Here is a 62,966-nt window from a genome sequence, read left to right as displayed (position 1 = left end):
CTTGCGGACATGTCGAGTTTCCTGGGGATGGAAAAAATTAAGTTCGCCTTGAGGGGATCTGTGCAGGGGTTCACCAGGAGGTGGCAACCATTTATTGACTTCTTTGTGGGAGAGTGAGCGTCAGCAGGGGGGTGGGGGGAGGGGTGGGGTAGAGTAGAGTAGGAGGGAAAATCTGGCGGGTAGTACCGGTGGGAGGGGAGCGGGCTTGTGCAATATTATGGAAGTATTGGAAGTATGTGGATGTTTGCACATTTTTGCCTTTTTTGCTTTCTTTCTGATGATGTCTGTAACTGTTTATAAAGCCAAAAACTACCTCAATAAAATTGTTTATTAAAAGAAAATGGACCTGCACAATCATCTCCCACGCCACAGATGCAGGACAGAATGTCTGCAGCAATTATGACCCCTCTGAAGAGGCCCATAATGAAAAATGGGTATTGTCCCGCGCAATCTGTCCAAGGCAAGATAAAAGTACAGAACCCTAAAGAGGCTCATGCTGCAGAAGATATTCAGGCAGTGAGAGCACATCAAAACCCTGCATGGGTAAATGAAGGAAAGAACAGCCCCCCACAGAAGTCACAAGAATGTTATAACTGCGGACAGTTAGGGCATTTTGCTAGGGAATGCAACGGCCCGCAGAAATCACAGAGAGGCCAGCAGACAGGCACTCTGACCAGGAACAAAGCAAAGCCAATCCATAATATAGAGATGCAGTCAGGACAGACCAATGTGGACGGAACGGACTGACGGTGTTCGGGCTCCCCCACTTGGGTCTGTGACACCCTCTGGGACCAATCCGGAAGACCGGTGGTCACAGCGAAAATTAGAGGGAAGCCCATAGAATTACTTTGGGACACAGGCGGGTCCTGCACGACCATTAATTCCTCCACTACACCACAGGCAGACACATGGCCCAGTACAGCTTCAATAACACTCAGCGGATTTACAGGTCACTCACAGCAGGGACACATTACAGCCATTGTATCAGTCCAACTAGGGAACATCTCCACCAGCCACCCTGTTGTTTTAGTTAATCTGCCCCGCACAGCAGAACACATACTGGGCATTGACTTCATGAATGCCCACAGCCTGTCGTTCAACCCAGTAAATCAGTGTGTCTGGCGAATGGCGAAATCTGACATGGCACCCGCAAAGCTCACAGTAGGAGAGTATGCGAACAGGATTAGCGCAGTAGGCGACTATTGTTTTGACCCGACCATGCTTAGCACGGACAAACAGGTTAGGACAGTTTTGAACAAGCACAGGACAGCATTTGTCAGTCACCGGCACGACTGCGGCAGAATAACTGGACAAGTTCAAGTTACAGGACCTGACCCGAGACCACAGAGACAGTACGGATTTCCCCTAGAAGCAGAGGGAGAAATTGGAAAAGTTATAGAGAGCTTATTAGAGCAGGGTGTACTTAGGACAGTAGCCTCGACTAATAATGCCCCTATTTGGCCAGTGAGGAAGCCCGACGGATCATGGCGTCTGACCATTGATTATCGGGAACTCAACAAAGTTACCCCAGCAGTAGCCCCCACGGTAGCAACAAGTCCCAAGACCATGCTCAAACAGGGACGCCACTCCAAATATTTCACGGTATTGGACATTAGCAACGGCTTTTGGTCAATCCCATTGGCAAAGGCGTACCAGTACAAATTTGCCTTCACATTTAAAGGACAGCAGAACACGTGGACATGCCTCCTACAAGGATTCCACAATTCCCCCTCCATTTTCCACCGACAGCTGGCAAATGGACTAGCAAAATTTTCCCGACCCGAATGTCTGGTACAGTATGTGGACGACCTATTACTACAGACAGACACCAAGGCAGAGCACATCACACTTCTGTCCGAACTCCTGGAACTACTGCAAGACATTGGATGTAAGGTTAACCCCAGAAAGGCCCAAATATTGGAGAATCAAGTGATGTATTTGGGTACAGTCATCACGCACGGCAAACGCGAGATCGAGTTCAAAAGAATTGACTCGATCGTCAAATTGCCCCTTCCCCAAAATGTTTCAGCCCTCCGGTCGTTTTTAGGACTGGTTGGGTATTGTCGGAACCATATCGATTGTTTTGCGACCAAGGCAGCCCCACTATCAGACCTTAAGAAAGGAGCCCCTTGGGAATGGCTTCCGCAGCATACAGAGGCTGTGGAAGAGTTAAAGAAAGCCCTTAGCGCAGCACCCGCGCGACAAGTTCCAGACCAACTCTCCCCCTATGCAATAGAGGTAACGAGCACAGATCTGACCCTCTCGGCCGTGCTCCTTCAGGAACGGCACAAGCAGCTACGACCAGTGGCTTATGCCTCCAGACTGTTAGACCCCGTGGAGCAAGGTTTCTCAACGTGCGAAAGGCACCTGCTCGCGGTATTCTGGGCAGTACAATATTGTTCCTACATTACCGGACTCAACCCCATCACCATTTTGACCGACGACACCCCCACACAGTTACTTTTAGACGGTCGACTGAAGGATGGTTCAGTGAGCCAGATAAGAGCAGCTAGGTGGACACTTCTGTTACAAGGACGGGACATAACAGTTAAACGAACCAAGACACGCACATTTTTAGCGGACAACCTACAGTATCCAGGACAACCCCACGAATGCGAAATAGTAGCACCCCTACACAACACAGGACCCTCATTGCTAAGACGCCCCCCAGGAAGATAGGGAATTCAAGCCAGAGCCCCCAGCCCACAGACACGTGTACCCCCTTGAAGATATATGTGGACGGTTCATCCACAGTTTTAGATGGCGAACGCATTACAGGATGCGGTATTTATGTAGAAGATGCGCAGGGAAGTGCACTAGAGGAGATAGCACTAAAGTTACCCGGTCACTTAGGCGCGCAGGCAGCAGAGCTCGCGGCCATTGCATACATAGTGGACCACCCTGATTCGTTCCCCAGCCCAGCAGACATATATTCGGACAGTTTATATGTCTGCAACAGCCTCACAGATTTTCTACCCCTGTGGAGGACAAGAGGTTTTGTCTCCGCGGACGGGAAGCCCCTTCCATCAGCCCCATTACTCCGCCATATCCTAGAACAGGCAAAGGATAGGACGTATGGCATTATCAAAGTTAGAAGCCACCATCGACCATTCCCCCCTGGTAATGTGAAAGCTGACGCACTGGCTAAAGCAGGTTCCAGGCGAGGTCATTTTTGGACGCCCCCAGCTAGCGCACCAGCTAGCGCCCCTGTGAGTTCAGTTCAGGTCTCACAGATAGACATCGAGGATTTAGTACAGGCACAGAAGCAGGACGCAAATCTCCGGGAGATTTTAAAAGGAAACTTTGTGGCCCAGTACGACAAATTCAAACACGTTTGACCACACATGAGGGTGTGATTATCAAAGACAAATTGTATGTGGTTCCTGAGAAGGACAGGAATCAAATGATTGCCTTATTCCATGATGGTCATGGACACCAAGGGATCGACCCTACCACAGCCCACCTTAGACAACTCTGTTGGTTGCTCAATTTAAGAGAAGATGTTACAATAATAGAAAACTGTTTAATTTGTGCGCAGAATAACCCGGAGAGGTATTCCAAGAAGGCACAACTCAGCCACACTCGCCCCGTTAATGGCCCCTGGACTAACCTCCAGATCAATTTTATAGGTCCATTGCCCCCTTGCAGGAATGGCTATAAATATGTTCTGGTGGTCATAGACACGTTTACGAAATGGGTAGAAGCATTCCCATCTCGTACGAACACAGCAAAGACAGCCGCAAAGATCCTGACCCACCATATCTTTACTAGATGGGGACTCCCCAGAAGTATAGAATCAGATCAGGGATCTCATTTTACAGGACGGGTCATGAAGAACGTCCTGACCATATTCGGCATCAAACAAAATTTTCACATTGCGTATCACCCCCAGTCAAGCGGGATAGTGGAACGCATGAATCGGACTCGAAAATCGACCCTTAGAAAGATGGTACAAGAGAACAATTCAACTTGGGATTCATTGCTCCCATTCGCTCTAATGTTCATAAGAAATACTGTTTCAGCATCAACAGGTTTCACCCCACACACACTCATGACCGGACGCCCTATGAAAGGTTCAGAATTCCTTTTAGGACTCGACATGACCAGCCCAGAAGTGACGGCCCTCACACATGAGAAAGCAGTGAAACAATTAGTTGAGACTGTAAGGTCTGCTCAGCTAGCAGCCGCAGTAAAATTGGGTAAAAGGCGGAAACAGAGCAAGACCTGATTCAACAAAAATGTCCATACCACAGAATTTCAGGTTGGGCAACAAGTAATTTTATCTGCGTATAACCCCAGCACGTTTTTGGCCCCAAAAATTTCCGGCCCTTACTCAATTTTGGACAAAATCAGCCCGTCAGTATATCGGATAAAGTACCCCAACGGTAAGACTGCGTGGTTCCATATTAACCAATTAAAGGCTTATGGAACACAGTCAAACCACTCGCACCATGTCCTGCTCGATGCAGCAGAACACCTCGCCCCGCCCACAAGAGACACATTTCCACCCTCCCCCTCACAGACCAGTTCATCATCGGACTCGACCTCGACTCCGCCCACTGACTCCAGACCATGCCCCGAAACGCCCACAAGCTGCCACAGCAGTGACAGTGACTGTGAGACTGAGGGCAGCCACAGCACTCCACCCTACAGCCCCTACTTCAGCAACTTCGACCCCGACTCCACTGACCCCATGGATATCACTTACCTAAAAACTCCAGACCCACACCCAAACCCACCACCCAACACTGACATCCCCGACAATGCTCCTTCAAAGTTAGACCCCACAATTTGGCACAGGGACAATTCATGGAGACTTGTCCGCAATGGTGAGTGACCCCCGGTCACACAATGCTAAAATTGCATGCCTGATCCATACAAGAGTATGGGATCCGGGAGAAGAGGATGACTTTGAGTCTGACTCCCGACACGGCAACCCCTTTGCGACCCTGTTCGCAGAGGATAATGAATGAGGTGTCCAGATGATGAAGCAAAAGGAACCGCTTGAGAGAAGCGCTGTCCTTTCTGATGGAACCTGCAGTATGTTTGTTTCATGTTTGTTTGTTTTCTGTTTGTTTTGGTTCAGTTCAGACTAGGAGGATTGGCCACAAGACTTTCAGCTGAAAAGTTTGTGACCATCTCACATTTTGTCATTGTTCTTCTGTAGTGAAGATGTTTTGTTCCCGAGAACATACCAGTTGAAATGTCTTCTGATGAATCGATCAATGTTCACGACTTGTCTTCTGTTTACAGATGTTTGTTTTCACATGCCCACTAAGAGCCCATAACTGCTCTTTTGTATGGAGGACAGAAGATGCAACCCCACAATGAATACATTCTTGCCCGTTTGAATCTGGTCGCTCAGGCAGTGGAGAAACGGCACTGAACTGAAGCAACAGCACAGCAAGATCCCAGGAAGGGAGAGAAGAGAAGAGAGAGAGACGATGAAGAGCACTCCAATTGCTATGTTTTTAGCTTTTGTGGCATCTGCGTGGTTGCGCGTGGACGCGAACCCCCTTTCCCGCAGTACAACGTTTGCTAACCTCTCCCAAACCCAGACCACCCCCAGCCCAGTCAATGGTAACAGTACCCCGACCTGGTGTACCAAATTTCTGACATGGTACTCCTTGACGTACGTTATAGAATCACTTTTAGCAATAGCGATCATCTGTATTATAGTCCAAACCCTCAGGATGAGGAAATGGAGAAGGAGAGCCTACCGCTCTCGTGCCTCAACAGTGTATAGAGTGAGATCCCCTATTTTTGGATTCCACCAGTCCCCCGAACGCCTGGAAATGTAATCAAGTATTTATTTTTACACTCGATGCCTTTATAAAATAAAGAGATTCTTTCTATTAATGATGTACCTCTGAGTTCGACTGCCGAGTCAGAGAGAATGAAATGTAATGATGCTGCTGTGTGAATGATTAAGGGTTTAGAATGTTGTAGAATGTTTAAATCTGAGATGAGAGTAGTTTATTGAGGATAGTTAGAGGTTCCCGATTTCAATTGATAATGCATGTCCCCTTTGACATAGCGCCAGAAATTGTTAGTTAACATTTTTTTGCCATAATTGAGGAAAGTATAGAAGTCATGGAACTCACTGAGGTCAGGGGACCCAAAGACACCGTACTTGGGTGATCCTTCATGATTTCTCATGAGGATCACAAGGAGGGAGTGTAGCCACTGGAGTTGGCCATTCCCTCAATACAAAATGGAGGAACGCAAAGCTTGCAGGGTAAAATGGACAAAGTTTGCAGCACAAGCAGGCTGCAACAAGCCACTGTGTATTCTGTCTGCTAAGAGAGCAGACAGCACCGAAACGAACATTCCGCATACTAATGAAGCAATCTCCGGGACAGTTAGCGTAGTAATGGAACAATCCAAGGGACAAAGGACACAAATAGGGAAGTGATTGCAACATTGTATGGGAAGCCAGACACCCCGGCACCAGCGGGGTTCAAAGACAAAGCATCTGATGGCCCGCCCAGTAGCCGAGGGACAGCCTCAGTATTGGGGGGATTCAAATAAAATCGATTGGGAAGAGACCCAATCGATCCCCAGCAGATAGAGGGTCTGCCCAAAAGGGCGCAAAGCCCTGGGACCTATAAAAGACAGGTCCCAAACTCAGTTTGTTCTTCTTGACCAGCCCTCCTCTCTTGACCAGCCCTCTCGACCAGCCTTTACCGAAGAAGACCTTGACCGAGAGAGAGGAGAGGTTCGGATAGCAGCCGCCAGCAAGTAAGTGTCTCACAACGATCGCTACCAGAGATAGACACGCCTGACCCCTTTTAACCCGTACTAACCTGAAGTCTGCGGACCCAGTGCAGAGCAAGAGGCTATTGTCCCCTGATTCGGCAGTTCCTTATTCAGATAAGTATTGGTCTATCTAGTGGTAGGAATAGTTTAGTCATCTTAGCGTGTGCATGAGTAGTTTATAATTGTATTATAATAAACTCATTTGTTTGAACTTACTAATTGGTGTATGGTTTTATTGCTTTGAACTTGACCTTGAAACTTGTGCCGGTATCTTAACGATACCTGGCGACTCCACAGCTAAGTAACGAAATAGAGCCAAATCGAGTGTTAAGCACACTCACCCAGAACGAGCAGCAATAGTTTAATGCTTTATTTACATCCCCAGTTTTACAATTCTCGAGGACACCGATACCATTTCAGTTCACATGAGGTGTGAGCTCCCTTTTTTTTCCACAGTATTGAAGCCAGTGCCCCACAAATTGGGCTTATTCCAGTTCCTCTCGAGGAGTTAGCCAGGGACCCTTGGCACCCACAGGGAGGAGAATCAGCAGGTGCACAGTCCAGAGCCATCCACTCGGGTGACTTTGGGGTCATCCTGTCTATCTAAAACCACTCCCATGATCCCAGCATCTCCAGCTCGACAGACCAAAGGTGGCACTGCCACATAGGACCCTGAAAGCAAACCTCCAGGTGTTGGCCCTACAGAGCATGCCTGCCAAGGTCATCACAGGCAACACATTTAGCAGTTAGCATCCACCTCCACTGTGAATGTCAGATATGCACCAAGTGGTGGGGTTAGAAAGATAAAAAAGGTATAGTTGCACAGTGTCTGCATGGGTGCTAACCACTTATATGTAATGTTGACCATTGTGAATACAGTCCCAAGAATATCTCCTTGTCTATGGCTTCTTGTTATGATGAGAAGTGTTTGTGTCATGTATAAATGAAACCTTGGTTCCTGCACAAAATTAAGACAAGTATTGCAGTTGAGGGCCTCTCATCTGTGCAGTGTATGAACACAGTGATGCTTGCACCTCCATGTTGCTTGTATTTGCTGGAAGAATTTCATACCCAAGCATCATGGCTTTCCATGATATTCTTTGTTCTCGCAGCACCTTTTGAGGTGGGGATTACCCTCTTCCCCCAACCATCTTGTCAGCATTCCTGAAAGGTCAAGGGAACAGGTGATGAAGCCTGGCAAAAGATCAAGTGGGGCTGGTTTAGCTCAGTGGGCTAGGCAGCTGGTTTATGATGCAGAACAAGGCCAGCAGCGCAGGTTCGATCCCCATACCAGCTGAGAATTCTGAATTCGTCCTCCGTGTGCCCGAACAGGCACTAGAATGTAGTGACACGGGGATTTTCACAGTAACTTCATTTCAGTGTTAATGTGAGCCTATGTGTGACAATGAAGATTATTTCATAGACCATTTCAGAGAATTTACAGTGCAGAAGGAGGCCATTTGGTTCATTGGGTCTGCACCCTACCCGAGCACAGACCACCACCCTATTCCCACATTATTATAACTGCTCCAACATCCTCGCTACATACTTAGCGGCATCTGCTCCCTCGATACTCTCGGAAATCCCGACTATCCTCTTGCTCCCGCAGCGCCGCCTCCTTCTGTATTGCCAGGCCCTAAGCCTCTAGCCTCTGCCCCACTTTCTCAATCGCCACCCTGAGTGGCTCCACCACCTTAGCCAGGTCCTCCAAGGCCTCCTTCCTCTGCTGCTGGAACTTACTATTTAAAAACTCCACCCATTGCTCCGTCAATCGCTGGGTGGGCAATGCTGCCCCCTGGCCGTCCACTATCTTGATCTGTGGCACACGAGAGCACACGAGAAAAACTGCCCTGCTCTCTTTCTCATAGCACTTCTTGTCCGCTGATCCAAGCACCAGCCTCACTAGAGTATTGCCTTCCCTGGACCCTCACATACCTTTTGCCCTCAAAAAGACCCCATACAGGAAGATCCAACAAAATTCGCCTTGAGTGGGAGCGATCGTGGTCTCTGAATTTGATAGATTATTATTTTATTTGGCCGCAAACATAGTGATGTTGAGGAAATGGGCCATGGAGGAGAGGTCGATTTGGGGATGGGTGGAGGCAGTGGCGTGTGGAGGAACGACCTTGAGGGCTTTGTTGCTTGTGCCTCTGTCATTCTCCGTGGCCAGATATTCCACAAGTCCAGTGGTGGTGTTGGCTTTGAGGGTGTGGGGGCAGCGTGAGCAGCACTTGGGGTTAGAGGATATGTAGTTGTGGGCATCTATTTGTAATAACCAAAGATTTGTCCCGATGAGATTAGATGCAAGATTCCAGGGTGACGGCAGGTGGGGATTGAGTATTTCAGGGACTTGTTTATGAACAAAATGGCAAATTTGCAGGGCTCGAGGAGTTAGAGGAATTGTTTGAGTTGCCTAAGGAGGTTTAGGTACCTGCAGGTTCGGGATTCTGTGAGGGGAGAGGTGGTGTCTTTCCCGGGGTTGCTGCCTCCAGTGCTGCAAGATAATCTGTCGGAGGACGTAATAGGGGAGGGGAAAATTTTGGATATTTACAAGGAACTGATGGGGTGGGAGGGTGCCCTGCTGGAGGATGTTAAACGCAAATGGGAGGAGGAGGTGGGCACTGGGACATGGGCTGAGGCTTTGTGACGGGTGAATGCATCCTCATCATGTACAAGGTTAAGCCTAATCCAGTTTAAAGTGGTGCATTGGGCCCACTTGAAAGTGGCGAAGAGCAGGTTTTCTGAAGGGGTGGAGAATAGGTGCAGGTGGTGCGTGGTTGGGGGGATTGTGAATCACATCCACCTGTGGGGGTTCTCGGATATTATGCCCAAGGTTCTGGGGGTGAGGGTGGCTCCGGGTCCGGAGGTGGCGATATTTGGTGTGTCGAAAGGCCTGAAGTGTCGGGGGGAGAGAGGCCTATGTATAGCCTTTGCCTCCCCGATAGTAAAATCCGTCTCCGGAGGCTATGTTGGAGGGGCTCGGAGCTGCCGATGGCAGGGGTGTGGGTCAGCAACCTGGCAGAATTCCTGTGGTTGGAGAAGATCAAGTTCGCTCTGAGCGGGTCGGTAGAAGGGTTCACTCGGAGGTGGAAACCATTCATCGATTCCTTCAAGGAGGATTGAGGGGTCAGTGCGGGGGGGGGGAGGTGTTCAAACGGGGAAGGAGGGATACAGTTGCGGGTTCGGTGTCAGGGGGGCTGGAGGTTTGTGGGTGTTTTTTGGGTTGATGTGATGTTCTTCTGATTCTTTTGATATTTTGTACATTTGTATTTTTTGTTGAAAAGCCTTGAATAAAATATATTTTTTTTAAACTTATCTCGTCATCATCCTCATGGAAACTTATGGCAATGGCTAGTGTTTTGGCATAATCACCTGTGTCCTTGCCTTGCCGAACCTCATCACCTTCATTCCCTTCGACATCCTCATTGTTCCAAATCCATCACCAGGCCGTGTAGTGCACAGCCACCCATGATGATGCACAACACAATGTAGAGAACTAACTGGAATGTTCCACCAGATCTGTTGTGGCACACATACCTCATTTTCAAGATCCCTATGGTGTGCTCCACCAACTCCCGGGTTGTTGGACAAGATTTGTTGAACCTTCTCTCAGCAGGAGTTGAAGTTACCGCATGAGAATCACCATCCATGTACTTTGTGGGTAGCTATTGTCACTGAGAAGCCAATCCTACAGCCTGTGTTGACTTTGGAAGATGTCAGGGCCCTAAGGATGTGAAAATTGTGGACACTTCTAGAGTACCTTGCACAAATCTTCATGACCCATTTGTCATGGTTACAGACCAGATGAACATTGAGAGAGTCTGTGCAGAGTCTACACGTTCTCCCCGTGTCTGCGTGGGTTTCCTCTGGGTGCTCCAGTTTCCTCTCTCAAGTCCAGAAAGAGGTGCTGTTGGGTAAATTGGACATTCTGAATTTGCCCTCAGTATACCTGAAGAGGCGCCGGAGTGTGGTCACCCTGAGCAGATCATGCAGTATTGTCCAGCGCCCCAGGCTGGTCTGGATGGTGTTGCTTGTGGCACTGGCAGCTTCTGTCACCTGCACGCAGGCACGGCGAACGGCAGCAACTGGCAGCTCCTTCCCAGGTGGGGTACAAGGTGGCCTGCCTCTCCTCCACCGCTTCCAGGAAGATCTCCAGCTCGGAGCCCGTGAAACAGAGTGCCATCCTCCTCGCTGCCATATTGTTGGCTGGGATGGTGTGTGAGGAGTGCAATGTGTATATGCAGCTGCAGCTTGTCAGCCTCCTGAGTGTCAATCGCGAACGCAGCGAATCCCGCACCGTTTCTCATTGGAATCGATTGTGTTCCATTTGGTGCCTGTGCTAGCCCCTTAACAGTCCAGAGGCAGAGTCAGTTTTGCTGTCGTGGCATGCTGCTCCGGAATCAACACTTAGGGCTGGATTCTCCGGTTTTGCAGATAAGTGCCGACTCCAGTGTGGAAACAGTGGCGTTTTACGATGCCAAAATTGGCACGGAACCCTCAACGATTCCGGAACCAGGGAGGGCTGAATAGCGGCGCTAGGTAAAAGACCCGATTCCCGTGCCGAAGAATGGCTGGGTCCATGGCGCACGGCGATGACCTGCAGCGGTCGCGCCATACAACATGGCACCGGCTGTGCGCGGACCCAACCTACCAGATAGTGCCCTCCTGAACTCCCTCTCGGCTCTCCCGGACCCCCCACCCCCGACTAGCCCCCAGCCCCTGCCAAAGCCCCCCGACTAGCGGAACGGCTTCCCCCCCCCCCCCCCCACCCCGACTGTGGCGGCGCTGAACACAGTCCGCATCCACTACGCAAGGTTGATGTAAACGCAGAGCACACGTATCCCGTGCCATCGGGAAGTCAGCCCACCGTGGGGCGAAGTATTGGGGGAAGGCCTTCACATCCTGAGGTGGTCCCAATGGCGCGCGGCTTAAGCCTCGATGATGCTGTTTTGGGCTAAGCCAGCACTGGAGGGGTTGGCGCCGAAGGGCCTCCGACAGCCGGTGCAAGTTGGCACATATGCAGGACACCAGCGTGTTCTGGCGCACGCGCAGAACCGCTGGCATGTTTCCCGCGCATACGCAGGGGTTTCTTTGCCGGGGGGGGGGCGCTTCCAATGGCCCCCGACTGCCGCGGTGCGATCCCCGCTCGAAAACCGGTGCCGGAGAACTCAGCAGCCGGCGTCGGAGCGGCAGGGCGGGATTCATGCCCCCTGCCGATTTTCCCACCCGGTGGCGGGGGGTGGGGGGGCGGGGGGCGGAGACTCCCTCCCCTGGTTTCTGATAATGGTACTGATTTTACCAGTACGGAGTTTCAACAGTTGATGACTTTCAATGGGATCAACCATGTAAAATTAGCACCATACTGTCATGTTCTGTGGACTGACCAAAGTGAATGATGAATTACAGATTATGGAGTTTACAATAATTTATTGTAGAACATCTGCATGGTAAGATAACTAGGATAAATAAAATGATAAACAACTAACACTAAACAATTATTGTAGAACTACTGCAAATAGTAGGGCAGCAGAGCAGAGCTACTGATCAGCTGTTCTGGGGAAATTTGCATACGTGCAGTACGGTCAGCCTAAGTTGAAGGTGAATCTGCGAAGGAGACCCGAGGAGTTTGAGTGAAGGCAATCATCCAGCAGAGGGCAGCAGAGCAGAGCTACTGATCAGCTGTTCTGGGGAAATTTGCATCCGTGCAGTGCGGTCAGCCTAAGTTGAAGGTGGTTTGTGGAGAGGCTGTTGGCAAGTGACAGTTAAACCCGAAACACTTCGTGAGTGTTTCCCACTCTACCTCCTCCTCTAACCAACCCCCCCACCCCACGGTGGTTGGGAAGCGGGAGCAGGGGCCTGTCGTGAAGGTGAGTGAGTGCCTTTAAATTTGCTTACCTTTCAGCGGGAGCAGGGTTTGAGGTAATATCAGGTAAGCTCTTCCTTTCTTTTTCTTTTTCTTGTTTTTTTTTAAATCTAGAGGTGATGTCAGGGAAGGCAGTACAATGCTCCTCCTGCAGAATGTTTGAGGTGAGGGACGCCGTCAGTGTCCCTGCTGATTTCATCTGTGGGAAGTGCACCCAACTCCAGCTCCTCAAAAACCGTGTTAGGGACCTGGAGATTGAGCTGGATGAACTTCGGATCATTCGGGAGGCAGAGGGGGTCATAGATAGGAGCTTCAGGGAAGTAGTTACACCAAAGACTGGAGATAGATGGGTAACTGTAAGAGGGACTGGGAAGAAGCAGTCAGTGCAGGGACCCCCTGCGGTCGTTCCCCTGAATAACAAGTATACCGTTTTGGATACTTGTGGGGGGGGACGACTTACCAGGGGTAAGCCATGGGGTACGGGCCTCTGGCACGGAGTCTGTCCCTGTTGCTCAGAAGGGAAGGGGGGAAAGGAGTAGAACATTAGTAATTGAGGACTCAATAGTCAGGGGCACAGATAGGAGATTTTGTGGGAGCGAGAGAGACTCACGTTTGGTATGTTGCCTCCCAGGTGCAAGGGTACGTGATGTCTCGGATCGTGTTTTCCGGGTCCTTAAGGGGGAGGGGGAGCAGCCCCAAGTCGTAGTCCACATTGGCACTAACGACATAGGTAGGAAAGGGGACAAGGATGTCAGGCAGGCCTTTAGGGAGCTAGGATGGAAGCTCAGAGCGAGAACAAACAGAGTTGTTATCTCTGGGTTGTTGCCCGTGCCACGTGATAGTGAGATGAGGAATAGGGAGAGAGAGCAATTAAACACGTGGCTACAGGGATGGTGCAGGCGGGAGGGATTCAGATTTCTGGATAACTGGGGCTCTTTCTGGGGAAGGTGGGACCTCTATAGACAGGATGGTCTACATCTGAACCTGAGGGGCACCAATATCCTGGGGGGGAGATTTGTTAGTGCTCTTTGGGGGGGTTTAAACTAATTCAGCAGGGGCATGGGAACCTGGATTGTAGTTTTGGGGTACGGGAGATTGAGAGTATAGAGGTCAGGAGCACAGATTTGACTTCGCAGGAGGGTGCCAGTGTTCAGGTAGGTGGTTTGAAGTGTGTCTACTTCAATGCCAGGAGTATACGAAATAAGGTAGGGGAACTGGCAGCATGGGTTGGTACCTGGGACTTCGATGTTGTGGCCATTTCAGAGACATGGATAGAGCAGGGACAGGAATGGTTGTTGCAGGTTCCGGGGTTTAGGTGTTTTAGTAAGCTCAGAGAAGGGGGCAAAAGAGGGGGAGGTGTGGCGCTGCTAGTCAAGGACAGTATTACGGTGGCGGAAAGGATGCTAGATGGGGACTCTTCTTCTGAGGTAGTATGGGCTGAGGTTAGAAACAGGAAAGGAGAGGTCACCCTGTTGGGAGTTTTCTATAGGCCACCTAATAGTTCTAGGGATGTAGAGGAAAGGATGGCGAAGATGATTCTGGAAAAGAGCGAAAGTAACAGGGTAGTTGTTATGGGAGACTTTAACTTTCCAAATATTGACTGGAAAAGATATAGTTCGAGTACATTAGATGGGTCATTCTTTGTACAATGTGTGCAGGAGGGTTTCCCGACACAATATGTTGACAGGCCAACAAGAGGCGAGGCCACATTGGATTTGGTTTTGGGTAATGAACCAGGCCAGGTGTTAGATCTGGAGGTAGGTGAGCACTTTGGAAACAGTGACCACAATTCGGTGACCTTTACGTTAGTGATGGAAAGGGATAAGTATACCCCGCAGGGCAAGAGTTATAGCTGGGGAAAGGGCAATTATGATGCCATTAGACATGACTTAGGATGTGTTGGTTGGAGAAGTAGGCTGCAAGGGTTGGGCACACTGGATATGTGGAGCTTGTTCAAGGAACAGCTATTGCATGTTCTTGATAAGTACGTACCAGTCAGGCAGGGAGGAAGGGGTCAAGCGAGGGAACCGTGGTTTACCAAAGAAGTGGAATCTCTTGTTAAGAGGAAGAAGGAGGCCTATGTGAAGATGAGGCGTGAAGTTTCAGTTGGGGCGCTTGATAGTTACAAGGAAGCGAGGAAGGATCTAAAGAGAGAGCTGAGACGAGCAAGGAGGGGACATGAGAAGTCTTTGGCAGGTAGGATCAAGGAAAACCCAAAAGCTTTCTATAGGTATGTCAGGAATAAAAGAATGACTAGGGTAAGAGTAGGGCCAGTCAAGGACAGTGGTGGGAAGTTGTGTGTGGAGGCTGAGGAGATAAGCGAGATACTAAATGAATACTTTTCGTCAGTATTCACTCAAGAAAAAGATAATATTGTGGAGGAGAATGCTGAGACCCAGGCTATTAAAATAGATGGCATTGAGGTGCGTAGGGAAGAAGTGTTGGCAATTCTGGACAAGGTGAAAATAGATAAGTCCCCGGGGCCGGATGGGATTTATCCTAGGATTCTCTGGGAAGCCAGGGAAGAGATTGCTGAGCCTTTGGCTTTGATTTTTAGGTCATCATTGGCTACAGGAATAGTGCCAGAGGACTGGAGGATAGCAAATGTGGTCCCTTTGTTCAAGAAGGGGAGTAGAGATAACCCCGGTAACTATAGGCCGGTGAGCCTAACGTCTGTGGTGGGTAAAGTCTTGGAGAGGATTATAAAAGATACGATTTATAATCATCTAGATAGGAATAATATGATTAGGGACAGTCAGCATGGTTTTGTGAAGGGTAGGTCATGCCTCACAAACCTTATCCAGTTCTTTGAGACGGTGACTGAACAGGTAGACAAGGGTAGAGCAGTTGATGTGGTGTATATGGATTTCAGTAAAGCGTTTGATAAGGTTCCCCACGGTCGGCTATTGCAGAAAATACGGAGGCTGGGGATTGAGGGTGATTTAGAGATGTGGATCAGAAATTGGCTAGTTGAAAGAAGACAGAGAGTGGTAGTTGATGGGAAATGTTCAGAATGGAGTTCAGTTACGAGTGGCGTACCACAAGGATCTGTTCTGGGGCCGTTGCTGTTTGTCATTTTTATAAATGACCTAGAGGATGGCGCAGAAGGATGGGTGAGTAAATTTGCAGACGACACTAAAGTCGGTGGAGTTGTAGACAGTGCGGAAGGATGTTGCAGGTTACAGAGGGACATAGATAAGCTGCAGAGCTGGGCTGAGAGGTGGCAAATGGAGTTTAATGTGGAGAAGTGTGAGGTGATTCACTTTGGAAAGAATAACAGAAATGCGGAATATTTGGCTAATGGTAAAATTCTTGGTAGTGTGGATGAGCAGAGGGATCTCGGTGTCCATGTACATAGATCCCTGAAAGTTGCCACCCAGGTTGATAGGGTTGTGAAGAAGGCCTATGGTGTGTTGGCCTTTATTGGTAGAGGGATTGAGTTCCGGAGCCATGAGGTCATGTTGCAGTTGTACAAAACTCTAGTACGGCCGCATTTGGAGTATTGCGTACAGTTCTGGTCGCCTCATTATAGGAAGGACGTGGAAGCTTTGGAACGGGTGCAGAGGAGATTTACCAGGATGTTGCCTGATATGGAGGGAAAATCTTATGAGGAAAGGCTGATGGACTTGAGGTTGTTTTCGTTAGAGAGAAGGTTAAGAGGTGACTTAATAGAGGCATACAAAATGATCAGAGGGTTAGATAGGGTGGACAGCGAGAGCCTTCTCCCGCGGATGGAGGTGGCTAGCACGAGGGGACATAGCCTTAAATTGAGGGGTAATAGATATAGGACAGAGGTCAGAGGTGGGTTTTTTACGCAAAGAGTGGTGAGGCCGTGGAATGCCCTACCTGCAACAGTAGTGAACACGCCAACATTGAGGGCATTTAAAAATTTATTGGATAAGCATATGGATGATAAGGGCATAGTGTAGGTTAGATGGCCTTTAGATTTTTTCCATGTCGGTGCAACATCGAGGGCCGAAGGGCCTGTACTGCGCTGTATCGTTCTATGTTCTATGTACGTCTATCTCCCAAAATAACCAACTCCCAGATCACAGAGTCACGTGGTGGATTTACAATGCCACCTCGGGGTCGGAGATCATGCATAATATTATGTACAAACTTCCCTTATGCATATCATTACACATATCACCCATCATAAAACGGGTTGGTGGAACATGCTGTGCAGACTTTAAAATCCGGGATGAGAAAACAGTCGCCGGCCTCTTTAGATACCAAGATTTCACAATTTTTGCTATCATATAAGACCAGCCCCAACTCGACAATATGCATTGCTCTGGTAGAACTGCTAACACAATTGTTGGGCGTCGTTTGTGAAATAGACTGAATCTCGTATTCCCAAATTTGGTGGCAAGAGTGGAGTCTCGGCAGGATATTCGTCAAAGGCAGAGAAGTGAATGATCCAGTGACCCAGTTTTCATTTGAAAAGGTGGAAATGGATCTGGCTGGGTATCAGGGATGGTTGCAGTGAAGTTGGGGCCAGTAGCATACGAGGTGAAAACCGAGGATTAGATCCTGAAAAAACATTTAGATCACTTAACAAAAGAGCCTCCACTAGAGCCAGAAGCATCACAAACACCTAATGTGCCCATTGCTAGTACCGATCAATGTATTGAAGGGGTCGAGCAGGCTGTGGTAAGCCTAGAAGCTGTGGCCACTGGGCAACAATGGGTGATGGCCAAGGCGCTACCTGTACCTGAGGAAGTGACTGGAGAGATTTGATTTAGATTCATTGTCACATGTACTGAAGTATTGTTCTGCATACAGTCCAAGCAGATTGTTCCATCCGTGATAAAATATAAGACATACATAAATACACAATGGAAATATGCAGACATAGACATCGAGTGAAGCATACGGCCGAGGCCGGCCCAAGAAAGACAACTACTGAGGAAAAACCCAAACCAATGGTACTTTGTCACTCTCAACGTAAACAGAGATCCCCTGACAGACTGGGTTATTGAGATTGAGATCCTCAGTAGCTAAGGAGGTACTACTATAGGTCCTGAAGAGGGAAGGATGTCACGGCAAACATCGGAGACCACTTGACCTCTTCGACCCGGGTCTTGGCAAATCACAGAAGCCACGTGACTCCCAGACCAATGAGATCAAAGCGAGTACAAGTTCAGCTGTTGAGTGACCTTTAAAATCAACAGACTAGGTCTGGAACGGTAGAGGAATTGGAGCTGTTGTAACGTTTGTAAAATAGTTTGTAAACAGTTTCTGCCTGCAAATTACCAATCATTGCTGCTCATCCACTAGTGGTCGTTTAGAGTTCCTGTTACTACAAAACACAAGAATGAGAATTGTAAACTTAAGGCTTATGGAAATTGGGAGTCAACGCATTGTAATGAAAAGTAATAACAGGGCTTTAAAAGGAAAGCATGAATTACTGTTAGAGGCATCATTACGGAATATCAGAAGGGAAAATGGGTGGTTGAGAAATGCATGCCATTAATCTCTCAAGGATATTCTCCATTTCAAAACAGTCCTGTTACTTTAACTATCATTCTGATGAGCTAATCTGTGTATATTTGGTATGCTTGCTTCACACAGCATGTCAGGATTGTCCGAGTCCTGGGTACTAAAGCCTGCATAATGGCACCCACACTGGGACTTAGCACTTGCTACATGCCTGCTGGCAACACTGCCCACTCATTTGAAAGAGATGCAGTGTTATGTAAGTGACTTTTTTGGAATTTGCATCAAAGCAAATGATCATTTTTAACTTTTGGCTGGTAGCTAGCCTAATAGAATGTGCAGAAAACATGTTTCAAATTAAAAGATAAGTGCGTATCATTTTTAACTCATTACTGAAAATTACTTCATTTTCTCATTAAGTTGTGTTGTTTCGTTGCTTCAATATTTGTACTGTAAGGCTTTTATTTTAAAATCTTGTTTTCTGCAACCAAAGTGCACAGGGTAAGAATTCCTTTTGAACTTCTAATGATTTCCCAGACTAGATTTGTAGGTCACATTCCCTGTGAATTAGAAGCATTAGATTTACATCAACACATTGACGTAGATTTACACTGTGTTGAGCTGTTCCTACCGAGAATACAGAATGTGTCAGGCAGTACCGATGTACTGTATAGATTATTGAACGTGGCCCAACCAGCTGACATGCATGTTGTATTTCTACCCTCTGGACAGGGTGGCCTGTGCTGCCAAAAAGAACACTGTCCCTTCACTTTGTCAGTTATCAAACAAGTTATCATTCCAACACTTGCCAACAGATTTTGTTTCATGCCTCCACATTTGTTTTCCTTTCAGTTCATCTTTGCCTCGTGTTTCTTTCCCTCCTGCACTTCAACCTTAGCAAAAGCTAACAACTATTTCTGATCTATTTGGACTTTTATGAAAGGATAAATAATATGTAGACTGAGTACTTGCTCACAAGGGGTTATCTGATGGACTAAAAGCACAAGGAAAGGCTACAGTGGGGTACGGGTGAGCAGTCAGGAAATCAATCCTATATTGTTCCCACCCTGCAGTTACCCATCACTGAAATTGAACTGTTGGATAAATTTCCTGCCTGTTCCATTAGGCAAGTTGCTGACGCAAGACATTGGGGATCTTTCAGGAATCACTGGAGGCAGGGAGGGTCCCAGAGGACTGGAAATGGCTAATGTAACACTACTGTTTAAGAAGGGAGGGAGGCCCATCTAAGATGAGATCGCAGAGTACTTGGAAGTCCATGGTAAAATAGGACTGAGTCAGTATGGCTTCATCAGGGGGAGGTCACGTCTCACAAATCTGTTAGAGTTCTTCTAGGAGGTAACAAGGAAGTTGGACCAAGGAGAACCAGTGGACGTGATTTATTTAGATTTCCAGAAGGTCTTTGTCAAGGTGCCGCATAGGAGGCTCTTAAATAAGTCAAGAGCCCATGATGTTAAGGGTAAAATCCTGGCATGGATAGAGGATTGGCTGAATGGGGTCTTTTTCAGGGTGGCAGCCGGTGACTAGTGGTGTGCCTCAGGGGTCTGTACTGGGACCACAACTTACATTAACGATCTGGAGGAACTGAGAGCATTGTTGCTGAGTTTGCAGATGATACAAAGATATGCAGACAGGCAGATAGTATTGAGGAAGCAGGGGATCCGGATGCCGCAGTGGGGGAAGAGAGAGATTGGGGCTGCATTTAACAATAGTAAGTGCGATCTCAATGGTGCGTCCCTCACAGAGCCCCACCCCCAAAAAAACAAAGTCCCATTTGATAGCGGGGTTGTTCTCGGCACTGAAGGCTTCGAGAAACACCCCCAATCCTAAATTTTTCATGTAAACAATTATTATTTGTGGCCGATTAGCTCAAATTCACAAATTACAGATCACTGTTGTAAGAAAAAGCAGGTCAGCGAAAACATCTTTGGACGCCTGAAGCACAATGACTGACAGCAACTTCTGATTTCAGCATGTGTCTGCACACCATGCTTTTCTCTGTAACAGCTTATGTTGCAGAGCTCACGGTTATGGAACTTTGAGTGGACAAACTAAACGTCTTCATCCTCACTTGCCTATCTGCAAGCAGAGGCGTTTTTTCATTATTTTGACAACTGGGCTGTGGCAGCTTTCCCCAAGCCCCAGTTTGTCTGGTCCGATTTTACAAGCAACTCGCAGCAAACTCTCGTTATGATTAATTCAGGTTAGTATCCAGGATTCTCACAGCCTCTCACACACACACATATTCATTGAGGGGAATAGAATAAAAGTGAGCTTACAACTATGGATAACCACAGTAGAAGAAGCGTAGAACTGAATATTATTTCACATGATTTTGTCCTGTACTTAAACTGCTTGGCAGGCAATCGTCGGATGCTTTTTAAAATAAGACAGGTTTCGAAGAGTTGAGACAGTGGCCGACTGTTTGGAGAGCCATTGTCTGGGCCCTATAACTGCTCGAGGGGTACGATTATCATTTTCCCCTCAATGGCCCCTGTTGACAATGGCTCTCCAAAACAAGATCCTCAGCAGGGATGGTCACTCTTTCGGAGGCTAATGACTAAGACATTATAAACCATAAAACAAAAGCCAGACCAAGACACCAGATGAACATCCCTTTTGAAATCAATGTACAGGAGGAAGGTCACATGACTTGAGTGACCATTTTAAAATCTCTTTATTCAGCTGAAAATCGAGAAACCTTTGATTTAACACCAACCAGAAAGAACGGCAACAGATCTCCCGATTGGCCAAACAGTCAGCCACTGTCTCAACTCTTCGAAACCTGTCAGTTGTGAGATGGGTCTGTTAACAGCTCTGCTGGAATAACGAGTTTTGATTTCTGCGATTCCCCTGATTTTGTGTATTCTTAGGTTTGTGAGGTTCCATAAGGATAAGTGTGGAACTCTTTTGTTCTTGCAACTCCCTTTGGAAGCTTTCAGCACAGTCATGTGACTTGTAACAGCCATCTTTTGGTTAGCAGAAGTCCATTTAAATATAACGAAAAAAGTACACAGTTTTGATTTCTTCCATGTCTTATTGTATATTGTCTTATTCCAGTAGTCTCCATTTCTGAAAATGCAAATGTAAGGATTACTGTTGTGATTGTTGTCTTCTCAGAGAAATTAAGACAGAATTACATCTGAATGTTGATGGCTGAAGGCTGTTATTGTACAAATTTTCTCCTGATTATCAACTCCATTATTCTGCACAATTAAAGAATAAATGGTCTGTATTCTGAGTAGCCTGAGTCTGTTTTCTCACTATGTATGAATAAAAACACATAGCTAATTTTCAATCCATTGATATCTCCCTATCCACTAACTCCTTCTTAAGTAAAAACTGAAAATGCTGGGAATATTTCGCAGGTGTGGCAGTGCATATGGGGAAAGGAACATGGTTAACATTTCAGGTCAATGATCTTTCATCAGAACTAGAAGAAGTTGGAGATATAACAGATTTTAAGCAAGCATGGGCTGATGGGCAATGGTGGAAGAACAAAAGGGCAGATCTGTGATAGGGTAGAAGGCAGCAGAGGTTAAACGACGAACGGGATGACAGTGTATGGCAAAAGGGGATGTTAATAGAACAAGAAATAGAAGCCTAGCCTAGAGGTGTAAATGTAAAAAGTATATCATCAAGAAAAACAACAAATCTCTCTCCATCCACGGCCCTCCCTCACTTTCAGCAAACTGAGATAAATATAATCTAATTTAAGGGATGCATTGTTTTAAATGGTGTCAAATTGTCTTAGGGTTCCAGGCTATTACTAATGGAAGTTATGAATATTGCTCTGGTACCTCTTCAGGAAAGCCACTCACACTCAAGTCAGTTTCTTATGTAAGCTGACCTCTCTGATCCTCTCACTTCGACATACTGGTCAGAATGCTCCATTTTTGAGACCATGTGTGGTGGTGGGTAGCTTCAGCAGCACCTTTCTTGATGGCCAGAATGGCAGGAGCCCATGCCAAATTCTGGGAATTGAACCTCATTAATTATGCACAGGTAAGTTCTCCTCTGAATCTCCTGGTGGGCCGGCAGCTGGCAGGTTTGAAGGTCCCGCAGCCATATTTAGACACCAGTCCAGAATAATCGTATCATTCTCTCCAACCCACCTGTCTTCACCACACTAGCAGGATATCAGCAACCCAAGGGAAAAGACTAGAAGCCCCAAGAAGTCTGTTCTTCGATTCAACCCCTTCCATCCCGACCCCATTACCTGCGAGGTACCCATGTCCCACTTGCACTTCTATCCACCACATTTGGCATCTTCCAGCATCACCTTCCAATAAACGATGCAATATCCCTTTGACCACCTTGTTTGTGAGCCTTTATGCAGCCTTGCTGGGGTCCAGCTTCACTCCCCTCGGTCCTCCCTCTGCCTTCCATGATTGGCTTCTTCATCCACCTCCTTTCCCCTTTGCCTGCCATTGTGAGCCTTTGTCCTTCACCCCATCCTTTCACAGCCCTCCTTCCACATTGCCCTGTAGTCTTCATCATAACTGCATCCCACCACCCAGATTGGAAGGCCTGCCATGGCACCAGTGGGCAGATGTTTCAATGAGCATTCATTTATTTTATAAATCTTTTTATTCTCCATTTTCACATTTTCTTCAGAATTTACCCCCCACCAACAAACAGTAAACGATAACGAATACAATGTCAATCCCCTTATCAACAACGATCCCATCGTCCCGCCAACCCCCAAATAACGACCTACCTGACAATATAAGCATCAAATAAAACAAACCCTCCCAAGATGTGAAAAAAAAGGAAAAAAGAAAAGGGTATTTGGAATCACCTATGGTCGCCATTGACATATACAGTCCACCCCCAACCTCCCCCCCCACCACCCCCCCTAATATTCAATGCCATCCAATCCCCAAAAGAGTATTGTGAATGACACCCATGAATTGTAGATGCCCCCACCTTCCCCCCCACCCCCCGAGACTCCTCCCCTCCAAGGCTCCACCCCTCCACTTCCTCTTGTAAACTCCTCCCCCCAACCTCAGTTCCTTCCCCCAACTTTTCACCCCGGCTAGACTCACCGAAACCTGTTCTACCAGACTCTGATGGCCGCAGCCCCTCCCCCCACCTCACTGCTGTTCACTGGCGTGGAGGCCCACGCCCGGGTCTCCTCCCTTGCCCGGTCCCAGGAAAACCAAGAAATCTCCTTTAGCACACAACCCCCGCATTCATACCCAAGCCCAAAAGAACCATCATTGCAAATGAAAGTCCTATCTCTTCCCTTGTCCAAATATATACAGCGTCGACACATTTAGTACATACACCAACACGCAGTGAAAACATAGTTACATGAGGCTCCATCGGTACACGACCATTTCTCAATTCTGCCACAGTCTGTCTGCCTTCGCAAACTCCTCCGCTGCTTCCTCCGTCCCAAAATAAAAGTCCTTGGATTTGTAGGTTATCCTCAACTTAGCTGGATATACTATGCCGCACTGCACCTTGCTGATGTACAGTGCCTTCTTCACCCGGCTGAAGGCAGCCCGCCTCCTCGTCAGCTCCACCGTAAAGTCCTGGTATATGTGTATACCAGCTACAGCCCACAGCACCACCCGCATCTGCTTTGCCCAGCACAGGACTTTCTCCTTCACACTATACCTACGGAAACACAGAGTTACTACTCTTGGTGGCTCACTCACCTTTGGTATAGGCCTCCATGACCGATGAGCCAGATCCAGTTCATAACGGGAGGGATCGTCCCCCTCCCCCAATAACTTCGCCAACATCATGGCAAAATCCTCTGTCGGCCTCGGGCCTTCCACCCCTTCGTGCAGACTCACAATCCTCAGATTCTGCTGCCTAGATTTGTTTTCCAGATCTTCCATTTTGACTCGCAGACCCTTGTTGGCCTGTATCAACCTCCGCAACAACTTCCCTATAGAGGCGAGTTGATCATTGTGCTGCGATAATGCCTCTTCCACATCCTTCAGTGTCTCACCTTGCTCCTGCACCACCGCCACTGCGCTTGATACTACCACCCTCACCGGGGCAATCGCCTCCTCCCCCAGCACTTTCAATACCGCCCCCATCTCTTTCTTCATCGCTTCCATGTGTTTTGTGAACTGTTTTTCAAGTTCCACAGCCATCACCGTGGTAATTTCTTCTGCTGTGAACGATGTGGCTTCCTCTGGTGCTCCAGCCTCCGCTTTCCTTACAGTTCCTGCACTGACTTTTTCACTCCCTGGCGGACTTCCATTTACCCCCTATTTCACAGCCGTTTTTCTCCCAAACTTGGACATTGGCAGCACGGTAGCATGGTGGTTAGCATCAATGCTTCACAGCTCCAGGGTCCCAGGTTCGATTCCCGGCTGGGTCACTGTCTGTGCGGAGTCTGCACGTCCTCCCAGTGTGTGCGTGGGTTTCCTCCGGGTGCTCCGGTTTCCTCCCACAGTCCAAAGATGTGCGGGTTAGGTGGATTGGCCATGCTAAATTGCCCTTAGTGTCCTAAAAAAATAAAGTTAATGGGGGTTGTTGGGTTACTGGTATAGGGTGGATACGTGGGCTTGAGTAGGGTGATCATTGCTCGGCACAACATTGAGGGCCGAAGGGCCTGTTCTGCGCTGTACTGTTCTAATTCTAATTTCGCCTCCCTGTGCCTTCTTGCAGCCTTTTCAGCCTCCGTTGCCCCCGGGACCGGCCTTTAAAACTCCGAAATTCCTATTCCCGAGTGGGAGCCCTCCAGTGTGTGGCTACCTCCTACCTGCCGTCACCCCGGAAGTCCCTTCAATGAGCATTCATGAGATGCAAATGATATTCATGCCACCAGCCGACCCACCATTAAGAAGCTGTTGGGAGAATTGGGACCACGTTTAACTTTTTGGCTCCCGCCAGATTCTCTGCTCCCTCCTGCCACCAAAACTGCCGTGGGTGGGATGGGATAATGTCACCCACTGATTTTGTTTCTATTATAGATAACATCATTGCGGTGTTAATGTAGGCCTACCTGTGAAAATAAAGATTATTATTATTATTCCTACAGTGCAGGAGGCCATTCGGTCGAGTTTGCACTGACCCTCTGGAACAGCACCCTACCTAGACCCTACCGCCCCACCTAAACTGCACATCTCTGGACACCAAGGGGCAACTTTTGCATGACCAATCCACTTAACCAGCACATTGTGGGGGCTGAGAGAGGAAACCGGAGCACCAGAAGGAAACCCAGGCAGATACAGGGAGAAAGTGCAAACTTCATAGTTACCCAAGGTCAGAATTGAACGCGGGTCCCTGGCGCCATGAGGCAGCAGTGCTAACCACTGTGCCGCCCTTCCAGTTAGGATTTACCTCTGTATCAATGTTTTATTTTCACAGTTTCTTTGTGGCCCCTTCTCATTTTTTTAACTTGCTTCAACATATTCCTATTTTACTTTCAATAAGTCCTGTCACCTTTTACCCCACTTGATTTGTTTGATAGCACTGTTGCTTCACAGCGCCCAGGTTCGATTCCCGGCTTGGGTCGCTGTCTGGGTGGAGTCTGCATGTTTTCCCCGTGTCTGTGTGGGTTTCCTCCGGGTGCTCCGGTTTCCTCCCACAAGTCCCAAAAGATCTGCTGTTTGGTGAATTAGACATTCTGAATTCTCCCTCTGTGTACCCGAACAGGTGCCAGAATATGGCGACTAGGGACTTTTCACAGTAACTTCATTACAGTGTTAATGCAAGCCTACTTGTGACAATAAAAGATTATTACCTATTTGTCCCACGTACCCAACATTGACTTCCCAATAACTGACCTGACCAATGTCACAGGCACAACTCTCTCCGAAAAGCAATGTACTGCAGATGCTGGAAATCTGAAATAAAGAGGGGACGCTGGAAATGCTCAGCAGGTCTGACAGGAGAAGGAGATGAAGTTTGAAATCTGACCATTCATCAGAACTTTCATCAACTCTTCACAATCTTCCTGAAACATTGATCCGTTGCACTTGGAACTTTAAAGCCAGGATAAAGAGGAAACAGTGGGGTGGATCACTACAAAACATTCTTGTTCAGACAAACAGTAACATGGAATGATTATAACACAAAACGGGGTCATTCGGCCCATCGTCTCACTATCATCTCGCCTTCACTTTTTCCCCATATATTTGCATTTTTCCCCCTCCGGACGTATTTTTTAAAAACACAGTCCCAAGATCCCATAGGGCTAAGCGTGATGACGAAGACAGCGAGCTCTGGGAGCTGTAGTTTTCGCTGTAAAAATGAGAGGGCGGGGAATAATGGCAGAGGCTGAGCCACAAAGCCCGGCGCGCGGGCTGGTCCCCGGGGCGCGAGCAGAGGCACATTTGGAACGTGCTGCCAGCTGGCCGGCCGGCGGTTTGCCCGCACAAAGTTCCTTCTCCCAGAATGCCGGCGCGCGCCCAGCACCGCCCCCCCCTTTGCAGGCTCATTGATGTCGTGGCGCTGCAAGGAAGTCAGAGACTAGAGTTCAGCGAACAAGAGCGTTCTTGTATCCACTCTCCTATACCTGGAAGGATATACTCGCAGGAGGGCCAGAATTCAATCAGACCGCCGGAGAAATGAGACGTGCGGGGTTGGGTAAGACCAGAATGCCAAGCATTTGACACAAAAACTCGAATTTAAATGATGGTTGTAGACGGCACACATTTTATGGAACACAGGTCCCAGGCCATCAGTTAACTGCAGTATTATTGATTGGATTTATAGAAAATAAACAAGTTACCTTGTAGATTGGGAGGAGGAGCCGCTCCTGTGGAACCTTTTCTGTAAAACCGTACCTGCAAACCACATCATTTCTGAACAATCAGTTGCAATATGTATGAAAGACTGCTACATATGAAATTCAAATCTATTGCGCATTTGGAAGAAGTTATATAACTGAACAATTGCATAGACTACTGAATTTCAACCTTTTGGTTTGTATAAATCTTGTAGTAAAATGTCTCCAGAAATGACCCAGAAACAGGAAAAAATGGATGCTAAATCAAAGAAAGATGTTCTAAAGTGATGATCAGAAATTAACTATTTTGGTTTTAAGTTCATAAGATATAGGAGCAAAATTGGGCCATTCAGTCCATCAAGTCTGTGGACCATTCTGTCATGGCTGATATGTTCCTCATCTGCTACCTACAGTGTTACAGACCAACAGCTGGATTGCAAAATCGGCCAGAGCATCTCCTCCCCAGAACACAACCTAGGAGCGGGAGTAGGCAATTTAGCCTCCCGAGCCTAAACATGCTCAATGTGATCATGGCTGATCCCATCCTGGCCTCAACCCCACCGTCCTGCCTATTCTCCATAACCCTTCAACCCATTACCAATTAAAAATTTGTCTAACTCCTCAAATTTACTCACTATCCCTACATCCACCAAATTCTGGGTGGGGTAGCGAATTCCACAGATTCACAACCCTTTGGGAAAAGAGGTTTTCCTCAAATTTGTTTTAAATTTGCTACACCTCATCCTAAGATTATGGCCTCTCGTTTTAGAATGCCCCATTATTTTATCCATACCTTATCGGATCTTGTTTATCTGAATTAGATCTCCCTCATTCTTCTGAACTCTAGAGAGCATAGGCCTAAGCTGTTCATCTCTGGAATTAATCTAGTGAACTTCCTCTAAACTGCCTCCAATGCCACTACATCTTTCCTCAAATAAGTATCGTGCACAATACTCCAGGTGTGGTCTTACTAATGCCTTGTATAGTTGCAACAATGCATCCTTCCATTTATATTCAATTCCTTTTGCTTTAAATGCCAACGTTCCATTTGCTTTCCTTATTACCTGTTGCACCTGCAGACTCATGCACGAGGACACCCAGATCCCTCTACATCGGATAATCCCAAAGTCTCTCCCGATTTTGATAATAGGTTGCCTAAGGATGATCTCAAAGGAAAATGATAAGTTGAGGCATACTTGAGGGGCAGAGGTAGTTGAAGATGCACTCGCTGAAGATTGAGGTATGCACACAAAGCCAGAGTTTGAAGAATTAATGCTGTAGGGCAGGTTGAAGATTTAGAACAGTACAGCACAGAACAGGCCCTTCGGCCCTCGATGTTGTGCCGAGCAATGATCACCCTACTCAAGCCCACGTATCCACCCTATACCAGTAACCCAACAACCCCCATTAACCTTATTTTTTCGGACACTATGGGCAATTTTAGCCTGGCCAATCCACCTATCCCGCACATCTTTGGACTGTGGGAGGAAACCGGAGCACCCGGAGGAAACCCACGCACACACGGGGAGGACGTGCAGACTCCGCACAGACAGTGACCCAGCCGGGAATCGAACCTGGGACCCTGGAGCTGTGAAGCATTTATGCTAACCACCATGCTACCGTGCTGCCCACCACCATGCTACCGTGGAAATACAGATTTCAATGCAGCAATGAGAAGATTAAAGCTGAGGCTTCTTTGGGACCATGAGCCAGTATGGACTAGTGAGAAACTATGCCAGGTGAGTGGGACTTGATAAGTGGTAGACTGCAGGATGACTTTTAGATTATGGAGCATTTGAAGATGCAAAATCAGCTAAGAGAGCATTGGAATAGTCAAGGCCAGAGGTGACAAATATGTAGGTTTCAGCAACATATAGGTTGAGGTAAGGGTGATGACAGCCAATGTTGCAAATGGGGAATTAGGTTGCTCTTATAATGGAGAGGGTAGGGTTTATATGCTCAATTCAGATTTCAACGGGTTTATGAACAGTCTGCTTATCTGGGACAGTAATCTGAGTGGGGTTTGGAATTTAGGCAAGGGTCAATGTTGGCTTCAATCTTGCCAATGTAAAATTGGATTTAATTACCACAAATCCAAGAATTATATGTTAGACAAGCAGTCGACAGCACAGGATAAAGTAACTTGAGGGGCTGAAAGAGATAATCGGCTGTATTTTCTGGTCCCCCGGCCATGTGTTTCTGGGTGGTACATCGCTCGCTGGTGGCGGGATTCTATCTTCCCGCCACTTGTCAATGGGATTTCCCATTGAAACCACCCCACGCCTGCCGCGAAACCCACTGGCAGTGGTACGCTGCCAGCGAGAAAAGAGAATCCCAACCGCAGGAGAATTCCAGCCAATGGAGAATTGGAGCCGGTATCAAATTGTCCAGAAAACTAGTTTTGTTGTTTTGTGTTGCTAAATACAAAATTGATAATATCATAGTGATAGAAGGATCAATATAACATGCCTGAAAATAATCTGGCAACGTAGAAAGTTATTTCATTATTACAGTTTGTAAAAATTGATTCTGAATTTTAAAGAAGGTTTATATTGTGAAGAGTGCAGGAGGGGAATGCCAAGAGCAGCAGCAGGCATACTGAAAAATGAGGTGTCAACCTGGTGAAGCTACAACACATGATTATTGCATGCCAAACAATAGAAGCAGCATGAGAAAGGCAGAGCTGAGCGATCTCCGAACTAATGGCTCAGACCTAAGCTCTGTCGTCCTGTCATATCAGTGGTGAAAGGCGGTGGGCATTAAAGCAACTCACTGGATGAGGAGGCTCCTCAAATATCGCTATACTCCATGATGTACGAACCCAACACATCAGTGAAAAAGATAAGGCTGTAGCTTTGCAACAATGTTCAACCAGAAGTGCCAAATGGATGATCCATTCCGGCCTCCTCCTGAAATCCACAGCATCATAGTCGCCAGCAAATTCAATCCGCTCCACGTGATATCAAGAAATATCTGAAAGCACTAGATACTGCAAAGGCCACTGGCCTTGCCAACATTCTAGCAATAGGACTGAAGACTTGTACCCCAGAACTAACTGCGCCCCTAGCCAAGCTGTTTCAGTAGAGCTACAACACTGGCATGGTGATACAGTAGCTAGCAGTGCCTCACAGTGCCAGGGACTTGGGTTTAATTTTGGCCTTGTCTGTATGGAGTTTGCACGTTCTCCCTGTGTCTGCGTGGGTTACCTCCGGGTGCTCCAGTTTCCTCCCATAGTCTAAAGATGTGCAGGTTAGGTGCATTGGCCATGCTAAATTGCCCCTATCTAGGGATGTGAAGGTTAGGTTACTGGAATTGGGCGGAAGAATGGACTTGGGTAGAGTGCTCTTTCAGAGAATCATTGCATTGCTCTCAAGCAGCACTTGCTCATTGACGCTCATTTTGACTTTGCCAGATGGTCACTGAACTCCTGACGTCATTACAGCCTTGGTCCAAACATGGAAAAAGAGCTGAACTCAAGAGATGTGGTAAGGGTGACCACCTTTAACATCAAGGCAGCATTTGAGTGAGTGTGTCTTCAAGGAGCCCTGGCAAAACTAGAGTCAATGGGAATTGGAGAAAGCTTTCCACTGGTTGGAATCATATCTGGCACAAAGGAAAATGGTTGCGGTGATTGGAGGTCAATCATCTCAATCCCAGTGCATCACTGCAGGAGTTCCTCAGGATAGTGTCCTAGGCCCAACCATCTCCAGCTGCTTCATCAATGACCTTCCCTCCATAAGGGCAGAATTAGGGAAGTTTGCTGATAACACCATTTGCAACTCCTCGGGTAATAAAACCATCCATGCCCATATGCAAGATCTAGTCAACATTCAGGCTTGGCTGATAACTGGCAAGTAACATTCACACCACACAATTGCCAGGCAATGACCATCTCCAAAACGTGAGAATCCAACCATCTCCCCATGACATTCGTTGGCATTGTCATGATTTAATCCTCCACTGTTGTAATTGTGGGGTTTTTATTGACCAGAAACTGAACTACAAGCTGGTCAGAGGCTGGGAATTCTGTGGCGAGTAATCATCTCCTGACTCCTCAAAACCTGTCCACCGCCTACAAGTCAGGGGTTTGATGGAATACTCTCCACTTGCCTGGATGAATACATCTCCAGTACCACTCACGAAGCTCGACAACATCCAGGACAAAGCTGCCCACTTGGTCAGCACCCCACCCACAAATATTCGCTCCCTCTTCCACAATAGCAGCAGCGTGTACCATATACAAGATAAGCTGCAGCAACTCGCCAAGGTTCCTTCAATACACCTTCGCCACCACATCTACCATCTAGAAGGACAAGGGCAGCTAGCGTAAGGGAACACCACCACCTGTAAATTTCCAGCCAAGTCACACACCAACCTGATTTGGAAATATATTTCCGTTCCTTCACTGTGCCAAAATCCTGAAGGTTCCCTCCTTAATAGCACAGGGGTGGACCTACATCAAGTGGATTGTAGTGGTTCAAGAAGGCAGCTCACCAGCACCTTTTCAAGTGCAATTCGGGATGGACAACAAATACCGGCCTCGCCAGCAATGCCCACATCTCAAGAATGAATTAAACATTTTCTTACACAAAATAAACATTCTTGTGTTTAGGAACCAGTTTTAACCTTATAAAGATAAAATATCAGTGTTTTATCTGTACATAATTAATTCTTTCATCTCTTACCCACTCCTCAGGGGAAGGACCTCCTGCCTACACAGGAAGTGGTTACAATGTGTATGAAGAGGAAAATGATAAATTAACAGAGGGCCTTCGAGAAAAAGTGACAGCGTTAAAATCAGTATGTTCAATACTTACAAACAATTATTTTTGTTTTAAATGCAGTGACAATTGTTTTGATATCATGCATTTGTTCATTTTCATTGTGTGTGATATTATTTATTATATATTTCCTTTCATTAATTTCTTGGGCACTGAAGCTGTGTTAATGCAGAATGTCCATGAAAACATTCTGCTTGATTTTAAAAACCGGTCTGGCAGCATCTGTGGAGTAGAGTTAATGTTTTGAATCCAAATTACCCTTCTACAGAACACAACATAACTGCTTCTGTTCATTCAAAGTTGCTCATTTGAATTGAAATGAAACAGTGGGGAAGAAACATGTATTAAAGTTGCTTAATTCAAACTTCTGGATTTTTTTTTGGGCAGAACATGACCTTAAGTTAACTCTCTTCAAACTGAGACAACAGAAGGTGGTATCATTAGAGGAAAAATTAACAATTAAGAAAACTCTTGGAAGAGTTCACAATATGTTTTTCAGCTATTTGATCAGCAAGAACAAAGCAGGAGTAGGCCATTCAGCCAATCAAGCCTGCCCGCACTATCTCCTTTTCCCTTTGTCATTTAGAAATCTTTCAATCTTTGCTTTAAATATACTCAGTGAGTACGATTATTGCTGGAAAATAGAGCTCTTTTACACAGGCCAGATGCTGTCTGAAGAAATGGAGTAAAATTTCTGTGGCATTTGTAACAAAATCAACAACTTGAATACAACAAATTTGTGATTTTGTTAGTAATTGTGAACTAGGAAATCGTCTCTTTCAGTGTCTTGCCTCAATCTTAGTGAATATATCATCAATATAAATGTGAAGTGATTCATTTTGGAAGGTCGAATTTGAATGCTGAATACAGGGTTAAAGGCAGGATTCTTGGAAGGGTGGATGAACAGAGGGATCTTGGGGTCCACGTACATAGATCCCTCAAAGTTGCCACCCAGATTGATAGGGTTGTAAAGAAGGCATATGGAGTGTTGGCTTTTATTAACAGGGAGATTGAGTTTAAGAGCCTCTAGGTTTTGCTGCAGCTTTATAAAACTCTAGTTCGGCCACACTTGGAATATTGTGTCCAGTTCTGGTCGCCTCATTACAGGAAATATGTGGATGCTTTGGAGAGGGTACAGAGGGTACAGGATGCTGCCTGGACTGGAGGGCATGTCTTATGAAGAAAAGTTGAGGGAGCTAGGGCTTTTCTCACTGGAGCGAAGAAGGCAGAGAGGTGACTTGATAGAGGTGTACAAGGTGATGAGAGGCATGGATAGAGTGGATAGCCAGAGACTTTTCCCCAGGGTGGAAATGGCTGTCACGAGCAGACATAATTTTAAGGTGATTGGAGGAAGGTATAGGGTAGATGTCAGAGGTAGGTTCTTTACACAGAGAGTGGTGGGTGTGTGGTATGCACTGCCAGCAGAGGTGGTGGAGTCAGAGTCATTAGGGACATTTAAGCGATTCTTAGACAGGCACATGGACAGCAGTAAATTGAAGGGGTGTAGGTTAGGTTGATCTTAGATTAGGATAAATGGTCGGCACAACATCGTGGGCTTAAGGGCCTGTACTGTGCTGTATTGTTCTATGTTCTATTCTATGTTCTATAATATAGTCATCAAGAAATCCAACAGAGAATTCGGAAAACACTTCTTCAACTAAAGTGTGGAGAGAATATGGAGAATGTGTACCTCTGGCAGTGATTGAAAAGTGAATAATATAGATGCATTTTCAGGGAAGTTAGACAACCATATGTGGGAGAGGGGAATGATATCCACGATGGTAGATTCAGATGAGGCAAGATGGGCGAAGGCTTGAGCAGGGACTGGTTGGGCCATATGGTCTGTTTATGTGCCATCTATCCTATACAATCCTTTGCAAAGTATCCTCTGCTATGATTTTTGTTTTCTATTTCCTGTACTTGATGCTAACCTTTGCGCAAGATTTACCTGTAAAAGCTAATGAATCATCTTTAAAAAATGTTCAGTCTCTGGTTGCAGCTGTATTTTGGTTTTAGGAATTGCACTGTTTGTGATTTATATTTATATCTCCAAGCATGCACATATGTTTATTGTGTTTGAACTGTGTGATATAATTCAAACAATAATGGACAAAGAAATTATTAAATTGTTACCCCTTCTATGGAAAAAGACAATTATATGTTGTTGAATTTCTTTGACAAAGTCATCCAGATTCAACGTTAGCTCCATCTTCTCTCTCCACAGATGGTGTCAGACCCGCTGAAATTGTTCAGTATTTTATGTTTTTGTTTCAGATTCCAGCATCCATAGTAATTTGCTTTTATCTATTGTGGGCTGTTAAACACTTACTGATTGTCCCCATTCCCTTCTCTCAAACAGCTTTCCATTGATATTGGAACTGAAGTTAAATACCATAATAAACTCTTGGATGAAATGGTATGTATTGCATGCTCTCTCAAGCTGTCCTTGATGAATGTATCTTGAGTGAATGTACCCTTTTGGATGGCAGCGGGGTTTCCAACTACATCAACTGGCCAAGGCCCAATAACATTTGACAGTAATCTTCCATTTGGCACAAGAGGAAAGATGGGCATACATGTTTACTATGATGGCCTATAGCAGCACCAAGATTTCATTATCACAGGAAGGGATTGTACTGTCAGATTTTCCAAGAAATTTGTTAATGTTTATCAAGGAATGTCACATCATGGCTACCCTGTCAATAGTAATAGTAAAATAATTGTACAGCACATTTTGCAGATGGATATTCACCAGTCTACTTTCGTTTATACAAAAACATGTGGAAACTAGATTAAGCTTGCAAGTCGTAAATTGCATCTCTTGTGGGTAAGCCAATCAAAATAAATTCAGGCCCTGTGCTGCTAAAGTAGTGAGGTTATGTAAAGAAAGATGAGCCTGATGAGTGAAAAGTACAGAGGCAGCAAGAATTGCATCGTTGTAACTGAAAATGGATGGTTTGGGATAGAAATATAAAATCAGAAATTCCTGTGGCAAAATTGTTTTGAGACAAGAAGCAGGAGGCTCTTAAGGCAGATGAATTGATACAAACTATTTGTTAATCAAAGCTGTTGGAATGATGTTAGGTTCTTCCAGATCCTTGCTTTTTTAAATTGTGGGAAATGTAGCAATTTTTTTTCAATCAAATGCATTTTGATGGTAAAGCGTCCAACAGCCTTGTGTTAAAAAACATACATCATGTTCTGTGTGCATTATAGCATAATGTTTCACTGGTTATTTAACAGTTTATATGCTGTTTTCACAGGATACAGGATTTGAATCCACAGGTGGACTATTGGGAGCAACCATGGGTAGACTCAAACACTTATCTCGTGGGAGCCAAACAAAATTGATATGCTACTTGATGCTATTTGCATTTTTTGTATTCTTTGTACTTTACTGGGTTATTAAACTGAGGTGAAATAAATTTGTGCCACTCCAATATTTGGATCTAACTCATTGCATACTATGAAATTGAAATGAAAGACATTTTCTGGAATAATTCAAGTATAATGAATCTTAAAACCTTTTAAGAATGATGTTGTATTTATGTTGTAGACTATAGTTTTGTGTTTTCTGCCATTTTAACAGCAGTTGCTAATCAAATCAAGTTTTCATGGTTTTGAAAGCAAGTCAGTCATGGAGTAACTCTGAAATTGAAAATGAGCTTTGCTTATTTTCTTGGAGCAAGTGAACTGCTGTTGCTGTATGTGTTAGTTGTGTAATAGTTTTTGAAGATTGTGAGAGATTAAATGAGAAATGACAGTTTTTAAAAAAGTGTTAACCAATTAACAATACAATTTTCTAATTATGAATTAGTCCAATTAACAATTTTCTAATTTCTAGAGTTGGTTTTTAACATTTTATGGTGGTGCAAAAGACTGACATAATAACATGCGATGTAACATAGAAATGGGCGATGTGGCCATTTCTGAAGGGCTACATGTCACTTTTGTCAAAGCCTGACCAAGCTGCTCTAGAATTGGGAAGTGAAGGGTGTTGTGGAAGGGAAAGAGCCAACTCATCCTTTGAAACTCATGGATCTCACGTTTATTGCTTAACCATTAATAACTTGAATTGCATGAGAAGTTGAAATATGCCATGAGCCCCTTTAATATCTTTGATTCTTGCATAGAAGTTTTGATAATATTTTCTTCCCTCACAACAGCCTGTGAGATTTCCTAACCCTGTTTCAAGACAACATTGAAATCTTATTTCAGTAACTTCTGTCCCTCAAATGGCCTTTAAATCAAGAAGTGAGAGATATAACTTGCAGTCAGATCTATCTTATCAGGCGGCTTCTGTACATTTTCTGGAGACAGTGCTGCACAAGTTGCTTCTTTTGGATAGGATCAACAGCTGCAGTTGTGCAAGATGTCGATCCTCCAGAAACCATACAGTTGTTTTTGTAAATATAAGAGAAACGTCCTTAAAGGAATATTGTTATTGTCATTATTGTTTACATTTTTGTAATGTATGTTGCTTTACTAAACAGTGCTTGAAATGTTGAATGAAGTATAAGAAATTTCAGAATGATCATGGAAATGAATAGGTATAGGCAGACAGGAGCAATAAGGGGCTGGTTTAGCACAGTGGACTAAATAGCTGGCTTATAATGCAGAACAATGCCAGCATCGCGGTTTCAATTCCCGTACCAGCCTGCCCAAACAGGCGGCGGAATATGGCGACTAGGGGCTTTTCACAGTAACTTCATTGAAGCCTTCCCGTGACAATAAGCAATTATTATTATTCAGCTGCACTTGGATCTTGGATAGGTAGCGGTGTTCCAGTGGTCATCCTGTGGGTAGTTGATACCTGAGAGCACGCTGATTGATTGTCCTTTTTCTAAAAGAATGATGCCTTGTAACCTAAAGAGGACAGGAAGTGAACAGTAGCATAAACCACTTTTCCTGATTTCCAAGATTATATACATTTTAAGGGGCTTTTCATGATTTATGCCAACTCCATTTCTACCAGCTTTATTTATTTTAAAAAGCACATATTTAAGTGGGAGATTATCAAAAGAAGGAGTGCTTAACTTCCAGTCTTGTTGTTATGCTTCATTTTAAAATCCGAAGTACTCACATTTTTTGGGAGTGGGTGCGATCAGGTCCGTCATACCTCAGATTGTCAATATCTGAGGAAACTAATTGTGTTGCTAAAAATAGAGGCATGTCGAAGCTTTTCGTCTTGCACGCATCAAGACTCTCAGCAAGAATACCAATATATAAGGAGAAAACAATTTGTACTGTATGATAAGAGAGTGCTGATTGGTTGACAAGTGGACGCTGATTGATAGAGGAATTGCCATGGAGAATGCACCAGTTGATGTTGACTGATAGTTAACTGCCAACTATTGTTGGAAATTCAAACCAGGCAGCTTAACCCTGATTGGTCAAGGCATTGCCCTGAGGAATGAGTCAGCGAATGCCGATCACTTATTTATTTAACTGAAAAGGGCACAATGTGTGTACATATTCTTTCTGTCTTTCAGAGCCCTGTGCATCAAAATATGTAGCAAATATAACAGTGCATGTAAGTATGCCACATAGTGAGCCCAACTGACAGTCTTAAATTAGTTATCAGTCTAATATTTAGCACACTGAGGATTATTTAGCAAGTGTTGTCCAATCACACAAACGCATCTAATGTTGGACCCATTTTGCAGCACGGGCTGCTTGGGTATGATTGGTACCTTGCCTGTTATGAACAGCAGCTGGGACATACTGTTTGATACGATCCACCAGTCTTTGTGACATACGGCCAACGTATCTGATCCTGATGAGTGAAATTTAGTGGTGGCCAGAGACCGGGTTCAATACCATGCCTTTGGGTGATTGTGTGGAGTTTGCACTTTCCGCGTCTACGTGGGTTTCCTCTGGGTGTTCTGGTTTCCTCCCACAGCCCAGAGATGTACAGGTAATGTGGATTGGCCATGCTGACTTGCCCCTTCGTGCCCAAGGATGCGTATGTTACCTGGGATTATGGGGATAGGGCGGGGGAATGGGCCTGGGTCGGGTGCTCTTTCAGAGGGTCGGTGCAGACTCAATGGGCCAAATGGACTCCTGCACTGTAGTTATTCTGTGGTTCTAAGGTGCAAAGCTTCGACGTGTTTTTTTCAGCAATACCCCCCAAGATCAGTACTACCAAATGACAATTTGCAATTAATTGTCTTGTGAAATTTATCCCTACAATAGCTGGAAATATTGACTTTTTTTTGAATACTATGTAATTTTCCTTTGAAAATAAATAAATTCTTAGGAATTACTTTAAAATCTCTAGTATAACAAGAGTGGTAAAGTTGTTTAATGGATTAATTTCAATGCTGAAGCCTGGATTTGTATCACTTCTCTGGTACATGTAAGGAAATTGATTAAATTATCTGGGATGTTTTGCCTCAGTCCCTTGTGGGCATTGTCCATTGCACAAGCTGCCAATAATTCAACATCAGTTGGCAGCTTCACGAGGAGGTTATTGACTAGGGGTTAGTGGGCCTTTTGTTCAGATTATGATTTTAGAACTTTCTCATGAAATGCTAATTTTACATGCTTAAAATTCTAGGCTGTGATAGCAATTTAGAAACCTTTTTTATTCACATGGTGCAATTGTTATGTGTAATCAAAAAGTAGCTTTTCCCGTGAATTAAAATTGATGAATTTTGTTTTGCTTACCAAATTGTTTTCTTTTCCCTTTAATAACTTCAGTGGAACAGAAAATAATGGAAAATAGAAGCTTTTTGGAATGAAAATGTTCAAATATGTCTTGTACATTATAGAACAATTAGAGTTTGACTTAAATGCAAATCTATAACTGTTCAGTGGTAAATCAGTGTGAGAAGGAGAGATCTTTATTAGCCACTATTCAATTAATTGCAGCACATTTTTCAAATCTGATTTTCTTGTTGCTGTTCTATCTGTAAAGTGTTCAAATCATTAATGTCTGCTATAATGCTTTTTGAAATCATGGCACATTTTTAATGTTACGAAACATCCCCAAGGTAATTTGCAGGGGAGAATGATAACTAAGCAGGAGTTGAGAGAAATATTTTGAAGAAAGCTAAAGGTGTCATCAAAGAAGGGATATTGATGTCTTTTGCAGGTGAGGAGAGATGTACCAGAGTCGGAGTCTTCAACAATCGTACTGCATAAAAAGCGAATTCGGCACAATTACAAATGAACAAATTATGGAATTACAGTGAAGGACTCTGAGACTTTAATGATAAAGCAGTTCCAATGATACAAAGATAATAGATTAAGATTTGTCAGTGATTAATCTAGAATTAACTGAAGTGTAGGAGAGGATGTTTCTGTTTTTAATAGGAGTCCTGGTGGTGAAGAATGATGGTGTGATCTACCGGCTGCGTTACACCCAAAAAGCAGTGCGGCGCAACGCTGCTGGCAGATGCCTCTTCCGGGATCTACCCCACTCACCGCGCCTCCCGAAATCTAACGTGATCTTGTGAGACGTCGCAATATGAATCCAGCCCATTATGGCTGGATCACTTTTTGGCAAATCTGCATATTAGAGGGAGAGCTCTGTTCAATGCTGGTCTCTGCAAATGGGAACCAGACAGAATGGCACTCATGGGGGTCTCCAAGGGGATCTGAGGTGCTAGCCTGGCACCCTGGCAGTGCCACCTGGGTGCCAAACTGACATTTTTCCTGCAACGGGAATAAGGTCTGGGAGTGCCTTGTGCAGGGGAGGATCTGTGGACCCCCTTTTAGGTGAGTTGGGAGTTGTGTCAGGGGGCCGAGAGATTGTGATGCCATTTAAAAATAGCGTCCCGATCTCCACTGAGGCGCTCTGGAGAGTGGAGCTCCTCTGCACAAACCGGGACTAAGTGCGGCCGGAGTTCCCCGCTGAGGCCCCATATCTACCCGAATGAGCATTCAAAAGCGTGGTGTTGGCACGATGAGTGCCAGGAAACACCTGGCTAAATGTGCTCACTACGAGACTCTTAATTTGGATAGATCGTGCCCAATGTTTATAAATTAATTGAATATTCTGTAGTTATACTATTAACAATGCCATTGGCTAACAACAATGTAATATGGCAACAATAGAAGGTTGTGTTTTCCCAGAGACAAACTAACATTCTCCGAGTGAGATTCATTACATCATCAGCACTAGTTAACACTTCTGAACAGTGACGACTCTTTGCTGAATATTTAGCAGCTGTGCTGGTATTATAGTGGAACATAAGTTCATAGCACAGTTGATATCCAAAATGTTTTGCCAGATGATATTCACCAATAAATAGGGAAGGAAGTTATTTTTGCAACGCTGGAGTTAGTGACAGACTTAATTAAGTCAGGAAAGTGCTAAATTACCAAAAAATGGTTGGAACTTTTACTTGCATTATAATTTGAGAATTTAACCTGAACGATAATCATAGCTCTAGAAAGGTGCAGTAGAAAATTTCTAAATCTTTTTTTAAAATCAGTTTTGCAACCTGGGTCAACTTGTTTTAAGATTTGGTGTCTAAAATGTTTTTATTTGCTGCAGCTGAATGCAAATATTAAAGTGAAGGGGACTTGCACATCCATAAGATAAGAGTTAGTTACATCACCACTAGGGAAGTATTTTGTATTGAAAATATATTTGGTAAACTTCCAAAGTGTGCGATCCACTGGCTGCGTTGTGCTCTCCCTTGAGCGCAGTGCAGCCGAGAATGCGGGACGAGCTGTCTTGTGGGTTTCCCGGCAGTCTTCACGCCTCATGGGATTAACCCAAATCCCATGAGGCGTCTGACTCAGAATCCCATCTAAAAGGGGCGCGACTAAATGGCACTCACCGAAGCTGGGTTTAAACCGACTTCAGCAAGCTCATTTGAGATCCCCCAGCCTCCCCAGTGAGGCTGCAGCAGAGCGCCATTCAGCACTGATCTACACAAACGTACACCAGGCAGAACAGCACCGGGGGGGTTTCCAGGCCTCGGGGTGATCAAGGTCAATGCAGGGTGGCTCCCTGGCCCTCCCCCTGGAATATGGATACTTTGGTACTGCCCAATTAACACTTGAGCTATCTGGGTGCAACATGTGCCAGGGTGGCACTGCCATGGGTCAGGGCCTGAGGGAGGCAATTACCTTGGGGGGGGGGGGGGGGGGGGGGGGGGGATGTTGAAGGTGGTGTGATGCAGGACAGGTAAGTAGGGGTCTCTGGGAAGTTGGGGGGGGGGGGGGGGTGGGTGTTATAACCTGCCTGAATTATATTGGCTGGGGACGATCAGTTACCCTATGTCTCTTGGGAAGTATGAGCTAAAGGGAGTGGGGCAATCATTTGTAGTTGCAGCTGTGTAAATCAAGCTGGCCAGTGTGGTACAGGCTAGAGAAGGAAGCAGTGTGAACCACTGCTGTTGTGTATATACTTGTGTATATATTGTTGTAAATAAAGTTACTTTCTGTTTGACTCGACAAACCCATGCTGGTTTCATCGTTGCCCTCAAAAGGGAAGTGACTGATGGTGGCGCTGGAAGGGAGGGATGCTGTAAGGGGACTTGGGGGGGCCCTGAAGAGGGAGGACCCCATAGCAGGGTGTCCTCACTTGAGGGGTGACATTGCCCGTGAGAGGGGGACCCACATGTGCTTAGAGATCGGGGCACAAAATGGTGGTCTGATGGTGAGTTCAGCTCCCCAGTGCTTAAAAAAAAATTCTATGTGTGCTAAACCGGTGAGAAACTCCCTAGGGCCCAAAAAAAGACACAAAGGGCGCGATCTTCCAGAAAAATTTTCAAGTGTTTTTGCAAGCGGGAATTGCGGCCCAGTGAGGCTGCTAACACTTTTAATCATTAATTGGTTCACTTAACGAGGCCTCGTGGGCTTCCTGCCCGAATGCCGGCTTGCCAGCTGATTCGCCAGGACCGCAGTCGCTAGCCACCCCAACCCCCAACAATATCGAGCAGCACTTGCTTAGCCAACCCCAGCCAGCTCGCAACAATGGTGCCGTGGAGTGAAGGTGTCCAAGGCGTTGCGCAGTTGGTGACAGCCATGGCAGAGGGTCCTGGCAGTATGCCCGCCACACGGGAGGATGTCACCCACTACCAGGCCGACCTTGGTGGGTTATAGAACATACAGTGCAGAAGGAGGCTATTCAGCCCATCAAGTCTGCACCGACCCACTTAAGCCCTCACTTCCACCCTATCCCCGTAACCCAATAACCCCTCCTAACCTTTTTGGTCACTCGGCAATTTACCATGGCAATCCACCTAACCTGCACGTCTTTGGACTGTGGGAGGAAACTGGAGCACCCGGAGGAAACCCACATAGACACGGGGAGAACGTGCAGACCCACACAGCCGGTGACCCAAGCTGGGAATCGAACCTGGGACCCTGGCGCTGTGAAGCCACAGTGCTAGCCACTTGTGCTACCGTGCTGCTCAGCTATGTCAAATTAGTTCTGTGGGACATGTCCCGCTCTCAGATAGAATCGCTGAAGCGCTGTGGAGCTTGTCCCAGTCGCAGGTGGTCATGGCTGAGGCACTGCAGAGCATAGTCTGGTCACTGGGGGGTGTACCCCAGTCACTGAGTAGCATCACCGAGGGCATTAACACAATGGTGCCAACCATGGGGAGCCAACATGTCTGGCCTAGCCAGATGATGCAGGGGCATCCGGGGCTCGAACCAGCTGCCTCTCTGTCCTAAGGTCCCAGGGTCCTATGGCACCGACCAGCAGGAGAGGCAGCTCGTTCGAGCTGGTTGACTCAGTGCCATCCCGGACCGATCCCATGGGGCAGCGACGGCCACCAGCTCCCCCGAGTTCCACCCTCCTGATGGAGCTGTGTCTCGGGGTTAGCACACGGGACAGGGCAGCATGGCTGCGCATTTGCCGTCAACTAATGAGCTAGGGCCCTCTGACTCCAGAGGATTCTGCCAGGGGCATCGAAGGCCATGGGCCCAGACAGGTGGAATATCCTCCTGTTCTGGAATAACATGGATGGCTATATTTAAACTTGGTCCAGATCCTTCCATGTTTCCCATGGATTGGCAGCGTAAACTTTGTCCAGGCATCAAGGTGATTTCAGAATGCTAGGCAATGATTCCGACTGCTACCCATGGTAATCCACTTGGCATATGTCAGGTGCTCACTTATGGTGTTCAGGCGGGAAAGTGGAGATGAGTCCACAAAAGATCAGCCATGATCTCATTGAATGGTGGAGCAGGCTTGAAGGGCCAGATGGCCCTTTCCTGTTCCCTGTTAGCGATAGCCTTCAGCCGTGCAGCCAGAGCCTCTGCAGTTGGTGGGTTATGGGTGATCGGTGTGGCAGGCGGGATAGGGGTTTTCCCCGGAATAGGGTTGGGATCCAGGGGTTGGCATGGTGGCGCCGTGAGCGATTGCCCCCCCCCAGTGTCACCCACCCTGCGGAGGGTCCTCCACCCCAGCCAAGCACTGGGGTGGCAAGCCCAGTGCACTCAGTTTCTTTGCCTGTGAGCAAAGATGGCTACTCCCCTCTTCAGCTCCCCACAGAAGCCCTTCTGCCAGGTTCACATTTTTCAAATGAGTACTAATCGGTGAATGACAGGAGGCCATTAGATGACAAGTGGCTCTCATTAATTGTATTGAAATAGGGCTCAAGTGGTGATAATTAGTTTCTCACCATGGTACGGCGAGATTCCGATTTCGCCTACGGGAGCGGGCAGGTTGCATCACAAACTGCCATCTGGCGCGATTTCCGTTTTTGGCCTCTCACGTTATTCACCGGCCTCATCATGCTAAAGCGCGTGTGTAACGAGACCGGAAGATCGTGCCCTAAGTGTCATTGAATAGCGGTGGGGAACGCCGGTAGAGCCGGCCGGATACTCCCTGAAAACCTCGCCGCAAATAAACTTAAAGATTTCTCCAGAGAATCGCGATCAAAGTCTTTTTTTAAATTAAGGCCTTAAAACAACTACAGTCTGTGACTTTGAGGTGTTAATGACATACAGACGCAGTGGCAGAAGATACTTGAATAAATTGTACTTGTGAACAAAAAGATTATACAAAACAAGGGCTGCATTCTCCGCCGGCGGGGTGCTCCATTTTGCTGGCAGCCCGGGGGTTTCCAGACGCCGTGGGGCTGCCCCACAATGGGAAACCCTATTGACTAACCGACGTAACGGAGCATCTCGCCGGCGGGATAAAACAGAAATATGGCGGGGCGGAGAATCCACTCCAGATCTGTGAAGCACAAGGGGCGGAATTCTCCGCAAGGCCCGACACCGTCGTGAAACCTGGAGAGGTTCACGACGGCATCGGAATCCTCTCCCGGCCCCCTATTCTCCCCTACCCGGGGGGATATGCGGGCCGTACCGGGAAACCAGGCGGCCGGGCCTTGTCCCTGGCTTCAAGGCCCGGCGCGCAAAGAATGAGGCCGCGGTGGAGCCTAATGATGTCAGCCGCGCATGCGCGGGTTGGACAGCTCAAACCCGCGTATGCGCAGTTGCCATCTTTCCCCTCAGCCGACCCGCAAGACATGGCGGCTTGATTTTGCGGGGCGGCAGAGGGAAAAGAGTGCATCCCCTTGAGACGCCGGCCCGACGATCGGTGGGCACCGATCAAGGGCCAGTCCCCTCCCGAGCACGGTCGTGGTGCTCGATCCCCGATCCGCCCCCCCCCAGGCGCCGCACTTACCTGGTGCGCCATGTTCACGACGGCAGCGACCAGGTGTGGTTGCTGCCGTCGTGAACAGGTCGGGAACGGCAGGCCGCTCGGCCCATCCGGGTTGGAGAACCGCGGGCCGCCGTGAAAAACGGCGGCCCGCGTTTCTCCGGGCGGCGTGTCGGAAAACCGGACATGCCATTTTGGGGGGGGGTGGGAGAATAGCGGGAGGTGCGGGAGGTGCGGGAGCGGACCTCCCGCTATTCTCCCACCCATCATGGTTGCGGAGAATCGCGGCCAAGGGCCTAGAAACATTTCTACATGAGAAGGATGGTAGCAATTTGGAACACTCCATCATAAATGACAATTGATGCTCGATGAATTGCTAATTTTAAAATCTGATATCTGATCTCTGAACCCCCCCCCCCCCCCCCCCCACTGCGGCTTCCAGAACCCCCCCCCCCCCCCCCATGCCTCAACTTACCAATTAGGGGGTCCTCGAGCCCCCGCATCCACCTCCCAAGGGCAGGGCTCTCCGGTGCCCAGTCCACGGCACAGGCAAGATGCCACTTGGGTACCCTGACATTACCAGGGTGGCACTTCCAGGGTGCCAGACTGACAGTGCCATAGTGCCTGGGAGGCATAAGCACCAGGATACCACCCTGCCTAACGCCCGACCACCCGTGGGCTCCCGATGACCTGGGAGACCTCCTCCACCAACCCACCCTTCTCCAAGGGCCAGTACTTCTGGTCCATATTTGTGGAAAGATCTTGTCAATTCCCAACTTCATTTCGTTTTACAGAAATGTGTCCAATTTGGGTTTATATTTTCTAAGTCTATAGCACATGACTGTGACTAGAAAAGGCATCTGTGAAACTAGCGAGTCACACTGTTTTTCTCGCCTGATCCAGCACTCTCTGCAAGTTTTGGAAAACTCCACCCAATGGATGTTCTTTAGATTCTTTTCTATGTATTTGAAAGATATTTATTATATTTACTAATTGAAAGTGGGCTTTTTTTTTAGCAGTGTTTGTAATCTACCTAACAACCTAAAACCACACTTTAGATTTTTGGAACTTTCATTTCTTGGCTAATGCAATGGAGAACCACATGCTGTTCATAGAATCCCTATAGTACAAAAGAAGGTCACTCAGTCCATCGAGTCTGTACCAAACCACAGAAAGAGCACACTACCCATGCCACTCCCCCGTCCATCCCACCTTATCCCTGTAAACCCGTAACCTAACCTGCACATCCCTGGACACTAAGGGGCAATTTAGCATGGCCAATCCACCTAACCTGCACATCTTTGGACTGTGGGAGTAAAGCGGAGCCACCCGGAGGAAATCCACGTAGACATGGGGAGAACGTGCAAACACCACACAGTCAGCCAAGGTCAGAATAAAACCCGGATGCCTGGCACAATGCTAACCATTGTGCCACCATGCTGTCCATTGGAAAATTGTATACTTGAAGCTATCAGTACTTTACAATAACACATTTTCAACAAGAACCTTCTTATTGAAATGATGTGTGACTGCCACCCTTTGGTTTTTTAAATACCATTTTTTTTAAATACTGCTTTTCTGTAAGGTCAGAAAAGTTATGAAGACAATTAAGAAATTTATTCATTTGTTAGCCTTTTTGTCATGGATCACCTGTAACAAATTTGGTGACAACCACAGTTGTGGTCAGGATACCTCTGAGTGTAGGATAACTCTGACTTTAATCGTTAGGTTTCCAGATAAGTCTATGACATTCTCTTCTCCATCTCCTCTCCATTTCAGCAATTAGGATATTTCCCTTTTTCTGTCTCATTGGATTACAGCAAAAGAAGGTGGGTAGAAGTTTTCTTATTTATTCTTCTGGATAATCATTTCCGTCTCTTCAACTTTACATCTTTCTGGATACATTCTTATTAGTTTGATCAAAACAGTGAAGACACGATTGTGCAGCTCATGCATCAGAGTGCTTTGTTTCTATTATATTTTTGTTTAAATATCTATTGAGCAAATAGAGGGCCCACTTGAAAAGGGTGTTTTTTTGTTTAATGGCCAATTTTTTATGTCGTTGAATAGTGAGAACATCTATTGTATGTTGCAATCAGTGTAGTTAGTCAAAAAACTGCAAAGTTACAGATACCATTTAAGTGGAAGTTCAAGTGCAAGCCATTTGGTGCTGGTTAATATGCTAAACCTTATTTCAGGATACATCACCCAGATGTAATGTTCTCTGATGCATCTGTCACTTCCTGAACAGTGACAACCTGGTGCTCAGAAATTTTCAGAAGGTGGGACTTTTTATACTCATCCACTGGGTTACTTAATTACTTCTTTCCTGAGAATAAGTTATTTCATTAAAATGTTCCAACTCTCAGCTTCTCCTTCAATGGGATTTGGTACGGCAGTATTCTTCAATGAACTAACATGGGAAAAGGATTTTGTTTAAATAACAAGTGATTCATCTCTAATAGCTTTGTTGGTTATATTATATCTAATTATACAACCTACCTTAACCATTGATACTAACTTGACTTTAAAATTATGATCAAGGAACGTCACACACAAAAGTGTATCATGTTCATCAAAATTGCTATCTCTACTATTCAAGTGCATGGTTGTTTGTCATTTCAGAATCCATTTATCTTTGCATTCCCTCTACATAAGATTAAAATGTAAAAATGTAAAAGTTGTTTAAAATAAACTAGCATGCAATGTAGTGCATAGACATAAACTTTTCATTGTTAATTGGTGAGCTGTAAGCAATAAGGAAATAAGGGAGGGTATCAAATTGAAGGAAAAAGCATACAAAGTGGCAAAGATTAGTGGGAGACTAGAGGACTGGGAAATCTTTAGGGGACAACAGAAAGCTATAAAGAGTAAGATAGATTATGAGAGTAAACTTGCTCAGAATATAAAAACAGATGGTAAAAGTTTCTACAGATATATAAAACTATAAATATATATATATAATATATAGGGCTGGTTTAGAACACTGGGCTAAATCGCTGGCTTTTAAAGCAGACCAAGGCAGGCCAGCAGCACGGTTCAATTCCCGTACCAGCCTCCCTGAACAGGCGCCGGGATGTGGTGACTAGGGGCTTTTCTCAGTAACTTCATTGAAGCCTACTCATGACAATAAGCGATTTTCATTTCATTTTCATTTCATTTCATTTCATATTCAAAACAAAAAGATTGGCTGAGGTAAATATTGGTCCTTTAGAGGATGAGAAGGGAGATTTAATAATGGGAGATGAGGAAATGTCCTCTAGTTTTTTTACAAAGAAAAGTGACCCCCCCCCCCCCCCCGGCGCATACACAGCGGAAGAGATAAACTAACACCCATCATTCCCCCAAAACATCTGCCCGTCCCTTTAATAGACAGGACAGAACACCCCCCCCCCCCCCGTATACACAGAAGAGGAAATGAATTAATGCCCAACATTGGCACAGAACAACTATGCCCGTCCCTTTAGTATGCCCCCCCCCCCCCCCCCCCCCCCCCCCCCCCGGGTTGCTGCTGCTGCTGGCCTGTTTCTATCATTCTGCCAGGAAGTCCAGGAATGGCTGCCACCTCCTGAAAAACCCCTGATCCCCTTAGGGAAAATTTCACCTTCTCTAGCTTGAGAAACCCTGCCATGTCGTTGATCCAGGCCTCCACGCTTGGGGGCCTCGCGTCCTTCCACTGAAGAAGAATCCTCCGCCGGTCTACCAGGGACGCAAAGGCCAGAACACCAGCCTCTTTCGCCTCCTGCACTCCCGGCTTCTCCGCAACCACAAATACTGCGAGCCCCCAGCCCGGATTGACCCTGGATCCTACCACCCTCGACAACGTCCCTGCCACGCCCTTACAAAATTTCCTCAATGCTGGACATGCCCAGAACATATGGGCATGATTTGCTGGGCTCCCAGAACACCTAATACACCTGTCCTCACTCCCAAAGAACCGGCTCATCCTTGTCCCGGTCATGTGAGCCCTGTGCAGCACCTTAAACTGTATGAGGCCAAGCCTCGCACAAGAAGAGGAGGAGTTCACCCTCCCCAGGGCGTCCGCCCACGTCCCCTCCTCAATCTCCTCACCCAGCTCCTCCTCCGATTTACCCTTCAACTCCTCAACCGAGGCCTCGTCCATCTCCTTGCACTCTGAAGTATTAATGGGTCATTATAGCGGATACACTATTCCATTTAATTGCATTTGCAGAATCTGTATGTTTCAAAGCCATGCATTCTGGGCATTTCATTTATAGTTTATCAATTATGATGAAAACAGGCATTTCAATGCAAGAAATACCAGACCCAAAGTAAACCATTTTCAGGTGAACAGAAGCCTAAATCTGAATTAGCAGAAATACAGTAGTCCCCCGTTATAAAGCGGGTGTTGGGGTCCAAGACAGCCACCTGCGTTGCATCCGAGCCGCGGATAGCCTACGAAAATTTTGAAAGAGCAACACATGGCCAGATAATGTTCTGCTGCGGGAAAGAATAATTACAAGAATATATACAATAATACATAAAATAGCACTTACAAGCATATTTTTAAAACTCATTTAAATCACATGAAAAAGTCTGTGAGTTTCTTCTGGCACATCCCCTTCCTCATGATAGGTCCAGATAGGGGGGTGCCACCAGACTGCCCCTGGACAAACCAGGCGAACACAGCCTTCTCCAAGTTAATGTCACTAGTGGTCCTTGCCTTTTTCCTGGCAAGCCCTTCACTCTCAGAAACTGCCTCAACATAAGTTCTCAAAGTGTCCTCATCTTTCTCCCACCCACGGAGGGTTGACTCTGGCACACCAGTCTCTCTGGATAATTTTGCCTTTGTTTCGCCGTTTCTAATACGGTCTATCAAATTTATCTTTTCCTTTACTGTGTAAGACTTGCGCTTAGGCATTTTGTATTTATACGCTTTAATTGCAAATCATCGCGGCTATTTATCGCGGCTAATCGGGCTAATCATCGCAGCTAATTGGAATGACAAACAAGTTCACCGGCTTAAAAAGGTGTTGTTTCAAAAAGAGTGAAAAAAGTTGGGGTCCATAAGCCCCCCCGCCGTATATCGCGAACCGCGGTATTGCGGGGCGCGGTATAACGGGGGACTACTGTATTGCAAGATTAACATCAGAGACATCATTACACAAGAGGCACCGAATGAAACAGACTTCTTTCTACCAGTGCAAGGCCAGTAATCATAAAACACACACAAATTAAGAAAACACCAGGATAGGTAGGTGTTTCAATTAGGAAATGGAAGCAAACCAGTTCAAGAGAGATACGAACCGAAACCTCATATTAAACCTTGGATACCAAAGAGAAGATGTCTCTGATATGCTGCATGTAACCAAATTTTCATGGTGCGCACGGTGGCGACCTTCAGTGGCCGCGCCATACAGCATGGCGCCGGCCGCATGCTGACCCGGCCTGCCAGATAGGACCCCTCTATAACCCCCCCCCTCGCCATCCCCGGACCAGCCCCCACCAGTCCCCACCCCCCCCCCCCCCCCCCTCCCCCAGTCCCCGCTGAAGCCCTCCCGGCTAGTGGAAGCCCCCCGCCCCCTGGACTGTGGCTACCATCACCCTGAAGCTGGGTTGTGGTTATAGTTGGTGACATATTTCAATGAGGACACACTTAACAAATTGGAGATGTTTGATGTAAACTACAAATAGGATAATTGCTCCCAGTGGACATGGCCTCCTATGTGAACTTTTCCCTCTCTCTTCCAGCATCGTATCATGCTCTGTGTTATCTCTGCTTATTTTCCCTGTCATGCTGAAATCTAAATGGGATTGTTTCACACATGTCTCGGAGCAAGGGGCTTATGCGGAATCCTTGATGTCGAGACAAAGTCCAGTGTTCATTCACTTCCTGTGAACCTTAGCAACTTTTAACAATCAACATTATTATCACAGCTGCAGTCAGCAGATATCAATCAGCAATAAGCTGCAAGTAGTTGATGATCCAATTAAACAGTATTGGTGGGGGTTCCTTCCTGCTGCTGAACACACATTCAGCTTTTGCGAGGTTAAGAAAGGATGTTCGTTTCAACGTTGAGCTTCGCCTGTCCTTATAAACCAATTGATATCATGATTTGCCTCCCCTGCATACGTCTGGCAGATCTTCCTGTGTGCCCTTACCAAAATGGCATTTGTGCATGCACCACCTACATTATTTTGGTGGTAAAATGTTAGCGCTGAATGCTAAGAAGCTGAATTTCGAGAGCTTAATGTCCTCTGAATTGGCCTTGTAAAACATTCAGTTGTAAACAATTGCAGCCGAACACAATCATAAAAGAAATGTTCGATGGAACTGTTGGCAATGACCAAGGCATAATGATCACTAAGGACAACAGCAGTTCAATCCCCATATTTTTAGCACAACCAGGGATAGGAATTTAAAAAATACAATTTTGCCAGTGCCACCTAAATTCCCAGCCAACAATAAATGATGACCTCAGATAAACACCAAAATCAGATCTTCTCTAATATTGGTTGGTTTTCAGTTCTGATCACAGGGCATACTGATTACCAGGAGTCCTACAGATACTATGGGTGGGATTCTCCGACTCCCCCGCCGGGTCGGAGAATCCCTGGGGGGTGGTGTGAATCCCGACCCGCTGCTCCGACAGGAATCGCGTCGCGCTGATTCTCGCAATTCTGCGAGGGCCCCGGGGCTGCTTTATATCTTCGGCCCGGATGGGCCGAAGTCACGTTGGCATAAATTAAACATGCTTTTTAATGGCCAGTTGTGCTGGCTGATGCCGACAAGTGAGGAGGTCGGGGTCAGCGTGGGGCGGCCACCGGAGAGGAGCGTGCTGCAGAGGGGCAGGGGCAGTTGCCCAGGCTGGAGGACCTACCGCCGGACAGGACGAGGAGGAGGAGTTGGTGCCACGGTGACGGAGGTGCCCGATGAGGCCCCGTGTGTACCGGCGCTGCTTGTCATACCACAACCTCACGGACCGCCGGCATGCAGGAGGAGACTTTGGATGAGTCGGGAAACCGTCGCCCATATCTGCCATCTCATGGCACACCTGGCACCGCGTGGCACTAGGTGAGGACACCCGTTCACGGTGGCCGTCAAGGTTACGGTGTCCCTGAACGTCTATGCGATGGGGTTGTTCCAGTCGCCGAGTGGGGACCTGTCCGGTTTCTCCCAGGCATCGGTGCACCGGTGCATCCGTGCAGTGACTGATGCCCTGTACGACATCGCAGACCACTATATTCATTTCCCTGTGGATCGGGCCCACCAGAATGCCCGAGCAGCGGGCTTCGCTGCCATGGCCAGGATACCCATGGTCCAGGGGGTGATCAATGGTACGCACGTCGCATGCGGCCACGAGCGGATAACAGGGCTCTGTTTACAAACACATCCGTGCCATGTTCGAGGGAAACCCACCCCCTCACCTGCCTGAGGGGCTGGTTGCTGGGCGACAAGGGTTACCCGTTGCGGTCATGGCTGATGACGCCTGTATGGAGGCCACAGACCCATCGGGGACAACCACTACAATGATGCCCATGCAGCGATCAGGGGTGTGATAGAGAGGTGCTTTGGGCTGCTTAAGACGCGCTTCAGGTGTCTGGACTGCTCTGGAGGGGCCCTCCAGTACCCGACGGAGAGGGTCGACCGCATCGTTGTGGTCTGCTGCGTCCTGCACAACATAGCCCAGCAGAGGGGCTATGTGCTGGAGGCAGAGGAGGGGGGAGTGGGGAAGCAGCAGGATGAGGCGCAGACCTCTCCAGATGAGGAGGATGGGGGCAATGGTCAGGACAGATGGCTGGACATGGGCGGGAGGCTGCCCACCATTACCGGCTGGGCCAGCGGGCACGGGACAGGCTGATAGCCGTCCGGTTCACTGACTGGGGGGGGGGGGGAGCGTGGGCACAGACTGCATACCACGGCACCAGCTGACCATCCTCACCCCCCACCACCAACACCCTCACCCGCATGCACACCACCCCTCCATTGCACATCCACCCGCGGCACAACGGGCAGGGCTCACATGGTCGCCAGTAGAAGTGGTTCTATTGCATGCCATGAGGATGATGACAACCCGCTCTGCGATGAGCTCCGGGCTCTACATAGTTAGACAATGTCTGACTCATAGCCACAGTAACACCCTCCACCTTGACCGTCCCTGCATGCGGCCTGGACACGGCAGCACACGGTCCCGTCATCTGCCCGGGGGGATGGCGAGAGCGACCCGGGGGTAGGGGGGGGGGGGCACAGTCACCTGAGCTCGATGTCCTATCACCCCTCACACACACACTGGCGCTCACCTCACACCCCGCCCCCGCATGCATCAGATCAGACAGAGCACAGAGGCAGCTTCTGTAGGTGTGAAAGTGATTTTAATGACAAACAGTTCATACACCCTGGCCCTAGCCCCTGTAACTATTCTGTGCCCTGCACCCATGCCAACTTACTCAGTGTCTAGGTGGCTCCCCAGACGGTGCAGCAGAATTGGAGGCGGACTCCTGTGATTCCTGTCCTGTGACTAGGGACCCCTTTGGCGGCTGTTTCTTGGGGCGGCCTGGTCTGGATGGGTCAGGATGCGGCTCGAGCGACCGGGATGGCGTGCTGCCAGCCTGTCCTGTCCTTTGCCCACCAGATGCACCTGGGAGGGAAGTGGAGGGGGGAGGGGGGGAAATTCCGAGGTGTCGCGGTGTCCCGGGACCTCCCCTACAGGGGGACCTGGAACGTGCCCCAACATCTCCTCCTCCCTCGGGGTGCCCGATGGCCCCCGGGCCTCTCCATGGGTTGGGGTGCGAACGGATCCAGAACCCGAGGCACCCCCGGCACCTTGCGCTGCCAGTCCTGGAGGCCCGTCTTGGTATCAACAAGGGTCTGCAAGTTTACAACCATGGAGCTCAGGGAGTTGGCCATCCCTGTCTGTGTCTGGGCGACGCCGGCCTGCACCTGGGCAATGGCACTGATGCCCTCAGCGATGGCCTGCTGAGACTGGGCCATTGCCTGCTGAGACTGGCGCATGGCCTGCTGGGACTGGGTCATGGCCTGCTGGGACTGGCCCATGGCCTGCTGGGACTGGGTCATGGCCTGCTGGGACTGGCCCATGGCCTGCTGGGACTGGGTCATGGCCTGCTGGGACTGGGTCATGGCCTGCTGGGACTGTGTCATGGCCTGCTGGGACTGGCCCATGGCCTGCTGAGACTGGGCCATGGCCTGCTGAGACTGAGTCACGGCGTTGAGCGCCTCTGCGATCTGCAGCTGGCTCTGGCTAATGGCTATCTGTGAGAGGGCAGTCATGTCCTGGGCCATGGATGCCGCCTGCACGGAAAGCCCCAGACCTTGCATACTGCTCCCCATGTCTGACACCGTCACACTCATTGCCTCCACCACAGACGCCACCCGTGCGGTGTCAGCCTGGATGGCACGCATGACCGGCACCACTCCCAGCTCCTGGACGCGGGTGGGTCGCTGGACTCCTCCACCTGCATCTGCAGCTGCAGAAAGCCGGCCCTCTCCCCCTTCGATCGTCCCTGGGTCCATGACTGCATCGTGGCTATGGGTGGGTGTGGTAACTCCAGGAACCCGGAACCCGTCTGGGCGGCAGATGGTTGCTGGGGCTGGGCTGCCCTCCGACCGTCCGGCCCCTCGGCTGCTCCTACCTCCACCTGCTGTACTGGGACGGCTGTGTTACCAGTTAGTGCGCACCAGTTAGTGTCCCAGATACCTCATTGCTAAAGAGCCCAACCGAGGTGAGTGTCTCTGCGATGGTGGAGGGTGTAGGAGATAGCAGTGATGTAATGTCGAGGTCCACATTGGATCCGAAGTCCGGGGTCCCCTGGGGCGGTGTTTCCTGTCTGTCCGTCTCCTTTGTGTGGGTGTCCTAGGTGGTTGTGTTCTGTATGTGGGTGTCCTGGGTGGGTGTGTCCTGTATGTGGGTGTCCCGGGTGGTTGTGTCATGTGTGTCAGTGTCCTGGGATGGGGGGGCTTTTGGTGTGGCTGTCCTCCCCGCCGCTGGGTGTGGCCCTATGGCGCCGCTGCATTGGCACTGGGTAGGGGCGTCGTATGCCTGATGGCACAGGGCGGTCCCTGTCTTGTGGGCGTCCTGGCACTGGGTTTGGGTGTCGTATGCCTGATGGCCCGGGGTCGTTCTATGTCCTGTGAGCGCCCTGGCACATCCTGGGAGCAGTCAGCATCGCAGGGATGGGTGGGTTGACGTTTGGTCCTGCAATACAGCATGTATGGTTAGACACGGGGAAAGGGGGAGGGGGGCAGGCAATGGGGATCTCACTTGGTGCTGCGCCCACCATCTCTGCATCCGCAACCTCCCACTCCTCGGGTCCAGGGCCCTCTCTTCATGAACGGCGAGGGGGCGCAATTCATGTTGACACCCTCCGGTCCTCTCACGCTCCCGGTTGTTATGAGCGTGCTTCTCCTGTGAGGGGTGTGACAGAGACAAAGGGCAACAGTGTTAGGCAGACATATACTTGCAGACCAGCGGTTGTGTCTATGTTGGCATAAGTTCACAGCCTATCCTGCCACTGCAACCTGCATGGGTTGGTGCAGCCATGTCGGTTTCTGCTAGGGCTGTGCCGCCCATCCTGGGGGTGGGGGGACTGGGAGGGGGCTGGGTGGGAATGGGGGATGGTACTTACTCTGGCTGCCCTGACTAGGTCATTGACCTTCTTGTGGCACTGGCTGCCTGTCCTGGTTGTTACGGCCGTGGCGCTGACAGCCTCTGCCACTTCCCTCCACAGGCGCCGGCTGAGGTTAGGTGCGATCCTGCGGCCATGTCCGGGGTACAGCGCCTCCCTCCTCTGCTCCACTGCGTCCAGGAGCGCCTCGATGTCCCGCTGCTGGAACCTCGGCGCTGCGCGGCAGGTGGCCATTTTGCCAAGTCTCTGGCGGTGGCGTCTTTTGTGCTGCGACGTGACGCCCCGCGCGTCTGTGATGGGTGACACTGTCGCAATTGGTGTCACGCTGCTGCTCGCCCCTTCCGGGTCGGAGGTTTCCGGAAGTTCCGGTTAGCCCGACGCCGGAGTGGTTCACGCTGTTCTTGGCGCCAGCATCGAGCCATCCCACCGATTGCGGGAGAATCCCACCCTATATATATTTTACTTGTTAAATTGAGATTTAAATGCGGAAACTGTCTCTTCGAATGTAATGATTGGTGTTGTACTGATGGGTCAATAGGCCGAACCAGCATCTTGACTGTGTATTTCTATTGAGTTCACCTGCTTCCAACTTCTGATCTTAGCTGCAATTTGTATTCAATTGATCCAGTCATTCTGGTTGAATCTCTTGTCTTATTGGTTTGCTGCCTGTAAACTGGAATTGATTTTATCATGTTAAATGCACTTTCTTTTTTTTTGGCACTTTGCAATTACTGGACGGAAAAAGAACAAGGTCCATCTATCTGGCTTTCTAGCACCTTGACACTCGCATGATGCAGTGATATTGGAGTTGATGCCGAATCATAGTCATCAATTAGTCAACAAAAGACCCAGTCGTTATCTGAGGAAATTCCCAGTGATGGGAAGTTTTGGAACTTCTCAAGCATCCTCTCAAGCATCCTGCAACTCAATATATTGAGTTTCAACTTATGATGTTGTTTGTTTTCTTATATAAATTTTTGTTCACTAGAAAATTAATAATTACTTCATATTTCACTTGAATGTTTGATATTATTATCTCTATTTCAGCTATAAACAGACCCTGATGATGTGTTAGCAACTTCCCTCGACATAGAATGAAAGTTATGGCTTCTTCCAATGGTTGTAAATTCCCTTGCAGCTAAGATTTCCCTGGGAATCTAGACACTCCTCCAGATGTACCAGTTTGTTGTGTGAGCGGGTCAGGCGAACAATCCCCTAAAGAAAATGGAACTAGATCCTGGCAGATATGGGCCTCACTGCAAATTTCTCCCTGTCATAATCCATTAGAAAACAAACTTTTTGATCTCTCTGCCCCAGGGATTTTGTAGATTAGAGATTTGCACACTATCTAATATATGGTTTACTGGACTAAATTCCCTGATGTAGCCCACTTCCTTTTATTGAACAGGGGTGTTCAATTTTTCCTGCACTGACGTGTTTGAGGATTGAGACTCCATTTTTAAATGCCGCCTTGATCTTTCCACCCCCCTCAGCATCCCCACTGTGGCCTTCTAACCCACCCACTGCACACTACCTACCTCTTACAGCGTCCTCGAGCACCCCTTGACCCCACGTCTTATTGGCAAAGCACCCACGGCCTGATCCCAGGCACGGACCACCTGACACCAGGGCATCTTGGCACTGCCACCCTGGTAGTGCCACCCAGGCACCCTGGCATTGTCATGATGGCACTGCTGAGGTGCCAGGCTGGCACTGCTAAGGTACCATGCGCAGAGTCCGACCACTCAGGGGTCTTTAATGGCCTGGGAGATCCCCCCCCTCAAGTTTCCCCTACACCTGGTCCACGTTTGTGGAAACCAGTGCTAAATGGCACCTTGATAAGGTTTCCCAGGCATAGCCATTAGTTCCCGGTCCCAGGAAAATATGGCGCAGACATATTTAAATGAGTCTAATGGCTCACTTAAATATGTTAATATGAATTTTGCCCAGCGAGGGTGAGATCCAGATCGCAACATCTCGCGAGATTTCATTCAATGGCCTCGTCGCATCACTAAGTTGGGCTAAACGAGGTTGTTAAATTGTGGCCAGAGTCTCTGTTGATCTGAAGTTAGGCCGCCAATTGGAGTCAGAGCTGGTTTTCGTGGTTAGGATTATTAGTTCTGTGATCAGTAAGAGATATGACCGTACATGTATTTCTTGCATTTTTTTAATAGTCTAAGTCAATTTAAAATGGAGGTGCTATGTATCTATGGGGAATGAATTTCTAAATGCCAATGGAGCTGATCTTCTCTCTTGATGTTATCTGCCTCGAGTAATTAGTGTTCTAGGAAGCCAGAGCTCACATCTAAATAACCCCTTGGACCTAATTAGAATGAATGAAGTCCAATGCAGCACACTGGGTTATTGGCCATGGCCATAATGGAAGGAGGAAATGTGTGTGCATTCTGGACCTTAAAGACTGCTTTTACCTTGAAGGGGCAAACACTGGAAGTCCATCCAGAAAAAAACAACATTTTTGGGACTTGTTTGGCCATGGAGCATCAAATATTAAAAGTAGATGATGCAGAAATACAATGTTACAGTAGAACCTCCCACATTGTATTTCCATGAAGAAAGGTACAATGGAGAATTTCAACGGGATTTCTCCAACTTGTTGGGCAATTGTCACAAACACTCGGGAAATATTTGTTGTTTTGCGGGGATTTCTGCCAAACATTCACAATGTTATTAATATGTTAGACGTACCCTAAGAGAAATTTTAGGCTATTATCTTCATCTTTATCGACAGCCTACAGAAGGCTTTAGATGTTTTGTTCTGTGACTGGGGAAGAGGGCAAAAGCATTTTGATGGTTCTTTGACGTACCTCAACAGTAAATTCAGAAAATGTTTGAAATTTGTCTTGATATAGAACTCCAGTGCATTTTTCATCCAGAGGGCTTGCAATTTATTAAAACATTTCGAACATGCCTCAACTTTGTCCTGTGCTAGTCTTTGTTTGTGTTGTAAAAGCTGACTCTCTCCTGACCTTATAAATATAGTATATAGAAACAGAAATACACAGTTGTTATTACTGCTGAAACAAGCTAGTAATTCCTCAGGCTATGGAGTGATAGTTGATGTTAGATTTTTGCTTCCATGTCACTGTAATCTACAGTTCAGTGAGAGTAACTGATGTGGATGAAACAGTGTCACATCACCTTTATATAAGAAATCTATTGAGCCGTTCTGTATATATGCTGTCAGACAACAAGCCATTTGGGAAAACAGATCAAATGATATCTGACATTAACACAATCCATCTTTTTTCACATATCATTCAAATGGTCAAAGGATCTGTTTTGAGAAGCATTTAAAAAAAATAGTTTTTAAAAACCCTGGGCGGGATTCTCCGACCCTCCGCGCTGGAATAGCACCCAGCGTGAGGGCGGAGAATAGCCATTTACGCCGGAAATTCCACGATTCTCCGCGGACCTGCCAGTTGTCTGCGCGCGGTTGACGCGGCGCCGGTCAGGGGCCGTTGGGACAGGCCCCCGCGGCGATCCTCCACAGTCGACCGGCCGAACTAGGCGATCTAGCGGGGACCTACCCTACTCCGCGCGAGCCCGCTGTGTGACTGAGAGTGTTACATTTTTTTCAAGTAGTGTTTCAATGCGTTTTCTGTCAATATTCAACACAGTGCTCTCTCTTAATTTCATCTGGCGAATCGGCGGGCCCACGACCGGCAGCGCGCCAATGGCACCGATTCTCCACTCTGCGGAGAATCACGTGCCGGTGTCGGAGCGGCGTGGCCCGTTCGTGGGGATTCCCTGGTCTGGCCCAGGGCTGGGAGAATCCCACATGCTGCCTAGGCCCACTCCCCCGCCCTCTCGCCGGAATCTAACCTGTACATTCCTTGATACTAAGAGGCAATTTAGCATAGCTAATCCACCTAACCTGCCAATCTTTGGATTGTGGGAGGAAACCAGAGCACCCGGAGGAAACCCACTCAGTCACGAGGAGAACCTACAAAGTATGTACTGCAGTTTAAATGCCTGCCCTCAATGGGCGTTCCCAAGCTGGCCTCATCATTAGGGAGTTGGGCTGCACTCCCCTTGCGCCGTCCTGGAACTGCACAGATCGGTGTGCTGGGGCCACGAGGCTGCTGCAGGGAATGGAAGGTTGAACACAACATGAGCCCAGGTAAGTACGCAGTTTTCCCTATTAAAATCAGCGGCCTGTGACTTCCCTCTGCTAACCAGAAGTTACGAGCTGATGACTCTGACTCTGTAAAATTGGTTGGGGTTGTTTTTTTTGTGTTGCATCTTAGACTGCTCTAGTCATAACAGGGGTACTGTGCTTCTGATTGTGATATTGTTCAATGCTTTTACAAACATTCATTTTTAAAGCTATTTTGAACAATCAAATGTTACATAAGGAAAGAAGTTGAGTTTTTCCCTTCGTTAAATTCAACTTTAATCACTGAGATATACCTGGCTATATTGTGTTAATTCCTTGCGTGAGAAAATAAAATCCCCAAATCATTATATTGGTCTACATACCTTGCTGAGCAACTAAAGTAAAAAAAGTTAACATTAGCTGGGTTTGCTCAAAAGCAGATATTTTAGGTTGTCACTTCCCTGGGAAATATGCATAAAACTATGTGTGACTTTCTCTACTTTGGTGAATCCTGCTAGGATTGGCGGCGAATGAGTGGTGATCGCTACCAACATAGATCCACCATTTGCTGATTTTGACCAGTTTGGGCTTTATTTTGATACTTTATACCTTTTGGAAATCTGAAAAATATTTCAATTGTGCCGGCAAAATAAATTGGACCAATTCTATTTTTCAGATTGCTCAGAAAATATAACTGTTCGGATTTCTTCCTCAGGTGCTTTGCAAAATGAAAAGCTCACAATAATATTGCAGCATTTTTCCTAAAAAAAATCTGGCTTATTCTCAATAATTAGGGTGGCACACATATTCAATTGAAATGGCAAATCTGCCACGCAGAAGAAACCATCACAATGGACAATCCCTTAAGTTTAGTGCACCATGCGTTCCTGATCGGACTTCAATTTTCCCAAGTTTAAAACCACTCCTGCGAGGTGATTAAATATGTTATTAATACGTTTTAGGTATTGTCATAAATAATGGGAAATATTTAAAGAAAAAATGCAATGTTTAACAGATATACATTCCATTCAAATACAAACAACTCAGAAAGAAAAATCCATTGGTAGCTTCCTCAGGAAGTTAAAAGAAGTTTGTAATGTTGCATTGAACAGTAACAAATCTGTGGATTGAGTGTTTTTGAGTGCCACTCACCAAAAAGCTGACGTAAAAAATGGAGGGAAAAGATAGAATATAAGAGCAAACTATCCAGGAATATAAAAAGGATTTAAAAACGAGGAGAGCAGCTGGCTCCTCAGAAGCAGATTCAGGAAAAATTATCAGGGGGAATGAGGAAATGGCAAAAGACTTTGAACAAACATTTTGTGTGTCTTCAGAGTCAAAGACACACGTTGCATGCCAGAAGCAGAGGGTAACTGAGGTGCTAAAAATAGGAAAATAAGGTAATTAAAAGCTGCAAAGAAAAAGTACTGTGGAAAGTTAAAGGACTAAACCCAACAAATCTTCAACACGTGATGGTTTATACCCGAAGGTTCTAAAAGAGTTGGCTGCATAGATAAAGGATACCACGGCTATGGTTTTCCAATTTCCCTCGATTCCAGAACATACCAGTAGATTGGAAGTTAGCAAATGTGGCACCCAGATGGGATCATGTAACCTGTCCTAAATGTCATCACTTCCGCAGTTCCCCCACCCTTGTAAATGTGTGCTGTTATTTAAAAGGCAGTTTACAGAACCTGTGACCAAATAGTAAGCACTTGGCTAAAAAAGCACAGCTTGACTGACGTTTCTTTCAGAAACATTTGACTATACCTTGGGATATACAACAGGTATTTCAAAAAAGAAACTCAGAGATACTCAGGTAGCCTTTCCTTAAGTTCAACATTATCCTTGGAAAGCATTCCATTTCAACACAGTTATTGAACTAGGTGTTGGGACTTCCAAATGGCAATCCTATTTTACACATTGTAATGAACTCCAATTGGCTTTATTGGTTGGCCAATTGGAGTATGAGCTCCCTCAATGATAGCTCATTGAGGGGGCCCATATAATCACCTGTGTAGGCTTTATGAGCCAGTCTTAAGTTGACTGGACTGCTAGCAGCACTGTTGGTAGATGCTCCTGTAATATCGTTATTGTAAATAAATATTGGTGTGGTGACGGAACTCCTGCCTCCCGTGGATTACTACAGTGGCGACGAGGATGGGATTCGAACCCACGCATGCATAGCGCATCATCGACAATTGAAAAGCTCAGGGCCTCGTTTGCAACACATGGACTTCCAGAGGTATTGGTGTCGGATAACGGAACGGCATTCACAAGTGGGGAATTTGGAAAATTCCTGAAGGAAAACGGAGTCCGTCACATCAAAATGGCCCCCTACCATCCAGTGGCCAACGGCCTGGCAGAGAGAGCAGTCCAGACACTTAAAGCGGGACTCAAGAAGCAGCCGGCAGCGTCAATGGACACAAAGCTCTCCCGCTGGCCGTTTGATTACAGGACCACACCGCATTCCACAACGGGCATACTGCCAGCTGAACTCTTAATGGGAAGGCGGCTGCGAACGAGGCTGGGTCTCCTTTTCCCAAATTTAACGGGGAAACTGGAGAAACAACAGGAGGCCCAACGCAGGGAGCATGATAATAGTCGGCAGCAGAGATATTTCCAGGTGGGGGCACCGGTTTGGGTCAAGAATTATGGGAATGGACCAACATGGGTCAAAGGCACGGTAGAGTCCCAAACAGGGCCAATATCCTATGAGGTTTCAATAGGAGGTAAGGTGCTGAAGAAACACCTAGTCCAAATAAGGGCAGCGGAACCACACCTGGAGGCAGGCAAAGCAGGACCGCCTCAAGCTGGAATAGCCCAGACAGAAAGGATACCTACACCCCAGCCCCAAGCAATTTCTCCAGGCCCCGTCATCCAGTCGTCAGAGTCGGAGATGGACACGCTCAACGAGGCCACCACGACACCTCTCCCCAAGGAGGAGGAAGAACAACTTCCAAGGAGGTCGACAAGGAAAAGACGGGCACCTATAAGGTACACCCCGCCCACTTCGGAGAATGACCCGGCGGACGACACAGAGGTGACAGACCCAGACATGAGAAGCAGGAAGAAGCTCAGAGGAATGCCAGCTGGCAGGAATTCCTCGGACCTTGGGGGGGGGGAGGGGTGTAATGAACTCCAATTGGCTTTATTGGTTGGCCAATTGGAGTATGAGCTCCCTCAATGATAGCTCATTGAGGGGGCCCATATAATCACCTGTGTAGGCTTTGTGAGCCAGTCTTAAGTTGACTGGACTGCTAGCAGCACTGTTTGTAGCTGCTCCTGTAATATCGTTATTGTAAATAAATATTGGTGTGGTGACGGAACTCCTGCCTCCTAGTGGATTACTACACACATTATATTTCTGGAAAATGAGAAACAAGAGTTTGAGGGAAGCCAGATTAATCAAGAAATACCAGAGAAGAGGCAGACTTTTCCAATAATACCCATCCCACACTTTGCAGAGAATCAAGTGCACATTATTTGCCACTTCCCAGAAGCTCTGTCTCATGGGGCTGGATTTTTGTTGTAAAGATTCATTGCTACATCCAGATCTGTACCCAGATCTGCATGGCAGAGAAGGTGCTGTTAACTTTTGTATCTTGGCCTTGGTCTAAGGTGCCACAGGGATGTATTCCAGATAAGCTAGTTTGCTATTCCCTCCTCTATACGGTAATTCACCAGAATCCCTTTGCCAGTGCATAAGAGCAAAATAATTAGGAGCAGGAATAGGGCCTGCTCTTCCATTCAATAGGACCCTTGCTGATATTTGGAACTCAATGCCAATTTCTCACTTGATGCCCATAGCCTTGATTAAAATCTATTGAATTCAGCACCAAATATACTTTAACAGCTGAGCCTGCTGAAAGGAACCTCTTTTAAATCCTTCTGTAATCTTTTTTCCTTTTTAATCCCTATCTTGCTGGCTGCTTTTAAACTACAGACTTTTGAACCCACTCTGCTGAAAGCTCCTAGTTGAACTGGCCCAAGGTGGTTCCCCTCCGTGCAGAGTACCAGAGTGCTGCGTGGCAGGGTCTCATTATGTCATTTTGATGGGCTTGTTCAGCAGCCAATTGGCTCCTCTCAAATTCTGGGCCTTGTTC

General features: G+C 47.2%; 1 protein-coding gene across 1 annotated transcript; it reads left to right on the top strand.

The window, feature by feature from the left end:
- Positions 1-26,415: 26,415 nt before the first annotated feature.
- Positions 26,416-38,216, top strand: bet1 (Bet1 golgi vesicular membrane trafficking protein). The gene is made up of 4 exons (XM_038797564.1): positions 26,416-26,635; positions 31,474-31,577; positions 33,918-33,974; positions 34,822-38,216. Exons 1-4 carry the CDS (start codon positions 26,617-26,619, stop codon positions 34,975-34,977), a joined length of 336 nt encoding a protein of 111 aa, XP_038653492.1. The 5' UTR covers positions 26,416-26,616; the 3' UTR covers positions 34,978-38,216.
- The last annotated feature ends 24,750 nt before the right edge of the window (positions 38,217-62,966 follow it).

The sequence above is a fragment of the Scyliorhinus canicula genome, chromosome 5 (assembly GCF_902713615.1).
Source record: "Scyliorhinus canicula chromosome 5, sScyCan1.1, whole genome shotgun sequence".
In the NCBI taxonomy this organism is placed as follows: domain Eukaryota; kingdom Metazoa; phylum Chordata; class Chondrichthyes; order Carcharhiniformes; family Scyliorhinidae; genus Scyliorhinus; species Scyliorhinus canicula.
Note: the sequence above shows the minus strand (reverse complement) of the source record. Positions and strands in the feature narration are given on the sequence as shown.

Coding starts and splice junctions, on each gene's coding strand:
- bet1 (XM_038797564.1), top strand. Junction 31,578..33,917: donor AAGTGACAGCGTTAAAATCA/GTATGTTCAATA, acceptor TCTCTCAAACAG/CTTTCCATTGATATTGGAAC. Junction 33,975..34,821: donor ATAAACTCTTGGATGAAATG/GTATGTATTGCA, acceptor CTGTTTTCACAG/GATACAGGATTTGAATCCAC.